The sequence below is a fragment of the Alnus glutinosa genome, chromosome 9, assembly GCF_958979055.1.
Source record: "Alnus glutinosa chromosome 9, dhAlnGlut1.1, whole genome shotgun sequence".
NCBI lineage: Eukaryota > Viridiplantae > Streptophyta > Magnoliopsida > Fagales > Betulaceae > Alnus > Alnus glutinosa.
Window position 1 is genome coordinate 8,535,937 of NC_084894.1, and position 71,200 is coordinate 8,607,136.

At 35.8% G+C, this 71,200-nt stretch overlaps 5 protein-coding genes across 8 annotated transcripts; 2 read left to right on the forward strand and 3 right to left on the reverse strand.

The window, feature by feature from the left end:
• Nucleotides 1–13,688: 13,688 nt before the first annotated feature.
• Nucleotides 13,689–14,596, reverse strand: LOC133876728 (uncharacterized). Its single transcript, XM_062314980.1, has 2 exons — nt 14,228–14,596; nt 13,689–13,733 (listed from the first exon to the last, which is right to left on the reverse strand). The coding sequence occupies exons 1-2, from the start codon at nt 14,594–14,596 to the stop codon at nt 13,689–13,691; spliced, it is 414 nt and encodes a 137-aa protein (XP_062170964.1).
• Nucleotides 14,597–17,759: 3,163 nt separating this feature from the next.
• Nucleotides 17,760–18,527, forward strand: LOC133876729 (blue copper protein 1b-like). Its single transcript, XM_062314982.1, has 2 exons — nt 17,760–17,946; nt 18,229–18,527. Exons 1-2 carry the CDS (start codon nt 17,787–17,789, stop codon nt 18,525–18,527), a joined length of 459 nt encoding a protein of 152 aa, XP_062170966.1. The 5' UTR covers nt 17,760–17,786.
• Nucleotides 18,528–18,699: 172 nt separating this feature from the next.
• LOC133877989 (protein root UVB sensitive 4) lies at nt 18,700–24,229 on the reverse strand. Of its 2 annotated transcripts, XM_062316467.1 has the most exons (10): nt 23,613–24,229; nt 22,871–23,017; nt 22,479–22,625; nt 21,768–21,830; nt 21,607–21,683; nt 20,941–21,046; nt 20,295–20,397; nt 19,786–19,937; nt 19,592–19,657; nt 18,700–19,388 (listed from the first exon to the last, which is right to left on the reverse strand). In XM_062316467.1, the coding sequence occupies exons 1-10, from the start codon at nt 24,099–24,101 to the stop codon at nt 19,146–19,148; spliced, it is 1,593 nt and encodes a 530-aa protein (XP_062172451.1). In that variant the 5' UTR covers nt 24,102–24,229; the 3' UTR covers nt 18,700–19,145. The 2 variants fall into 2 exon arrangements, with proteins under 2 accessions (XP_062172451.1, XP_062172452.1); XM_062316468.1 differs by lacking the exon at nt 20,941–21,046 and having other exon boundaries at nt 20,295–20,392.
• A 1,633-nt stretch (nt 24,230–25,862) lies between these two features.
• Nucleotides 25,863–45,986, reverse strand: LOC133877549 (organellar oligopeptidase A, chloroplastic/mitochondrial-like). 2 transcript variants are annotated; one of them, XM_062315894.1, is made up of 17 exons: nt 45,754–45,985; nt 45,230–45,397; nt 44,986–45,109; nt 43,050–43,126; nt 42,238–42,381; nt 41,893–42,123; nt 41,741–41,831; nt 41,125–41,246; nt 39,691–39,798; nt 39,352–39,597; nt 38,685–38,830; nt 36,914–37,031; nt 31,228–31,387; nt 30,940–30,971; nt 30,666–30,731; nt 26,364–26,435; nt 25,863–26,199 (listed from the first exon to the last, which is right to left on the reverse strand). In XM_062315894.1, exons 1-17 carry the CDS (start codon nt 45,859–45,861, stop codon nt 26,107–26,109), a joined length of 2,106 nt encoding a protein of 701 aa, XP_062171878.1. In that variant the 5' UTR covers nt 45,862–45,985; the 3' UTR covers nt 25,863–26,106. The 2 variants fall into 2 exon arrangements, 1 of the variants encoding a protein (XP_062171878.1); XR_009901765.1 differs by having other exon boundaries at nt 26,134–26,199; nt 30,608–30,731; nt 45,754–45,986.
• Nucleotides 45,987–51,051: 5,065 nt separating this feature from the next.
• On the forward strand, nt 51,052–65,096 carry LOC133878077 (magnesium transporter MRS2-11, chloroplastic). Of its 2 annotated transcripts, XM_062316568.1 has the most exons (15): nt 51,054–51,466; nt 52,317–52,389; nt 53,159–53,229; nt 54,115–54,200; nt 54,316–54,406; nt 58,304–58,372; nt 58,811–58,891; nt 58,989–59,154; nt 59,265–59,310; nt 62,090–62,170; nt 62,255–62,337; nt 63,831–63,874; nt 63,997–64,088; nt 64,353–64,387; nt 64,504–65,096. In XM_062316568.1, the coding sequence occupies exons 1-14, from the start codon at nt 51,074–51,076 to the stop codon at nt 64,354–64,356; spliced, it is 1,380 nt and encodes a 459-aa protein (XP_062172552.1). In that variant the 5' UTR covers nt 51,054–51,073; the 3' UTR covers nt 64,357–64,387; nt 64,504–65,096. The 2 variants fall into 2 exon arrangements, with proteins under 2 accessions (XP_062172553.1, XP_062172552.1); XM_062316569.1 differs by having other exon boundaries at nt 51,052–51,466; nt 64,353–65,096.
• Nucleotides 65,097–71,200: the final 6,104 nt, after the last annotated feature.

A 71,200-nucleotide genomic window follows, 5' to 3' on the forward strand; every position in this document is an offset into this window, starting at 1 on the left:
TTGAACTAAAACTAATATCCCAATCCTTTGGATTTCTATCCTTCGATGACACAAGCTCGATGAACTAAAATCGAAATTACAGTCAGAGGATTTTGATTCTTCGAAGACGTGAAACGAGATCCTAGTCGAAGGATTTTGATCATTCAGTCCTTCTACTCTCTCTTACTTTCTCAAATTAAGTCAACTTCAACAAGTTCTTGATTTTTTTTTTTTTTTTTTTTTATGAATAATACGTTATTGAATTTATATATATATATATATATATATATATATATATATATATATATATATATATAGACACACACACACACACACATAAATCCCTCATCCAAAAAGAAAGAAAAAAACTTATATGTTATTGCTTTGTTTAAATAATTGAAAAATAAAACATTGATTGCACTAGGGATTCAATTTTGTATTGTAGGTCTAAAGGTGGAATCACTCAAGTGGTCATCTCCTGTAGAGATGACTAAAACTAAAATTAATTTGTATGCTAGTATTTCTAAAGCCCAAGTGTTTATTGGCTTCGTATTGTTCGACCACCGCGGAATGAAGCGTTTTCAAAGTGCCAAATTATACACAACTAAAAAATTTGAAGTTGTTGATGCTGAAGCATGCGACGTGTGGGAAGCAATATCTCATGTGGTGCAACACAATTACCTACTTGTAGGGCTGTCAATTGTTGACACTACTCGCGAACCCGACACGAAATTAAATGGTTAAGCTTAAGCTTAAAAGGGTTGGGTCATAAAAGGGTCAACCTTAGACCCGTTTAATAAAAGGGCAATTAATAGGTCAACCCGTCTGACCCACGGGTTGACCCGTATACTAAAACTTTTTTTAAAAAAAGACAAATACTAAAAAAATAAGATTTTACGGTTACTCATCTCTTTCAAAAGTAACAAAACGCTAGTAATACACACATAAAACACAAGACATACACACTTTTAGTACATTTGACTTTCAAGTTTTCACTTTTAGTTTTCAAACTTTTCACCCATTTTCATCACTTTCCAACTAGATTTTACTTTTGCTTGAGTCTTGCATGATTCCAACTAGTTTTCACTACGCTGCCTATGGCCTACGCACACGTCGCACAGTAACACGCCTATCAAATAAGACAAATATCAATCAATTATCAATCTGAACGTCTGATCACCTCGACCTCGAGCCTTGTTTCGTGTAGATACACACTCTCCTAGTTGAGAGTTCGAGTCTTCGAGACTCTTCACTTCTTCAGTCTTCTTTAGTTATCCTTTACACTTTCATTTCATCTAGCTTTTTCTTTGTTATTTCTTGCAGATGGAGCAAAACTCAGATAGTAAGTCGGGAAAAGTTGATTGCAAGAAAACTCTCCCTCTCTCTCGTCGTGACTCAACACTTCTGTGGCATCGTGGGTGTCTTTGGCTGTTTGTTCAGACAAGTTAATTTTTTTGTAATATTTATATAGCATTTCCATGAGAAAGGTAATCACTGATTGTTGGCTCTTTATAGCCTTTTTTTTTTTTGTTGAAACAATGAAGCATGAAAGTAGTAGCTTATCTTTTTTAGTTTATATTTTGTCTTCTTCTTTCTTTTTTTTTTTTAAAAAAAAAAGAAAAATTATAGAATTTATTATATAATGGGTCAAACGGGTCGTGTCGTGTCGTGTCAACCCGTTATTTAAGTGGATCGTGTTAGAGTCGAAGGGTCTGACCTTTTTAGCTAAACAAATCATGTCAGGGTTGGCGGGTCAAACGGGTCGGGTCAACCTGTTTTGACAGCCCTACCTACATGTTGAGATAGAGACAAACAATTTACGTGTCAGTGAGGCTTTGAATGACAAGTTGGATCCAAGAAGTGATAAGGACGTAGACAACGACTTTTGAAACACTATTAGCATATATTGTGAATTAATTGGAAACTAAGATATCAAAGTAAGATGGATTCCAAGATATTTGAACCGAGTAGCTGACTACATAGTTAGTTAGCCATGTGCAAACACAAAGTGGTGTTTTAACGAAAGGATGAGAAGAGTTAGATAAAACTATTACTAACAAAACTTGGGAGGCAATGTATGTTGCCTCCCATATTCTTGTTACCAATCTAACACCAGTTGAAGATCAACCCTAACATATGATTGATGATTCATTTTTTGTATTTTCACAGTCAGAAAAAGATGTTCAGTCCATTACACATTGGATAGATATATGTATGATAAGCTAAAATACATTATCTTTCTTTTTAATTTGATTTGAAAAAACATGGTATAAATTTATTTTCAAAACACCAATTGAATTTAATTTTGTTTTTATATCTTTTCACATGATTATTGAATGCAAATGTGATTAAGCTCCCTCAAAAAATCATATTCCAAATTTCAAGTCCAAATATAGCTTTACTAGAAAAATATATTTGTACATAATACCTTATCAAAAATCCTCATGAGCCTTATTAATTCTTTTTTACTAGTAAAAGAGGGATAAATTCAATTTAATCCTTACTTTTATTTTGATGTTGTGTTAATATCTTCTGTGACACTCAATTGTAAAACATATATTTTTGAAAGTCACGTGATACTTAAGCGAATTAGTGTTTTGCAATTGTTAAATGACATTCCACAGTCAATAAGCTTGAAAATATGTTATCAATATTTTTTTGGCTTATTTGTATCTATGTATCTAGAATATAAGGATAAGATGAAGATATATATAAAATGATGTATTATCAGTTTTAGCGGTTTGAAATCATCAATATATAAATAGATTCTGTATTGTTATTGGATTTGATATCAAAATGCGTTTCTTGCAGTCACTTTTGCATAAGTGTATAACTTGTGTTCGTTTGAAGAGGCTAATATTTCGTCTCGCAGTGGAGGTAAGATAAAAACTCAAAAGACAAAAGCAAAATCTTTACAAAAGTTACGGATTATCTAGGCTAATTAATGATGATTATCATATCATTGAAGTTGGAGAGTTATTATGATTTACATTCAAAATACGAGCTTGGTATATATTGGACAAAATTAAGTTAATGGTAACATTATTGGAATATTTGTGATTTAGGGTATAAAGACATGCTTAAATGGCTTCAAAATCGAAAGGTGAAATGTTTAAGCACAATTGATGTCTTAAACGATATAAAGTTCAGATCACTTGTAAAGTTAATGTTGATTTTTTATTCTCTTCTTTTAGTTTTCAAGAGCAAATAGAAGGTAAGTGGATTAAAATAAACAAAGAATGTTATTCAATGATTTATTACAAAAATAAATAATTTATATTGTTTTGAGTGGCATTTAATGTTATCAATGAAACTTCTTCTTTATGACACATTTGAGCATTTGAAATCCAACCTCTATAGCATACAGTGGGGAAATTTTTTTATTATTTTTTATATTCACATACTTAGATTTTATCTAACATTAAGTTTATTTACACTTACGAAGTTGAAAGAACTAGCTATTATTAACATAGTTTCTTTTAAGCCAAAAGTCAATCAGTCAAAGAAAAAACGGAGAAAACCTACAAGACGATGCATCTATAGGGTAACTTGTGATTTTTATTTTTTTTTCAATCTAAAAAATGTAATTTTACATTTCGAAAGTTATCTTTTTTACTATAGTTTTTTATGGCTCCTCTCCTTTTGGCAGGTTGTGAATTCAATTAGACAAAGTTAAACCCATCCAAGGCTAACAATTATTAATTTAACTCTCTCCCTTTTAACTTGTAGAGCTGAGGTCATTAATTTAACTCACTCCCTATTAGCTTGTATAGTAAAATATTTGTGGCCAAAAAGACAATAATAAGGAGTGAGAGATGAAAGTAAAGGTCATTTTCTTTTTGCTTCCTTCTTTATATCACTCTTTTTTCCCTTGGGATTGTCAAATTGATATTCACTCACTCTCTCTCTCTCTCTCAAACTAATGGCACTTAGATGTGTCAACTATGTTTTTTCTACGTGTATGTCTCTGATAATTGCAGGTAACAAATGTCTCAACCTTCGTATGCTGAAAACTGAATAAAACCGAGATCTCAGTCAGAGGATTTCGATCATTCGATGAGACGAACTTGATGAACAAAACTGAGATCTCAATCAAAATATTTCGATCATTCGATGACACTGACTCAATGAACTAAAATCGAGATCTCAGTTATAGGATTTCGATCATTTGATGATCACATGACCTCGATGAACTAAAATCGAAATCCCAGTCGAATGATTTCAATCATTCGATGACATGGACTCGATAAAGTAAAATTGAGATCCCAGTTACTCAATTTAATTTCATAAATTAAGCTCAAAGCAAGTAAATTAAGCTACATCCTAATTTTGCTTTTATTAATTTATTTGTTTAGTTATCCTACAAAAGCAAGCGAGTACAAACTTCCTCTTTACTGATTGTTTCTTCCAACATTTACAAGTTTATCCTCATACTCTCCCTACAATTATCCTCATCATCCTCTCTCTCTAGCCCTAGCACATTTTCCAATCAAATCAGCTCTACCCTCTCTTACTTTCTCAAACTTTGTCAACTCCGACAATGGCATTTTCAGTCAAACAGTCAAGTTCTTGGATTATTATTATTTTTTTTTAATTTTTTATGAATAATACGTTATTGAATTTTGTTATATATATACATACATATTATTAACAATGGTAAATGTATCGTAAATCTTTGATCCAAAAAGGGGGAAAAAACTTGTATATTATTGCTTTATTTAAATTATTGGAAATAAAACATTAATTGCACTGACGATTCAATCTTGTATTGTAGGTCTAAAGGTGAAATTAGTCAAGTGATCACCTCCTGTAGAGGTGACTAAAACTAAAATTAATGTGGATGTTAGTATTTCTAAAGCCCAAGTGTTTCTTGGCTTCGTATTGTTTGACTATTGCGGTCGCCGGTCGGTGCTTTTGAAGTGCCAAATTATACACAACTAAAAAAATTGAAGTTGCTAATGCTGAAGCATGCGCTATGTGGAAAGCAACATCTCATATGGTGCAACACAATTACTTACATGTTGAGATAGAGATGGACAATTTACATGTCAGTGAGACTATGAATGACAAGTTGCATCCTAAAAGTGAGAAGGACGTGGACAATAACTTTTAGAGAGCTATTAGCCTATATTGTGAATTTATTGGCTGAAGCAAAGATATCAAAGTAAGATGAAATGTCAATTATACATAGTTACCATATTACTAACAAAACTTGGGAGGCAATGTATGTTTTCTCCCATGTTCTTGTTACCATTTGAAGAACAACATAGGCTTGAGGATTCATTTTATGTATTTCTACAGTTGGACAAAGATGCTCAAACCATTATACATTGGATAGATATTGGTATAATAAGTTAAAATGCATTATCTTTCTTTTTAGAGAAATGATCCCTACACTCATTTCTCACAACAGCCCCACAACAAGCTGACGTGGCTGGTAATATTTTATTACTTTTTTTGTTTTGTTTTCTTTTCTTTTTGTAAAAAAATAATAAAATACTACCAGCCACGTCAGCTTGTTGTGGGACTGTTGTGAGAAATGAGTGTAAGGATCATTTTTCTTCTTTTTAATTTGATTTGAAAAAACATGGTATAAATTTCCTTGTATCCAATTACTCTAGAGTAATGCTACACATCATCCCCTTGTCCTCCTTTTGTCTCCCCAAAATTGATGTGGCTCTTAAAATTACAATTAGATTAAAATTCAATAGTGATCTATCGTAAATTCAATGGTAATTTTAGGAGCCACATCAATTTTGGGGGGACAAAAGGAGGACAAGGGGATGATGTGTAGCATTACTCATTACTCTAAGTCGAGTCTAGCACCCTTGTTCTTAGGCACATCAATTTCACAAGCAGTCAAGATACTAGGTATATTAAAAATACATAAGCCCTTACTTAAAGACGAGATTAATAATTTGTCCATTAATCAAATTTCCCCTGCTACTGGGGCAAGGTTGTAGGAGTGATCCCTTCCAATAATAATAAAAAAAAAATAGTAAAAATTAAAGAATAATTTATAGACAATCTATGTAACGACTTAGGGAAAAGCGCTAACCACATCTGCGCAATCACCCTAAAAGGACTAGTCAATTTAGAGTTTCCCTAGAATTCCTTATAAAGCCCAGTTTCACCTAATAACTAGGCAATGTGGGACTTAGCACCCATGAGCATCTTTATAAACCACTCATTTTATGTAAGCTATTCATCTCTTCCCAATATGGGACCGGGGTGTTACAAACTCCCCCTCTTAAACTCCTAACGTCCTCGTCAGGGCCACGTCATGCAGCGCTACAGTACCACATGGCCTGGCGTTAGTAGGTGGCTCTAATACCATTTGTAACGACTCAGGGAAAAGCGATAACCACATCTGTGCTATCACCCCAAAATGACTAGTCAATTCAGAGTTTCCCTAGAATTTCTTATAAAGCTCAGTTTCACCTAATAACTAGGCAATGTGGGACTTAGTACCCATGAGTATCTTTATAAATCACTCACTCTATGTAAGATATTCATCTCTTCCTAATATGAGACCGGGGTGTTACAATCTACTAAAGATTAGTGACAAAAATGTTTATACATCACAAAAGAAAATAACTTTGTTCAGACTAGCTACAATCTGTCTAAAAAATCAACTTAGGTCAAAGTACAAAATGGGGTAGTTCATTAAAACCACAACTTTTCATCAAAATGGGGTGTGTTGGCAAAGCTTCCAATTTTCCCAATAGAAACAGATTCAAGTAAAATAATGTGAATTCGATTACAAACTTTCAATTTTCCTAACTGAAACAAATTCATGTAGAATAGTGTTAAAATAAAATATAAAAAGAGTCGATGCAAAGAGAGAAAAGAGACAAGGTTTTATATAAAATATAAAAAACAGAGAATCAACCTATAACACAAAAGAGAGCAAAAAAACAGATAATCAAACCTATTTCTACTGTCACATTTAAATATTCTTTTCACAGGATTGCTGAATGCAAATGTGATAGATCTCCCTCACTCTTATTTATTTTAGCTATCAACTTTTTTAAAGTACCCTAGCAACCTTATCATTTTAACTATTCACTTTCACTATTACATTTAAATATTTTTTTCAAATATTTTTTTTATTCTTTCGCTAATAACATTTCTTATTTTGAATGTTTGTCTTGTCATAACGGTCATATTTTTAAATATTTGTCTTATCCTAATAATCATATTTTTAAAAATTTATCTTTTTTAACAGTCATATATTTTCAAAAAAAAAGGTCATATATATGCTTTCAATATAAATAAGATAATTTCCTCCCCAATTATCATTCACCTCAACCTCAACAATTATTAATTTCGTCCACCTTTATTAATTTCGTCCACCTTTATGCAAAGCCAATCTTCCGCATAATTGCCTCCAAAAAGTTCCATTCAACTTTATACTATGTATTATTCATTCCCCTTCATTCGATACTACATTGTACGAAACGCCTCATATGCCACCAAAATATTATTAGAAATCAATCTACTAGGGATAAAAATATTATGATTCTCCGAGATAATACTAGGCAATATTTTCTTTAATCTATTAACTAATAACTCTATGCAATATTTAAATCTCTTCTTTTGTAAAAGCCTTTAGGAGTTGATTATTCATATAACCAGTAACTCTCCCTTCCAAACCTGAAATACAGTTTTCCAACCTTCCAAGCACTGCAGATGTAAATAAATTTTGGTAATACCCAATAAGGGCATTATTGATATCCTCCCCCTCCGTACATAACAAACCCTGCCCCCCCATCTACAATTTTGCCAATATGATTTATTTTCCGGCGAAGACTCTGACCCATGCATGAAAAAAGTTTTGTATTTCTGTCTCTATTCTGAAACCACATTTGCTTCGCTCTTTAGTTTCACTTCAGGTCTTTTTGTTCCAATAATTCATCGATCTATTTCTTCTTGAATTTTCCGAATGCCCTCCAAATTCTCCTAGCTTTCCTGTTTTTGTAAATCTTCAAGTTTCTTTGTCTTATAGGGCTGTAAAGCCGGCCAGTTATAACGGGCCGGTAACCGGTAACAGGCAAACCGGCCAACCGCTTTGATACCCGGTTAGAAATAACCGGTAACAGGTAACCGGATATACATATATAAAATTAAAAAATTAAAATTTAAGATTTTACACTTTTACATCCCTATCTTTTTCTCTTTACTTTCTCCCACACTCTCTACATGCAGCATTTGTTCATCTCCTAGCTTCTCTATGCCACAATTTGCATTTCAAAACCAAATTGCCTTGTTTTTATTGCGCCAATCAAAACCGGTTTAATAAGATATACGAGCATTTGTTTTTATTGATGCCTTCAACTTGATATTCTAAGGTGATTCAATAGGTTGAAAAAGACTTTTCTCTCCTGATATTCGTAGTTGATTAATTAATAAGATAAAATTAAAGCAAAGTTACTCGTGTATATATATGATAGTTGAAGAAAACAGAGGAGTTCCTCTAATTTTTGCTGCTTGTTTTTATTTTTCTAGGGCAGATTTTGATTTTAATTTTAATTTTTAAAAAAAATTTACTTGTTCTATTAATTTTTTTAAAATAAATCTTTGGTACTCTGTATGGATAATCAGGTACCAACAGATAACCGCCAGTTATTAAATAACCGGTTAACAAGCTACCCGATTACAGAAGGCGGTTGAAGATTTTGGCCAATCGGCTATTCGGTTACAGTTACCGATTTTAGCCAGTAATCGCGTAACTGAATTTTCACCCTTACACAGTCCTTTGGGCTCAAGATAAGACCGTTGTACAAATATTCTTGAATGTGCCGTAGCAGGCAAAGAAATTAATGTTGATGGCCTCAAAACGTAAGACTAATCATGTAAATTAATATTTTGAAATGTAATAATAAATATATGTGCTCTATTTTTTTTTAAAAAAAAAAGAAAGCTTGGCAATTCTCATTTAAAAAATATAATTTGAGTACAACTTTTATAATTAATGCAAGATAGATAACATTTCTTTTGGATATCAACAACGTTGCATTTTTTCAAATGACACGCCTCCGATCTACTTGAATTTGATGCAACATGATCATCCTGGGTTTCTACTCTTATTTTCTTTTTCTTTTTTATTCTTTCCCTCAAATTATATAATGAGTGAAAGCTCTTATATATAGTTACACTATTACACTTATTCTCCTAAAAATGATGAGATTTATTCAACGAAAAACAGAGTATGAAAACATAGAGTGTCCTATCCATTAATTAGGGGTCATTACCGATTAAACAACTTTAATTATTTATTCTCCTTAATTATATAATACAAACAAATTAATTATAAGGTTATGATAGCTATAGTTAACGTGCTAAAATATCGTTACAATCTCAAACCTGCTCCAAAACTAGCTAGGATCAGAAACTCGACATTCTTTGCAAATTGCAACACAGCTCAACTACTATTCTTCTTCATGTTCATGCCAAAACTAAGCGATCAATCCCACTGCCCTCGATCACCTCTATCGACCTTCGATCTTCCATACCTCTCCTCACGGAAAACAGTGTCGACCTGCACACCGGGCACGTCACACATGACGACAGCCACATGTCAATGCACACAGGGTGAAACACGTGCTTACATTTTAGTAATACATGTAAACAGTCTGGTATGTTAGTTAAATACCAGCTGTTAGTCTGTTAGCTTATTAGTTAAGCTAGCTTAGCAGTTGAGCTTAGTCCGTGATATTTCTTTTGTATATATACTTAGCTTGTAATACATTTTCATTATTCAGTACAATCAATATACAAAGAGATCATTTTTCTCTCCAGATTACTCTTCCTTACTCTATGTTCTTCCCCTATTCTTGATTTCTTCATTATGTTCATAATCTGATATGATATCATAGCAGAATATGGAAAACCCTAATTCCTCTTCTTCTTCTTCCGCTGTCCTTCATGATCAATCCTCGGATTCTCTTTTTCTTCCTCACAGAGATAGTCCGAGACTGATTCTTGTTTCTCAACCTTTGACTGGTGAAAATTATAACTCTTGGAGTCGATCAATGTTGATGGCTCTAAGCGCCAAGAACAAACTTTTCTTGATCAATGGATCAATGGATCAATGACAAAGCCGTCAGATTCTTCACCAGATTTCAAGGCCTGGACGAGGTGCAATGATATGGTTCTGAGTTGGATCATCAATTCAGTTTCAAAGGAGATTTCGACAAGCATCATCTACATCAACAGTGCTGAAGCTGTCTGGAAAGATTTAAAGGAGCGATTTTCTCAAGGAAATAGTTTGCGTATCTTTCAACTTCAAAAATCTATTGCTGCCATTTCTCAAAATTCCAACTCTGTAAGTTCTTATTTTACTCAACTCAAAAGTATTTGGGATGAGCTCTACAATTACTGTCTGGATCCACAGTGTTCGTGTGGTCTTTGTATCTGTGACTGTATGAAAACAATTATGGATTTTCATCACCAAGAGTATGTTTATCATTTCCTAATGGGATTAAATGACTCTTTTTCGAACATTCGTGGGCAAATTTTGTTGCTTCATCATCTGCTCTTCAAGCAGGTAGTGTCTCCACTACTACTGACCGGTTGATTCCTACCAATGCATGTAAATCTATGGCACTTATTCATAGTGAATCTATGTCTTTGTTTTCAAAAGATTCTATTTTTTTCTTTGTGTCATACCACCATTTCTTGTCCATCTCATGCCTGGATTATCGATACTGGAGCGACTAATCATATGATCAACTCCATATCTCTTTTCACATCCATTACTGCCACAATTTCTACCAAAGTAAAATTACCAAATGGAAATTTTGCTCTTGTCACTCATATTGGCACAGTTCGGGTCTCTGCACATTTAACACTTACTGATGTGTTATGTGTTCCTTCGTTTTCCTTTAATCTCCTTTCAGTTAGCAAACTAGTTAAAACCTTCCAATATTGTTTTCTGTTTTTTGCTAACTATTGTTTTCTACAGAATCTTGCAACATGGACGACGATTGGAGTGGGTAAAGAAGCAAATGGGCTGTTTTACCTGCTGGAGAAACCTGAACTGCATCAACCAAACATATCTTCTTCTTGTAATTTCACTTCTGCATCTTTTAAGTTTTCTGCACATGTTAAATCTGTTTCTATAGATCTTTGGCACTATAGGTTGGGACATTTGTCTTCATCTAGGCTTAAGATTTTACATTCCAATAATCCTCAAATCTCTTGTGATTTGTTGTCTCTTCCTTGTACAGTTTGTCCTTTAGCTCGAAATAAAAGATTGCCTTTTCCTCATAGTGTTACTTCCTATGTTTCTATTTTTGATCTTATTCATTGTGACATATGGAGGCCTTATTCTGTTAGTTCTCGGGCTGGTCACCATTATTTTCTTACTATAGTCGACGACTATAGTCGTTATACTTGGATTCATTTAATGAAATCCAAAGATCAGAACATAACTCACATTCAAACTTTTTTTCATTTCATTGAAACTTAGTTTAGATCCAAAATTAAAGTTCTTCGATCAGACAATGGTCCTGAATTTGCCATGTCTGATTTCTATTCAGCCAAAGGAGTTCTACATCAACTTAGTTGTGTAGAATCTCCTCAACAAAATGCAGTTGTTGAAAGAAAACATCAACACCTTTTAAACGTTGCTAGATCTCTTTGTTTTCAAGCCAATTTGTCTCTTACTTTTTGGGGAGATTGTGTTTCAACGGTTGCATATCTCATTAATCGAATTCCTACTCCACACTTGTCCAATATCTCACCATATGAATTGTTTTATCAAAAACCACCTTCATATGATCATCTTAAGGTCTTTGGATGCCTTTGTTATGCTTCAACTCTTTCAAAAAACAGAACAAAATTTGATCCTCGTGCCAAACCTTGTATGTTTCTTGGTTATCCTTTTCAACAAAAAGGTGCAAATTATTTGATCTTCATTCACACTCGATTTTCATTTTTAGGGATGTAGTCTTTCATGAGTCTATTTTTCCTTTTGCTGTTGGTCTGCATAATCCATCCTCTAATGGTGTTTTTCTTTCTTCTTCATCTTCACTTCCATCTTCTGTTTTACCTAACATCATCCTTGATGTTCCATCTTCAAATTTTCCCATAATTGATACTTTATATTCTTTTTCTGAACAACAACTTCCTAATCCTTCTTCTATCTCATCTTCTGATCTTAATTCTTCTTCTCATCCCACAATTGAACATTCTTCTCTTCCCACAATTGAAAATTCTTCTCTTCCTCGAAAATCTTCTCGTGTTCGATGTAAACCAGGTTATCTTCAGCACTATCACTACCAAGTTGCTTCACATTCACCTCATTCGGATTCCATGGATTCAGGTATTCCTTTTTCTATCTCTTCTTTTCTTAGTTGTTCTAAACTCTCACCTTCATATACAACCTTTTGCTTATCAGTATCCTCCACCTATGAACCTCAATTTTATCACCAAACCACCAAGTTTTAGCATTGGCGTGATGCCATGAATACTGAGATCACTGCATTAGAAGACAATCATACTTGGCTTCTTACTGATTTGCCTCCAAACAAAATCCCGATTGGATGCAAATGGGTTTATAAGATGAAACTCAAGGCAGATGGGTCAATTGAGCGCTATAAAGCTAGGCTAACTGCTAAGGGTTATACACAGCAAGAAGGTTTCGATTACTATGACACTTTTTCTCCAGTTGCTAAGCTCACAACTGTCAGGTGTCTTCTTGCTCTAGTTGCTTCTAATGGTTGGTTATTACATCAACTAGATGTAAACAATGCATTTTTGCATGGAGAACTCAATGAAGAAATGTATATGAAGTTACCCCCCGGTTATGGAGTTAAGGGGGAGAATAAGGTGTGTAAGCTCACCAAATCCTTATATGGCCTCAAGCAGGCTTCACGGCAATGGTTTGCCAAGTTTTCGACTACCTTGATTCACCATGAATTTCTTCAATCCAAATAAGATTATTCATTGGTCACTAAAGTTCAAGGCAAGGTATTTATTGCACTACTCGTTTATGTGGATGATATAGTTATAGCTAGTAATGATGTTGATTCCATTACTCAGCTCATTGTTTTCCTCAATACTAAGTTTAAACTTAAGGATTTTGGTACCTTGAAATTTTTTCTTGGGTTGGAAATTGCCCGTACTTCAAAGGGTATTTCTCTTTCACAAAGAGAATACACTTTAGAGATCCTAGAAGACAGTGGTTTACTTGCTGCCAAACCTTCTAAGTTTCCTATGGAGACTAACCTGAAATTGTCTCGTTCTAGTGGCATTTTGTTAGCTGATCCTACCAGTTATAGAAGGCTTGTTGGAAGACTTCTTTATCTCACAATCACTAGACCGGACATTTCTTATTCAATTCAATTGTTAAGTCAATTCATGGATAGTCCCCGGCAGCCTCATATGGATGTAGCTACTCGGGTTCTTCGGTATCTCAAGTCATCTCCTGGACAAGGTTTATTCTATTCAGCTTCATCTGTTCCTCATATTAAAGCGTTTTGTGATTCCGATAGGGCTGGATGCCCAGATACTAGAAGATCGGTTATTGGTTTTTGTATTTTTTGTTGGGTGATTCCATGATTTCTTGGAAATCCAAGAAGCAACACACGGTGTCTAGGTCTTCTACAGATGCTAAATACCGTTCTATGGCAACTGCTACATGTGAAATCACTTGGTTGTTGAGTTTATTGCATGATCTTCAGGTTTCTCATCCACAACCTACCTTACTCTTTTGTGATAGCAAGGCTGCTCTCCATATTGCTGAGAATCTAGTTTAGCACAAAAGAACCAAGCACATAGAAATAGATTGTCATTTAGTCTGGGACAAAATTCAAGAGAAGATTATTCGTACTCTTCATGTGACATCTCATCACCAGCTTGCTTATATTTTTACTAAGGCTCTTTGGTCTAATCTTTTTGAGCACTTGCTGTCCAAGATGAATGTCATTAACATTTTCTCTTCATCTTGAGGGGGAGTTTTAGTAATACATGTAAACAATCTGGTATGTTAGTTAAATACCATCTGTTAGTCTGTTAGCTTATAAGTTAAGTTAGCTTAGCAGTTGAGCTTAGTCCGTGATATTTCTTTTGTATATATACTTAGCTTGTAATACATTTTCATTATTCAGTACAATCAATATACAAAGAGATCATTTTTCTCTTTAGATTACTCTTCCTTACTCTCTGTTCTTCCCCTGTTCTTAATTTCTTCATTCGTTCATCTTCATTTTGTTCATAATCTGATATTACAAAAGGGTATCACCTTCACAAACTCTTTTTTCTCCAACTTGCCAAGACAAATCGTGCAGTCGCTCTGGTACTCCGCGTCCCCACAATAAGAATACACCGGCAGAGCCCGAATCGTCACCGGATCCAATCCTTTGCGCATGTTCGACCTGGGTGAAAGATTCGACGGCGGAGAAGACGTTGCTCTTTGCATGCCACGTCTAGGTGGCTCATCGTCTACGTTTGCGCATAAACAAGGCTGGCAGATGACGATGCAGAAGGAGAGGAGGCAGCCAATGAAGAGTCCGGAGATATTCAATAGGCCAAGCGCCGCAAACTGAGACGTGGACGATGGTGATGGAGTTTTTGTAGTGGATTGGAGAGAAGGGAGCGAGTGGGTTTTCATTTCGTTGGAGAGCCAGAGAGTGAGAGAGAGAGCGAGATATACACTGTGGGTTTTGTAACGGATCGGAAGAATTAATATGTGTGAGGGTTTATCTATATAAGGTTTTGGAAGAATTAATATGTGTGAGGGTTTATATATATAAGGTTTTGGATGAGTAGTGATCCTTAAACAATTGTGCATAACATGTGCACAACGGTAAATACATGAATGGGACCCATGTGGTGGAACCCATTTGAGGGGGTTGACATGGCAAGTGCTTATGTTATATTTTATTTGGATGAAAAAATTTAGATGTCATTTTCCTTTTTTCTTTTTTCCTTTTTTATTTTCTTTCTTCCTTTTTTCTTTTTCTTTTTGCAAATTTATCACTAAATATGTGAAACTCACATGTGGTCTCATAGATTTAATGGTCGATTTGCACATTTTTTGTACAGGATACGACCATAAGTGTGAATGGTCTTCCAAGTTTAAAATCCTATGATTTTTTTTTTTTTTTTTGCTATGAAAAGAGAAAGAAGCTAGGATATTAATTAATTTGGCCAATTATCGGGGCCATATGTATCTTCGATGACCAAGAAAGAGAGCGATTCCCATCACAATACTACAACAACTAATCAATTATATATATATCCTTGTGATCCAAGGAATATGTATATATGATAGAGATATGATATGTTTACAACTTTTATATTATTCTTTCTTACGGGTCTTAAGTATTACATGTCATTCTATCCGTGTATAGAGATATGATTATTCACCACCTAAATATACAACTTTTCACCACCTTGTCTATGTGGTAAGGTGGTTTCCCACCTTATTTTATTTTTTAAAAATAAAAAAACTCTAATGCTTGTGGGGGACCACCTTGCCACATAGACAAGGTGGTGAAAAGTTGTATATTTAGGTGGTGGAGAATCATATCTCCCGTGTATATGGTGAATCTGTAAATTAATTAGATTTATGTTGGAAAATATTCCTGGTCAACAAGAGTTACAATTATCTCAACGTACATTTAGAGTGATTTTCTTCAAGAGTTTTAAACATGCATGTTCGATCAACTATTCGTTTTATTTATTGGGATTTAGATTTACTAATTTCGAATCGAATCTTCAAAATGATGCTCAATTATAAAACAAATTATTTTTTTTAATATTTAACATAAACATTTATTATATTAATATTTTAGATTTACTAGTTGATAATGAAGTATGACTCCCATGATCGCTGAGTTAGTTATAATATTTTCACAAGTAAAATGTGTTTGGGGATTTTTTTTTTTTTTTTTTATTTGAAAAATGTTCCGAAGTAACATGAAATATGAAAACTATTTTCTTTGAGAAAAATTTATTTTATGTATTAAGTTGTTTGTTAATTAATGTCTTTTGACTTGATAATATAAAATAGGAAGAACTTCACTTAATGATATCGAACTATCGGCTTATTTGACTTAAGGGTATTGAACTTCAAAACATCTCAAACTAGGGTATCTAATTTTCCAAATGTTTCAATTATAGGTATTCCGTTAAAATTTACCGTTAAATCCTGTCAAAATTTTTAAACTACCCCTCATTTTTTTAAGGAAAAAAAAATGTTAAGATTTACGTGTTGGTTAGAATTTAACGGAATTTACAAAAATACCCATGTCTGTATCTTTGAAAAGTGTTATAAATTTTTTTAAAAAAGATAAACACATGGGTATTTTGAAAATTTTGATAAGATTTAACAGCAAATCTTAACGGAGGACCTGTTATTGAGACGTTTTGAAAAATGGATACTCTAGTTTGAGACGTTTTGAAGTTCAGTGTCCTTAAGTCAAAAAAACCGATATAATTCGGTACCCTTAAGTGAAGTTCTCCATATAAATTAAATACAGAAAACAAAGTGATTAACAAACATAGCCTAGCTTGTTTGCTAGTTCTTTGTTGAGTTGTTCCATTTGATATTTGTACTATTTTGGAGGATGATGTCTAAACAGCATATTTAAGAAAATATATAATAATTTCTTGCATACTTTTCAGTTCTATTAATTTTATCATATTAGCAATAGGTCTTTACAGATTTTGGTAGTGCAATTGGTTTGGGAATCTAAAATGATTGGATAGGGATTGATATCTCATATCTCTATCCTTTCTCATGTTTCTTTTATCCTCTACCAACTGTCTATGGCTATGGCTCTCGAGTTCTACGGAGGTCGGCATAGAGGCACGGGTAATGGTATTATGGTATGAATCTTTTTTTTATCCATTCAAATTGACGTGATTTTTAAAATTATTATTGAATTTAACATAAATCACTATTAGATTTTGATCAAGTTGTAATTTTAAAAGCCACATTAACTTTAGAAGGATAAAAATACAGTCCTTAGCATTACTCATTTGGCCTCAATGGCTCCTCGTATCTTAATATGTTTCTCATTCATGCTTTGACCATTTCCGATAAAGTTGTTTGGCTTCGCCCCTAGTCGCATACTATTTTCTTAACTATTACCTTCTTTTTTTGTCTTTGACTACTATGTCATCCCAACTGTATGACAGTCATATTAAAGCCTACTAAATAACATTACTATTTACAAAAACCAAAAACCTAGATGTATACCTACTAATATATATATACAAAGAGAAATACTAGAGCATCTACTGTGGTCCTTCTGTGTTGACCTGGTTTTAGAAAGAGAAAAGATGAATGGAGAGAACCAGTTTCAAGCTTTAGTTTTTTTTTTATTATTATTATTATTTATTACAAAAATGTGCCAAGTCAGCACAAAAGGATTCAAGAAGGTCTCTAGGAAATGCTCTAGCATTTCTCGTGTGTATATATATATATATATATATATATATATATAGTTTTGGAAATGTACGGTAATTTTTCATTTGTTATGCCTGATACACGACACTTGCCGATGATACATTTAGATCCAATACTTTATAAGGTATTCATGGAAATGGCCACGGAAAAAGCCTACATGAAGAGCTCCAACAAAGTTGTGTTATAATATTAGTCTTTCGTAACTTCAACTTTTCCACCTATCTAGGATCTTAATATGCCTTCGGCAATGCCGTCCATAGACGGTCCATATGCTAGATTTTTTTTTTTTTTAGTATATGCTTGATTTTTGAACTTATAAATAGGCAAAACTAGAGCTCTTTCAACAAAAGAGAAACAATCTGAGTAAAGAGAGCTTCTGATTGCAATGGCCTTTACCCAATTCATCGTCCTTGCCATTGTAGCAATTCTTTTCCCTTCAATTATGGGCATGGACTTCATGGTTGGTGATGACAAGGGTTGGACCACCAACTTTGATTACCAAGCTTGGGCTAAAGGAAAGGAGTTCCATGTCGGTGACAATCTTGGTAAATTAGCTCGACAAACTTCATCTCTTAACTCACCACTCTATCCAGGTGGTGTTGAAGCAGATTTGTGGACGGTTGGGCCGGCGATGGAGCTCCTCACTTGTTTTGCAGGAACAGCTTCGTCGCCGGCTCGACCGTTCACAAATCTACTTCAACAAATGGCATTGTGATATTCTTCCAAGAACTGCTTACATATATATTGTCAGTAGTCTAGAAAAAAAAATGTACATATTTTCCATTTTAGTCTGATTGTTGACCGAAGAAATCAACTTCTTGGTGCAGTTTTTAAGTACCCAGTGGAAGCACACAGTGTTATTAAAGTTAATGGCACTAGCTTCCAACAATGTGCGATATCGGCTGGCAATGGGACCCTAACTAGCAGAAACGATGTGATTACCCTAGCAACCTCAGGAAATAAATGGTACATTTGTGGTGTTGCCAAGCATTGTGAGGTTGGAAACCAAAAGCTTTTCATAATGGTGTCTGAAGACAATTCATCAGCTGTAAGGGGAAGCATTGAACCTTTGTATTATGGGTGGATGATGGCTATTTTTGGCATCCTTATGATGGTGATGGTTTAGTATTGGAATGGTTTGGTGAAATATTTTTCTTTATGGCTTTGTATTGTTTTGAATTCACAATTTGCATTGTATTGGATCCGGAGCTATTGGTTTGTAATGCTACTTTCTGGATAATAAGCAATTTACTGTTTTTAACAATTCTCAAACACAATTTTTTTGGTTTAGCAAAAAGAATTTTGTTGCCTTGATAAGTTTCACTTCCGCTTTCATCTATCTTTTGGAACCTCATAACAAATGAAAAATTGGAACCACAGGGAGCATTTTTATACCTAGTAGTAATCCCCCCCATACAATTCTCATTTCAAGAACACATCAATTTTCTAATAAGTGCTGTTACACATCCATCTCTTACTCGTCTCTAATGCAATCACAAATACAGAGAGGCAAAATTTTCTTATACCGTGCTTGTCTTACGAAAGATTACAATTGTACGTACTCAGTGAACTTTGAACCAATGACCTTGACTCCACCTTATTCTTACAAATGAAAAGGTGTCAATTTGAGGTAGAGATAATTGGCTAAAATAAAAATGGTTAGCTTTAAATTAAGAATCAACCCCAAAACTCTCCAATGGTATGAAGGAGAAGCCGCCAATCATAAAGAGAAAATCTGAAATCTTCAGTCATCTACAAAACTGTACCGAGCCTGCTCCTGTGTGCTTAACAAAATGTTTTTAGTAGCCCAACCCAGTCCCAACAGTTGTTCATTCAAAACACTCAAATCCCTTTGTGCACATCGCTTGCTATCCTCCATCACTTGAAGCCATTCATTAAAAACAGAATTGAATGAATCATTACCCCCAAGAATGTTGTTCTCCCACCAACTCCTCCTCACAAGGAGGGCCTTGCGGATGTAGCACGCCTACAGAACACGCATATTACGTGAAACTTAAAGAGTATTAATGCTACGTTTGTTTCGAGGTAAAATGTTTTCCGTCGGAAAATGTTTCATTCATCCATAACACGCATGGTATGAGAAATGGAAATTAGCCACAGACAAGGTGTCCATTCATCCGGCAATAGAAAATAAATTGATTAAATGGTAAGCTGAAATATTCTAGTTACCTGCAACAAACCCATGATAACATCTGCTGTGCTGGCGCCTTCCCGTATACAAAGAAGTATACTTTTCTAGAATTTCATAAATCAGGAGGGCAAAAGAAAAAGGAAAATGTGAGACAAAAATCTTCATAGGTAAGGTGTTACATGATTAACTGTGTGACTGACAGCCCACTTTACAAGTTCCCTAATATACTCACTTGCTTAGTTCTTTTCACACCTTTGTGGAAGATCTCCATGCATACAAAGTAAGAATCCTCACCACTTGTATATTGCATTGCCATCATCGAAAACTTGGGTATTTGATCCTTAAGATTTATGCACCCTATTCTGATGGGCCATAACTCTTTGCCTGATTCAAACCTCAATAATTGGGTGTAAGTTTCAACATCCATGAACACTAATTTTTTGAGTAAGTTCCAAGTACACTAAGAGTTTGTTTGAGATTGAGCTGAGCTACTTAAAAAGTGCCAGGCAAACATGGGTCCGTTTGGTAAAACACACTTATTTGACTTTTTTACTCTAAAAAAGCCCAAAATTGTGTTTTGGGCAAAGCTTGAAAACGAGGCTTTTCCTAAAAAGCTATTTCTGGCGTTTTTTATAGACAAAAACTCTATTTTTCAACGCAATTCCAAACAGGCTCTAAATTCCATAGCAGCTTGTAGAAAACCTTATAACACAGCTATGAGAAGCAGTGTTGACACCTCACCTTTGCTCCACAGGAAATCAACTCCCTCCTCTTTACTTACTTCTGCAGGTGAAGGGACATATCCTGACTCGATCCACTTATTTAGTATAATCTCAAGTCTATCCTGAACACAAAAGCAAAAAAAAATGACAGAAAAGTAGTTATGGTGCACATTTATTGCAAATTTTGTGAAAGCAAAATTGTTCATGGAAAGGTTGTAGCATTTCTCCATCATTTTCCTACTACTTGAGCCCACATGTCTGAGTATGTTTTTAGTGTCGGCTTTGTAGCAAAATCAAATTGAAACCCAGAACAATGACTGGAGAAACCTTTCAACCCAAAACCAGGGTTATAGCAAATGCATGAGTCTTGTGGGTAAGCAAAAAGGCAAACAAAGGAATTTGAATTTGACAGGATAATTAGCCTATTAAATGCCTTTATCCTATCCTGGTTGGAAAAGTTAGCTAATTAGATTCCAGTGGTCTAAGACTGGCCACTGAGCAAACAAATCCCAATAAATAACATGTGGGGACCATGCATATACAGCAGGACAGACTTTGTGTTCCTCCAAAGTTACTTCAAAAGCATAAAAATTTAATGTAAGTCACCTGTCATTTCAAGCCCTTAAATAATCCATGAATCATAAAACTCATGCATACTAACCCACCTTAGTTAGTGTCTGCAGATGGACATGTTTAAGCGCCTGATATATTCCAAAAAGATCAACTACTGAGAAAATGGGGTATATGATAAAAGTTAAACCTGCATACAATCTTCAACATTAAAGAAAAGTTAGGAAACCATGGAAGCACAACTTTCTATTATGAATATGATAAACATGCCAAGCACAGGTCCAAATGATAGCAAACATTGTTTCTCCTGAAAAACAGAAACAGGCATCATGTATAGGTACAATATGTCCAACTAATTTTTCTCAAACATAAAGACAGCAATTACTACTACAAAGATTTATATTCAATGCATGAATGAAAACCTATGGTGACGAACTCATGGAAGTCTGTAATCTTCCCAAACGGATAACATACCTATGGGGCGGGAGGTTATGATATATTTTGACAAAAGTATTAGCAGATAAATACACCTTTCCACAGATTCTAATATCATTTATTCTTTTGCCTGGAGATTCTAGTATTATTTCACTGATAATAAGATTTAGAATTTACAAATACACTCACAAATGACAAATGGAAAGATAGGTCACGCAGACTTTTTTTTTTTTTTTTTTGGGGGGGGGGGGGGATGATGAATGAGTAAATTCTAACAGATTCATCTCAGACCTAAAGTAGATTATGGGAAGGCCAGGGGAAAAAACCTTTGATTGTTCTTCAACAACATATTCAGAAGTGCAGCAAGCAATAGGCCAAGGTTATCAAAGCACACTGTTTGGATCTGAAACCAACACCAAAAGTCAATATATATTCCATGTTACCAAAAGAAAATAAAAGTAACATGGTGCGAAAAATTACAACAGACCTGTGCCTTTGCAGAAACTTCACCGAGATTATCGGCTATGGCAAAGCTCCGATGAACAGCTGTCTGCTTAAACAGAGTGACAACATTAAAACTCCAGTTGGAGAGGTAATTTAAGGCCACATCTTCCATCAAGCATTAGAATGTTCTTTGACTTCAAAATAGTAGAAAAAAAAAATCCCAAAAAGACAAAAAGCAGTAGCAAATATAGAGAAATGTCTTTGCATGACTAACAAAGCACTAAACCAAGAAAATTTAAATAAAGAAAAAAGGGTATGAAAAAAAAATCATATGACAGTGTAGCATCTATAGAGCTCCAGCAAGTAACGTATCACTAATGGTATTCATTAGAAAATAATTTTGCTGTATCATAACTTATCTCAAAAGCTTAATTTGATAAGAAATAGTGCATTAAATCATTCAACAAGTAAACTCAGCACGTTGAATGGTTAATTGAAATGTGAGGTAAATTATGGAGTCAGACAAATTCAAGAGTTGAACTAGAGACCATTGTTTTGCTACCATCTTAAGAATAGGGTTTGCACAAAAAAAAGAGATATCAAATAATTGTGACCCTCTCACTATTTTATCATATGTATTATAGAAAATGCAACAATGACAAAATATCTTTTTCTCTTTATAACAACAATAACATTTCTAACCAATTCAAAGATATGACAATTCACATAAAGAGCTTGAGGTTTGAATCTTTACATTAGTGGCTAAGTAGGAGGCCAGGCTTATTTGTTTGGCAATGTTAGCAACAGATGCAAGAAGCAAGAAGTACTGAGGAAATGCAGGAGTCAGCAACTCCACTCCAATGCTCAAACTGAACATAACAGATGTCGAGAACCTAACTCTCTACAAAATAGGATAACAAAAAATTAATGATTTGTCAAAGCTCTAGATTGCAAATTCAAAGGAATACTCTCAGATATCTCTCATCTTGCAGTTGGCAGCACTCCACACTTTTGGTTATTTTTGTTCAAATGCCAAAATGCAGTGCTGGTAAGTGCAAGAACTGCAAATAAAAATACTAAGATATACAAAACTAATATAAAAAAGAGAACATGTTAACCAAATTCAAATGAAAATGGAAGCCATGCCTTCAAATTGGTATCAAAAGCAGATGCTAAGCCAGCAGTGTAGATGCACCTACTAAGCCGTCCAAGTCCATCTTTCAGGACCCAGTTGAGGGCTGCAGCAGATGGAAGTGAATGAGAGTACCCGATTCCTATAGCCCGGAACATTGCCTGATATCAATCCATTCCCAAAATTGTAAGTAAGCATAAATACCAAATCTTCATCTCAAAGGCTACCCCTTTAGGGTATATTTCCTTAAAAAGAAAAGGAGGGTTGGGGAGAGAGAAAAGTCTCAATATAAGATCTTACATCTGCTATTTTCTACATAATATTCTCAAACACAACAAACCTTATAAACGCAATAGGAGAATTGTCCTGACCAGAACTCCACTTTTTTCTTTTTATTATTTAATTGAAGAAATTATAACTGAATGTATCACCAATCCTCTCTTCAATTCTAACTTACGCTCAAACTCATAAATAAAGAAGTCAGAACTACTTCCCTGCATGCAAACATATTCTACAATCCCTTCAACACCATCATCACCAAAATCCGACACAAGACAATCGAAATTGAGCTTAGGACACTGTCTACACAACGACCCCCAAAAATGGGACTCCATACACAGATTATCTTGAAAATTCAATAACTTCTATCAACCCAAATTACCACGAAGAAATGCACTTTTTACACAGAAATTACCTTCAAACCCAAAAATTTAATAATAATAATAATAAAAATATTGTAATGCACTATTCTATTACCTGAGTGGCAAGCACCTGGAGCGCAGAGCTAAAAACCCGGTGCAAAAACTTCCATTTCACATAATACATGTAATTCCCATTAACTTGCTTTGGGATAAAGAAATCCCTGACAGCCAAACCAATAATTCTAAACAATTCCCGAAATCCATCATCAAAATCGAACGAAAATAACGACGCACCGCCGTCCACACGAACCAATTGCAAACAATTCCCATCCCAGAAGTACCTAGAAACCCTTCCAGACCTCCGAAGCGCCACGGGGAGGCGACCCAGGGAGGTGGGTCTGAGCCCCGGTCTGGGTCCGTTATCGATGCCTTCCTCGGGTTCGTAGTCGAGCGAGGTTCTCAGGGAATTAGTGAAAGTTAGGGTTTTGAAGCGGTTTAGGAGTTTATTGGGGGTCACTTTCCGGGTCGTGAAATGGGTTCCCGGAGATTTCCATGGAAGTGGAAGGTGGTGGGAATTGGGGGCTGTGTACGGAGCGGTTTGCATGAGAATTAGGGGCGTGAAATTAGGATTTGGATTTTGGGGAATTTTCCCGCCAAAATTCGGCGTTTTTTTTTTTTTTTTGGATGGTTTGGGTTTAGGGTTTTAGAGCTCACCAGTTACCACCCATTTTCGCGTACTACACACGCTGCATACGATATAGAAATAAAGATGGGTTCTAAAAGAAAAATAATAATAATAATAATAATAAAGTAAAACTGAGTAGCTGATTTTATTTTATAATTATTTTGAGAAATGCTACGCTTCTCCAAAATTTTCTCCAAAATTTAATTCTTAAATGATGTGTCACAATCTCATGAAATAATACATTTTCTAAAATAATAGATCACATGAAATTGCAGCACATCATTTGAAAACTAAATTTTAAAAAAAAAAATTAGGATGGATAGCATTGCTCAATTATTTTAGCATACTAACTCTAGAGACAATGGTACCGTCATCATATAAGGCAGTACTTCCAAAGGAGGACAGGACCAAAGTGTGAGGTTATTTAGTAGGCACGCGTAAGCACGAATGTTTATAAGAAAATTTAGCAAATCACAACGGTTGGGTAAGAAGTTTCGTTGTAAATTTTTATTTGAAATATAAATAAAAAGTGATTGATGTAAAGCGATATAAGTTTTTTACTAATAAGATGTTTTTAGAAGAAATGAAAATAAGGGAGGAGTGTGTTGCCGAACATACTCAGAATTATATTGCGCATAAGGACTTGAGTTGAATGCTAAGTTTTTTTTTTTTTTTTTTTTTTTCAATTCATGCAACACAAGAATATCCAATATAATCAAATTGAAGTATGAATTTCCGCTCATGATGCAAATTTTACCAATTTCAATTCGTATGCTCATAACCAATATAGATAATATAGATATTTACCGCCTATGAACCTTCAAGGTCTTCAAACAAATACATTTTCTAAAAGAAAAGAATGTATCCTTTCCATTTTATTATTATTTTTTTTTTTTGTGTGTGTATCTAAAAATAATTACATTGTGAAAAAAAAAAAAAAAAAAAAAAAAAAAGAATGGATATTTCTCTTCTTTTTGGGAAGAATAGTTTTTGCTTATTTCGAAGAACTAAGAACAGTAAAATAACCAAACGAATGGAATGACTATTTTATTTCAAAGTCTAATTTGCATACCAAACGTGCTTTAAAGTGTGAGGGGCTTATTATTAGCTATAGTGATTGATGATTAAATTTAAAATAAACATCAAATCCAGACAATTGCCGATTAAAAGAGGACTCAATAGTGCTCAAGAGTACATTGCTCCCAATAAGCCGACGGGACTAAGTCTCATGGTTCCTTTTTCTACGCAACACTTCGGAATTGGGAAAGGGAGAAATAACAATGTCGGAACTGGATAGAAGAGAAAGACTCAAAAGGTAGACCCACTAAGGTACCCACTAAATTTAGTGGGTCCCTCTTATTAGCATCTCTCTCCTATTCAATTCCGACAATGCCGTTTCTCCCTTTCTCCACTACCCAAGTGTTGCGTAGAAAAAAAAATAAATAAATAAACATCAAGAGTGACCGCATGAACTTATTCAATATGGTTAAGTGAAACTTATCACCACTTAATGTATTGAGTTAGATAGGCTGGCCACCTTTAAAGCAAGCTCACGTTTATCCAAATATAACCTGTAACTCGCCTAGCTTTTTCTAAAAGAAATTTGTATTTTGTATAAAAATAATAAACTAAGTTTAATTTTGTTTAAGGCGGCCAATATGCGTTCCGATACCATAAAGATCATCACAATCTCATTCCTCAATTAAAAAACAAAAAAAAATAGAATTAAAGCCTCCCATTTGTCCCATTTGATAGGCTTTGTACAATTTATGAATAATTAATTTCTGTGCATACAATTCCATTTCTTATATTAGTAACTAATTCTTCAATACCAAGTAACAAAGATACTTCTCGCCAAAAAAAGAAAAGAAAAGAGAATAAAGTAATAAAGATACTTGTTTTCTCCATTTCTTGGATGTGAATCTTACCCTCCAGTAGCAGCTGTAGATTTTAGTAGACCATTGTATCTGAGCATTGCCTCTGATGAAGGTTCACGCCCTCGGAACTCAATGAAAACCTGAAAGTGATTTCCCTATACAATTAGAAACAACAAGGTCTGCACAAGAACAAAGTTCTAGTTCAAATGGTAGGTTATCACCAAAACCATGAGCTAGTGGCACTTTCATGGTGAGATTTTATATTTATTGAAGGAAAAATAATTGTATATTGATAGTGTATGACCTCAAGGGGTGATTTTCCACCACCAAGAGCAAGTACAGTGTCTCGAAATTTCAGGCCCTTTTCTTTAATAACCTGTGGCAAGATAGATTAATCAATCAACTATTGACATGAGACCAGTGTGATAGACTTATTATCTCATGAAGTAACCAGTTCATCCAAGAGATCACTCAAAGCATGCTATTATAGTCATGATGTTTATATTGATGCTATATCAATGGAGTGACTAGAACAACAAACATGATTAAAATTTACAATAAGTAATAGTAAACATATGCAACTATTGCACTGACAAGTAAACTTTCAAAATAATATGATCCACTGCTGGTTAATTGCAAGTAAATAATGACAAGAATTTTAAATGATGAGTTTATCTCGTGCAATAATCAAGACTACCTTGAAAAATATGATACTGAAATTTCTAAAATTCATATGTAAATAACATTGGCCACTTAAATAAGAATTAATTCCTCTCTCATGAAATATTTTAAATGACTGCCTTGGGCAAATATGTACCATAAAGTTACAGACCAATAAACTATATCTACTAATTTTAAAACTCAACCCACCATCTATTTTATCATATCAAAGTTGACAAACACGATGAATGTTCAAGATTTGGAAGAAGAAAAAAAAAAGGTTACTTCTTTTGAAATAATATCTCGATGTCGGTAATGCGAGCGCACATGTATGTATGTATGTATGTATGTATATTTGTGTTTATGTATATGTATGTATTTATATTTGTGTCTATGTCTATTACAAAAGAAAGCTCTCATAAAGAAGGATGTGTTGATTAGATGTGAAGTGCACAGAAGGAAGCATGCATGATAGATGCACAAGTATATATCACCAAGTACTGTTTCTTACAATATAATTTAAAATCATATAACAACAGATAAGCAATCTCCCACAATAAACAAAAAAAAAAATCTGTTACCAAGTCAAATCATTGAATCTCCATCAAATTTTAGTAAATTGATCTTGATATGAATCATATAATTAAGCAACTAAATGAGATTCTAAGAAGGAACCTAATGAAGAAAGTAATTTTTTTTTTTTTTTGATAAGGAACCTAATGAAGAAAGTAATTAAAGAGGTAAGAAGCTTTATAAGATCAGAGAAACTAGAACAAATATACATGACTTTCAAGAGTACTGATATATAATCTACCATAACTATTGACTGCAAAAATAAATTAAGCATGTGAAATAGACAAGAAATATGATACACTGCATTGGTAACCAAAAAACTTCTTCGGACAAAATGTCAACAATTCCAATTTATGAGTAATTTTTGGTAGAATAAAATAATGCCGTTGACATCTTAATAATGATAACCATCAGCGACAGACAGAAAGTACATAATCTAGCCGCTGCCTGCCATCTTCCCTTGCCACGTGGTGCAAAGAAAGCCATCCGAGGGACACATGTACGCCGAGGAACGTGACTTATAAAATATCAGATCGTTATTCCCCTTGGGAACTTAGACTATGAATAGACTAAATCAATGAGATTTGAGTCAAATTAGTAGCCACTACGGTAAAAATAAGAGGCATTGCATGGCAATCTACTACACTAGATTTTAGTTCATGATATGGAAGAGAGATCTTATTGGTATCATTCTTGGACACAGGTCTTCGTAATACTCCTTCAGCTACTGTCACGCTTTCTCTCCTCTCCCCAGTGGTGGCGCGTGTAGGCGCGTCCCGCTAGTCTTCAGCCTCAGATATCTCCCTTCCTCCTTTCTTTCTAACCTGTCTAGGAGTGCTAAGTAAAGAGTGGTTCTGCACTCCATAGAGTTGGTTGGATCTGATCAGCTTGCATCTCTTGGTTTTCAGTCATGTGAGCGCCGCATGGATGCTGCGAACCCCCTCGGGGGTTGTCCTGTGCGGTTGGGTATGGAGAACCGATTCTTTATGGAGGCGAAATCTTTCGCCTTCTTTGTGGTTAAAGGGTCTGTTGAGTTAAGGGTGGTGGAAAAAAGGAATGAGTTCTCAGGGTGGGTTCTGCTAGGCGAGTGTTGCGTAGCTTTGTTGATGGTGGAAGAGGCACTGCGAGATCGTGGTTCCGAGTTGTTCGTGAAATCTTTTAGGGAGGGTTCGAAGGTGACCATCGTTCGGATAGGTGGTAATAGCTCCGGCCGGTTCTTGCAGGTGGCGGTTTATGATGTGGGTGGCCGGAGAGGAATGGTAGTGTTCCCTGAAAGCCATGATGGGCGGGGGTGGGGTCGTGTTTCTGGGGAGTTGAGCAAAGTGTTGGTTTGTTTTTGTTCTACGATGGTGTCATCATCTTCTAGTGGCGCTCCGGCAGGAAAGATATTGGGTAAGGCCGCGGGCGTTTTGTCGTTCGCCGAGGTGGTACGCTCGCCGACTCCTGTCATAGTTGACGGGCCTTAGGTTCAGTCGGTGCCTGTGGTCTGGTGTGAGATGGAGAAGCTTATTCCAATGGGTCGGGAGAAGGAGATGATCCGGCAGGCGGTGTATTGCTACGCAATGGAGTGTTTTTCTTCTAATCCTTTGGGTAATGACCCTCTTGTTGGTGGCTCCAAGATTCGAGATTCCTGTGGGTGCAGTCTGGTGTGTTCCATGCAGAGGGTTGCAGTGGGTGAAGGTGACGCTTCAGAGGGTTTCGTGTCTAGTAGAGGCAGTTTGGCATGCTCGAAGAAGTGTGATGGTGACGCCTTAGAGGAGTTTGGGGTTCTCAGGAAGCTTCTTGGCCTTTTTGAAGCATGGCTTGGTTGGGCTTGTGAGTATAGGCTTTTTTTGGGCTTGCACTCCTATGCTGGGCTGAAGTAGTGGAGAATGGGCAGATTTGGGTTGGGTCGGTTGCTTAAGAGTGGTTTTGGGTTGGGCTGGAGGCATTTTAGGGATAGGTCCAGTAGAGTGGGCTTTAGGTCTAAGAAGTCTTCCATGTCGGGTTTTGATCAGGTATAGGGCTCCAACGATTTTTCTGTGGGTTTGAGAGCGAGTCCGATTTCGGCCTTGGGCCCTGCGGCTTCGGCAGGTGTCGTTGCTTCTCCGGCGCCGATTGCTTCAAGCTGTTCGTCAGGTGAGTGCTCAGTGTCTGCTATGCACTCTACTACTTCTCTGAAGGTCTCATCTCCGACAGCTTTTGTGAAGGTGTTTGCCGCTGCTCTGGAGCAGTCAACCGTGGGTTGCATCCCGACGCTTTCTACAGCTAAGCTGTCTTCAGCGCCCTTGGTGAGATCTGCTCGAGGTGAGGGTCCTCTGTTGCTGTCTTCGTCTGAGGCTTACTGCAATTTGTTGGCTCCTTCTCCGGCTCTAGATGGGTTTCGTCCAACCCCCGGCGTTTGCTTATCAGAAGCGGCAGCTCTTGGTGAAAGGTTGCGTTATTCTTTCCCTGTGATGTCGGAGTCTAGAGCGCCTATTTATCTGTCGGAATCCAAGTTTGTGCTTAAATACTCCCGGAAGAATAAGGTTGGCAAATTGGATAAGCATCTGCTTGGGGAGGCTCTTGAGACTTTCGGTGTTCGCAAGGCTTCTTCCTTGCCGTCATTTGGGGTTGCTAACAAAGCCCTTGTTAGAACCAACAAAGGACGCGATAGTGTCTATGCCTGCTCAAGACGAGGGTTGTCAGCCTATTCTTCGGAGTGGCTTTCTTCTCCCAAGAGGCATGGCCCCTTCTCCTTCAGAAGTGGGCGAGCCTCTAGGGGCAGCCTTTGTTGATGATTCTTCGCGGGGAGGTGGTCTTACAGAGATTGGTAGTCCTCCCAGGGCAGCAATTGATCTTAGCCTCTGTTTTCAAACTTTGGAGGTCTCACACGAGGGGAATGAGAAGGACTTTTTAGACTTCATGGCTCTATTTGATGCGAAGCATCATCTAGAGGCTCCAGTCTCCACTCTTTAGTTTAAAAGGTGTTGTGAAGTGAAAAACCTAGAATGCACAATTAATTATGATGCCAGGGATTTTGGTTTTAGCCGGGGCAAGGCAAGAAGGCCTCTAATGTGATGTTTTAGTCTTTGGATTTTGTGGGCTGGTTTTGTAGGGGTCTTTGGGTTTCTTCCTGTTTTTGGGTTTTTCGGGTGTTTTCCCTCACCCTCCCCCCCCCCCCCCCCCCCCCCCCTCTCCTGTTTTGGTTTCCTTTATATACTTCTTGTATGCTTAGGGGCACCTTTTACTCTTTTTATAAAATTCTCTACTTACTTATCCAAAAAAAAAAAAAATATCTACTACACTAGCTGGGCCACAAAAAAGACAAGGAACAGAAGAAAAAAAATACTTCACTGATAGAATGGAGATCATTTGAGGAATGAGAAAAGGTAGGTCAATTTCTTTGAAGTACCGTATCATTATCAAAGCCAGCCTCCTCAAATGCTGAAAAGGCATCAAAAGATAACACCTCTGCCCACTGAAAAACCAGACTTCTAAGTTAGAAAGATATGATATAAAAAGGACAAAATGACAATCTAAATGAACTCTGAAAAAGAATAAAGAACCATCTTGCTGACAAAATGTGCGAATTGATTTTTATGCTTTCATAGTGAAAAGCAATATGAGGAAAGCATGAATATCAGATGGAAAACATATCATGTCTACAAGGAGTTACAAAAAAGTACCTGGTAGCTGTAGTATCCAGCTGCATATTGATCTAATGTTCACAAACAATGAGACATTTGTGATTTCACATATAACAAAAGGTAGAAAAATTACTAAATTTTTAACTATGTAGGACAACAGTTGGAATTATACACTTTTTGATGTACTTCATTACATTATCTGATTATCATTCAATTATTTTATATCAATCAATTTATAATCATTACTATAATTAGTTCTTTTAAATTTGTAAATATAACTCTTACAAAAGGGTAACTTCTAACAGTAAAACAATCTAGAAAACCAACCTGAAAATATATGGCTTAAACTACATAGGAACCTGTCCTCTGGTAGCAAGGGGATTGCATGCGTCCTTCTACCCACTCTTTGATCAATGTCATAGACAGTTTCTGATCCACCTGGAATATAGTTTGTATGGAGCTCCATATCTACACTGGCAAATCGTAGCTACAATGACAGGATAACATATCAAACAGTCGCAAAATATTTCATTTTTGTAATAAAGTGATAGAATAAGTAGTTCTTTTTTTCTTTTTATTAACATATTTTACACTCATTAAGCAATTAAAAGAATACTAGGTGATAATAGCTTAAAAGTGCTAATTTTATCTATTAAAGTAAACATTATCATACTTTATTATGATTTAATTCTTACATTTTATATTTAATTGTGGAATATTGTTCAATTATTAATCTTAAGCTTAAATGATATATTTATGCAAGAGATTGCGTTATGTAGGAATTACAAAAGAAAGCAAAGAGTAAAAGTCAAGAGGTGGGTCAAAAGAAGAAATCCATCCTATGCCCAAGATAGAGTCCAACATGTAATACAAGAAGAGGTGAAACCAAACTACTGGACCTACGAATTGGAGAAACATTCTAATACTACTACATGACAAAACAAGGAAAAAAAAAAGGAAAAGAAAAAGGGAAGATTGAAATCTAGTCTATCACAAAGAGTCAGACTATGGGTAACACAAAACCAAGAAGAAAAAGGTCTCTTTGGCCCTTATAAAAAGAAGAAGCAGTATTTTGTTTCAAGTGTAAAAGAGAGACCTGAAACAAATAAAAGATTAAGATTCCTATAGTTGTACAGATCCTAAAAGAAGAATGACTTTTATCTCTATAAGAGAAGACGCACGGCACAGGAAAAAGGGATGAATTTTCTGCGGTCTTTCTTTCTTTTCAACTAAGTGACAAAGTAGATGATTTAGAAGGCTTCTAGAGATTTGTCACTGGTTCTAGTTATTTGTTATTTTCAATTTAGTTGTTTTAGTTTGATGTTTAGTACTTTACCTATGGAATTTATTTTCATAGTTATGAGTGGCTAAATCTCTAGCTAAGGTTAGGGGTGAAACTTAGTATTTTTATTATGTGTTCTTGAGACTATTTTATTTGTTCTTCATAAATTAATGATTAAATGTTGAGGATGATTTTAATTTGAGAGTAATTTAATATTACAAGTTTCTTTTGATTTATTATGATTTTTGTTTATATCAAATGCTTACTTTGTTTGATTTGTTATGATTCGAAAATATATTCAATGCTTAATTTATTGTAACATATTTTTAAAATCAAATTCTCAACTAACCCATGTTTAATTTATTTTATATTTACTTTGCGCTGAATTGTTTTATTTTCTGATTAGGAGAGTTGATTCTCTATCTAGGTGAGTTAAAAATATGTCTCAGGAATACGTAATATAATACTCAGTGGATCTCTGAACCAGTGTTTCCCAATAATTTTCTCTAATTCACTTTTTATTAATTTAGTTTAGTTAATTAAATTTTAGTTTACCATCTCTCAATTGCTCCACTTTTTAGTGGAAAAATCAATTCAATTTACTTTTCTGTACAATAATAAGAATTTTACTTAGTATCTACCATTCCCTGTGGATCGACCTCGTACTTACCGAGAATTTGGTACTTGCGAAAGCCTGCACTTGGGTTTGCAATCTTTTTTATGCAGCACTAGGAAAGCTAGTTGACGTGATACAAATTGTTTCCATCCTTTTTTCGTTGAGTTATTCCCTAAGGATGGACTATCACATCTGTTAGAGAGAAAGTGACTAGTGCCCCTATTCTAGAAGGTAATAGGGTGTCTCGTACTTACCGAGAATTTAGTACTTGCAAAAGCCTGTACTTGGGTTTGCAATCTTTTTGACACAGCACTAGGAAAGCTAGTTGACGTGATACAAATTGTTTCCATCCTTTTTTCGTGTGAGTTATTCCCTAAGGATGGACTATCACATCTATTAGAGAGAAAGTGACTAGTGCCCCTACTAGAAGGTAATAAGGTGTCCCTATGCGTTTTTCTATAGTGAGGTGTCCTCTATGAGTTGTCCTAGTGTGAGGTGTCCTAAAACTAGAAGCTAATATTCTTTCCTATAAATACTAGTGTATGAATGAAATGTTATCGCATGTGTGGATGTTTTTGGTGAAATACATAAATCTTAACACAGTATCAGAGCTTAGGATTTTATTTTTTATTTTTAAAAAGGTATCCTCTCCCCTGTTTTGCCAATTATTCTTCTTTCATCTTAATTCCCCCATCTGTGGCAGTGTAGGAGGGAGGTGTGCTGCCTCCATCGACCTCAACAATATAGTGGTCGGTGGCTATAAGTGATGCAAGAAAAAATGTCTTGGTGTTTGTGTAGCCGGTGGTTTTCTTGTCGTTGTGGTGTTGTGTGAGGAGTTCTTCGGTAGTTTCTGTGGTCCGTGGTGTCCTCTGTGGTGGTCAACCACTTTTGTAGGGTTAGCTGGTGGTTTTGTGGTGGTGGCTAGAGATTGTCGTTATAGTTTTGGTGGTTTGTTGACACCATTGAAGTCATCGGTGGTGTCTATTCAAGTTCTTGAGGTGGTTGCGGGCATCATTTGGGGGCCAATGATAGGATTCTCACTTCTCGAACCTTCCCCTTTGCTTAGTTCCTATGCTTTTGTTTAGTCCCTATGCCTTGAACCTTCCCCTTTGTTTAGTCCCTATGCTTTTGATTATTTAATTTCTGCAAGATACAATGTCTTTCATTAATTGTTTTCTACAAATTACAATGTTCTCATTAAACTCAATTCAGTTTGTTTTCCCTTATATAAAGTTGTAGATGCTATATGGCAAGGACATTCAAGAAGAGCTACCTTTGCTTAAAGCCAATATTGGAGGCCTGATCCTCTCGAAGTGATCTTTTTTTCTCCTTTTCTCCTATTTCTTTAATTTCTCTTTATAGAATCCATTGGATCCTATCAGCCGACGATGAATCTCCGACAGGTTTCGAAGACGAAAAGCAGTGTTTAGTTGCGGGCATGTGTTATCCCTATCCAGGATAAGGATATTCTCAGTTGGGTTAATTCCTTATCCCGAAATACCTTATCCCTGTTTTATCTTTGGGCTAGCCTAGTTCATACCCAAAGTTGCGCAGGGCAGGATAGACGAGAAAAGCGGCGAGAAGAAGACAAACAAAGGGACGAAGGGGGACCTTTTTCTATTGCCTTCCCTTTTTACTTCTAGACTAGTTCATCTACTAGTGGACCAGTGTGAAGCAATTTTCGACCCTGATCTCTCAAGCTCAGCTGACCTCTTCCTGATTCAATTTTTCTTAGATTGCAGTTGTTAACTTCAACTATAACGCCCACGCTCAATCAGTATTCTTTTTTGCCAATGAACAAGCAATCAAACTACTGCAACAAGAAAACATATGCGCGTTAGTGCAACGGCTTTCATGCTAGCGCCCTCGTCCGTTGCTTGTTCTAACACGCAACGACTTTCGCGCTAGCGCGCTCGTCTATTGCTTGTTCTAACGCACAACGGCTTTCGCGCCAGTGCATTCGTCCATTGCTTGTGGTGTGCTGGCCGACAAAGAAGAAAGACCTCAATGCTAGGCCCGATTAGAGATCTTGAAGCTGTGACCTACAACCAGAATAAAAGGCAAAGGGGAAGAGTGGGTCAGTTCATTATCTCCTCTTCTTGATGGTGCTTAAAGCTTGTTGGAAGAAAAGATAGAAAAGAGAATGAGGGAATGAAAGCACCAGAAGCACATCTAGTTTCAGCAGGAAAGAGAGGGCTAGATCTCAGAGGTGCTAGTGGTCCTGGTCGAGAAGAGAGGTCCAGCCATGGATAGGTGTAACCTTTGGCATGAGATTTTTCAACTAAGCCTAGCTATTTTCACCCATTGGCTTAAGGTGGCGGTAAGCTTACCCACCCCGTTGTCTTAGCATTATTGATTCAACACGCTTGTCTGTTGTCTTTAGCACGCTTGTTCATTGCTTGTTCTAACACGCAAATGAGCTTACGCTCCAAATCATCCCACACAAACAACTAGTACTTGTCATCTGGACAACACGAATCCAAAAGAAAATACCGCACCCATACCAAGGTGATAGCAATTAACTACTAACCCATTTGGAAAACCTAACCAGATAGGAAACGGTACTAGTATATGATTCCAACAAGCGAGAAGGCCACCAAAACGTGTTCTCCAGGATATCATCTTCTGGGTTAGGTCAAGAGTAAACCCTTTGGGCAACCTTGACCCCACCCAGGAGAATAGACTACTCCTTAGTATGTGGGGCTTCTCTGAGACCATCTTGAAATCTTAGGTCCTTCTCCTTCCCAGCCTGAAGAAGGGAAGCAACATAAGCAAAGGAATGATATAATTCGAAAGCAAGGGCGAAAAGATTCACATCTCCGGAAATTCATCCCCTTACTAATAAAATAAAGCTCATAGTTAGGCACGGGATGATTCGAAGGTGGTCTGCTATTGCCTGCCCCTTGCCTTACTCATTTAGGGCTTCTAGGTGACATACACAATATCAAACTCTGAGAGTTACATCTGCTACCTTGTTGTACGGCCCATGAGGGCTGGCTTTTCAAAGAGATACTTTAGCGGGTCCATCCTTTGGCCAAAGAGCAGCCCTAGACTCTAGTTCTTAGGAATGATTCATCCCTATGCTACGCATGATTCATCGGATTATTCTTATGCATCTTCGGTGGATGATTTAACGTATTCGGCGTTTGAAACAACGTACTTGCATGGCATCATAGATTAGGACATGTCTTCAGCCCAAGGCTTATATATTTTATTTCTATAGGAATGTTGGGGACTGTACCTAACATTGAGATTTCTACTTGTATGGGCTGAAGCTGTTCTTATTGACTTATCTTTTTTGCACCAAATATCTTCCTCTTGTCATCTCTGGTCTGTCTCTTTTTTAGAGCAACAACGAAATGACAAGATGAGATGCTTTGGGCACCCCCATTTAGAAAGAAGGTCAAAAGTTTTGGGCCTGTAGCTTTCCCCGTCCCCCCTTCGTCGGGTGTTGCTTGTGTGGGGTGTGTGCCACCAGAAATCAGGCTTGAAGCTCTCGCCTTACCAACGAGCCGACAGCTGATGGCTGTTGGTCACAACTACTACCAAAAAGCTCTAATGAAGACGAATATTTCACATGGAGGAGTGTGCCTATGTATGTTGGGTGTTCTTATGTCGTGCGACCCAGCGGCTTATGTGCGACCTTTGGCCCACGCCTCCCATTTGTTCAGGGCAGGCGGCGTGAACTCTGATTCAATCCGGGTATTCAATCCCACCACTGAGATGCTCAGTTGACTCCTTAACCTCAATAGGAAGATGGCTTATTCAATAATCCGTGCATAAGGGTAAGGAACTTTGGATGAACTAATGCGAATGGGTGTTTCAACCACTAAATATTTGAATTGGATAAGATTTACAACCATCAAAGCTTCTAGTACCATAATACGTAATTCATTCTGCAAACGTGATTAGCAGTGAAACAAGTAGAAACACTATCTCCTAGATAAATAAATAAATTAAAAAAAAAAAAAACCATAAAAATGACGATCAATTTTGTTGCCTGAAATTAAATATGGATGGACGTTGGATTAAAAAGCAAAAAAGGACAGCAGAAAAAAGCTTAATCCACATTTAGCACAAACGGTTTCTAAATAATATAATATACACCAACTAACCTGACGAAGGAGCTCTGAACCTGCACGAAAAGTCCTTGTTGAAAGGAGTTTTGAACATACTTCTTCAGGGAGACACTCTCCAGTTTCATAGTGCTTGGCAATGCTCATTAAAGTATCCCTACAAGAGGGGAATGTTCATAACAGGATGTAAAATCTAGAACAAGTATAAAAAAACAATCAAGTGCATGAGATGCTGTCCTCGATTTCAAACTGAACCAAAGAATTCACATTGTTTGCTTATTTTTCTTTTTGGTTGAATGGTAGGATGTGAAGCCTTGGCGTCAGCTCCATGGTAGCTGCAAATCACCATTAATCTAGACACCTCTGGTTTAAACCAAGAATCAACTTAGCAGCGTCAGAGAGGAGGTTGTTGCTCAGTTACCTAACCCCAGGCAAACCTGAGAAGAACAAGCTGCCTAGGTAAAGTAGAATTTTGACCAACAAGACAGTTGTCACTAGGTAAATGTTGTACCCAAGCCAAGTCCTGTGTACTTCCATAAATGTGATTAAATGACAGTTTAATACATCAGTTTCTGGATTTCTCAAGCTAAGTTGTTTATATCAAAGCAACTTTAGAAGAAAAGAGGAGGGGGGAGGTGTCTGACCAGTGGTCACTGCAACAAGTTGTAATGGCCTATCAGATGCAGATCCACAGGAATACTTATTTTAATATTTTATTTTATTTTATCAAATTTACTAGGTGTTTTGGAAATATCCTTTCAACAAGAATAATAAATGCAAAAAAGTTAATGCCCTTTTTTTTTTGGAAAAGATTCTCTTGCAATTTTTGAGATGGATCCTTTTACTTAAGACACCAAGAGCATTTAGTCAGCTAATGTCAAGGAACTACTCACTCAAAAAATGATGGCTAAGGAAATTTCTCAACAAGCAAGTTTGAGACTGAAATTTACCAAACTAAATATCCGACGGTAGCGGATTCCCACAAACATGCCTACAAGAATAAAAACTTTAAATCCAGAAAACGATTTACGGTTTTTAAAATTGTAAATCGTTTTCCAAAAATTAAAGAGGCTTTTATGGTCAAACTGAAAATGATTTTCGTTGACCATTATTTTCGGTTACACCAAACACCGGAAAATACAAAAAATATTTTACGCCCAAACAAACAGAGTATAGGATTCGCTCTGGTCAATAAAATTTCCACCGACTGTTTCATGGTCTTTACTAGTTTGACCTGTTGGACTCCTTACAGAGTAATATAAGCACAATGTGGAAATAATATGATAAAATAAATAATAAATGGGACAGAAATCAAAGTAGAATCCTCTTAGCCATGAGTTGCGATGACATATGAAATCCTGGAGGAAAGATGTATACCAGTACCACACGTCTTGCACAGAACTTGCAGGAAGTATGAAGTGGTACATGACGTCAGGCTTGAACATTGTCAATGCCTCGAGTGTTGAAACCAAGCATAAGAGGTTCCACTAAATTTCCATTATCCAGGACTATGACATGAGGTTATGGTAGATAAGCATATTTGAAAAATAAATTGAATGTATCTTCTTTTAAGACTTTGTCATCTCGCTTTTCACATTCTCTCTTTCTTGATGTCTTTCCCCCCTCCTGAGGAGAGCAGGAAAAGAAAAAGGACTATGATAATACGAAAATCAAGTTAATTATTGAACAGCAAAAAGAGATGAGGCAAGGATTAGATCAAAGCCATAGGAAGATCACACTGGCAAGCAAATAAAAAATAACTAATACTTTATTTAAGATAGTACATTTCATTATAGATATTCAACATTACCTTTGGTAACACCAATTTTCCATGAACTGAGAAGGTAATTCAACAGCATCCCATTCTATCCCTCGACTACCAGAAACAAGCCCCTCATCTTGCTTGGTTAACATATGCTGAAGGGCATGGCCAAATTCATGGAAGACGGTCTCAACCTGCTTATAATACCTTCAATCAATGTCAAAATGATGCACTCAGCAAGCACAACGGTTGCAACATGCCATTAAACCTAATCAAAAGTTAATGAACAATCCAATATCCGGCAAATCACTTTGAGGGCAAACAAGAATCAGTTTTTAAAAATCAAACAATTCAACCCTAATAACAACCCTGGAAAAATAGAGGGCAGAAAAAAAAGGGGGGGAGGGGGAGGGGGAGAGCAAAGCAAACACTTCTGTTCTTTTTCTTTTATAAGTAAAATTTAAGATTAAATAATAAAAGATGGTTCAAGGTGAAATATACAGTTCGTTGAGATAATCATTGACTACAGAACTTTGTTTCATATTTTTCAGATGTACTAATACAAGTAAAGGACTGTATACGTACAGTTTCCTAATATTTTCTAGATAACTATGGTTTGATCATCAGGGAAGCTTGCATATGTTATTTGAGATTTTAAATTACACCATAAAGGCCAGAATTAAAATGATTTTGACTTATCTGCAATGCATCATACCTCACGGAAGGTCATAAGGCTTGGCTTGCCAGCTAGTGGTGGTGTTTGATTGCATACAACATGAGCAATGGGCAGCCTAGACAATGCACCATCATGTGAAAGTGCACGACTACGACCAACAACCTCGGAAACCCACGCCCCACCACGTTTCTCAGAGGGACGAGAATATGGGTCAAAATAGAAGTATGCCATTGGACTACCACTGGAATCTTTAACGCAGTAGAATTTGATATCATCATTCCATACCTGGAAAGTAACGAACCTTACATCTGACTAAGTGACATGTTTAATGTAAAAATCAAGAGAAAGCAAGTGAATGAAATAACTGAAATGGATTACCGGAGCTACACCATCAGCTGGATCAATATCAATTGCAAAGAGCATCTTTGCAAGGCTAAAGAGGCCATCTATAACCTTTGGCAGTGAAAAGAAGGAGCGCAACTCTTCCTGTAAATTTTAAAATCAAGTCAGAAGTAGAACTAAAGCTTATGTAAATGCAGCAAGTGCAACTCAGGGCCTGTTTAGAAAAAATTTCAAAAACCCTTTGCACTTCTCTGAAAACTCTTTTCAAATATCAGTTAACCAAACAGATTTTCAAATATGGCCTCACTAACACACTTTTTAAAACAAACTACAAAACAGTTCTCAAAAAATAAAACACAACATTTATAAAAAAAAAATAATGAGAAATGCCAAATATTACATTTTTATCCCACAATTATCCAATATTGATGTGGCAGTCCTAACCATCCATTATATATATATATAATGATTAATCCAAGGATTAGTTGGAATTGTCATATCAACAATGTAAGATAATTGTGGGATAAAAAAGTAGTTTCTAGCATTACTAAAAAAATTAATTACAATTATATTTTTTTCAAGGAGGAGATTGTTCATGTACAACTTTTTTTTATTAGGTGTAGGGGGTGTTAATTACATGTATAACAAATAAAAACAATAAAGTTGAGGTGGTGCTGTGGCCATCATCTAGTGGCCTGAAGGTGGACGCTTGAAGGATTTGGCAAGCCAAAGGTGGACAACAGACGGATCTGGCAACCGCGTGGTGGCCGTAAGACGAATCTGGTGGCCCCGGGGTGGCTGTCAGAAGGATCTGGCGACCCCACAATGGTCCGCAAAAGGATCTAGTGGCCTCGTGGTGGTTGTCAGTCAGATTTGGCAACTCGGTAGTGGCCACCAGATCACCATCATGGTGGTTGTCGTCACCATGGAGCAACACTTTGTTTTTTAAAAAAAAATTAAAATTAAAATTTTTTCTTTCATTTTAGTAAATATATTTCTCAATTTTTGGTTTTTCAAAAACTCTTCTCAAAATTTTACTAAAACAATTTTCATTTGTGGACTCATGCAACACTTTCTTCAAATGATACCCCCCACCAAATCAATTCTCAATTTTTATCTTTTTCAAAACCAAAATTCCAAAACATTTCTCAAAACTTAACCAAACGGCCCTGAGATTTTGATAGCATATTGATAAAGAGAAGCCAATCGAAGAATAACAAGATCAAGCATCCACTGTCAGTAATGTACTAATGATCAAAATAAGGTTGAAGCACCGATGAGAAGGAAGACCTCACCATGTTTTTATGGGCACAAAAATTCTATAGTGTCTTAAACAAGATCAGGGTTGTACGTTATACATATTATAAAGCTAATAGAAACTCATTGAAAGTGTTATCAACCTACATTTCCTTAACTTCCATTACACAGAGACACAAACACACACGTGTGTGCACACATACACAGGTCTACCTCATTAATGTGGAACCTGGACTCGCGAAGTCTCTCACTCCAGAATTTAATGTCCCAGTGATTCAATTTATCAGCTTCTCTTTCATTTTGACCTTTAGCAAAAATTTTAATGTCCTCCATGTCTACAAAGAAAAAGAAAACAGTGAGACAACTATTAATTGGAAAATATAAACAATCTGAGAATTGCTTCTCTTGTCTACCGCTTAACAGCTATTCCATAAATCTATTGGCTACCCAGTGTGAGCTGAAATAAGTTAGGTTGGGGGTTGACTAGTTGACCAACTAGTATTCAATCCCACCACTGAGATGCTCAGTTGACCCTTAACCTCACTAGTGGATGTACTGTATCCTACCTATTACCAAGAGTGAGAGTTTGATTTGTAACCACAACTCATATTTTCTTCATTGATCATACCTATCAAAAAAATAAAATTATCTGCAGAAAAGCCCCAAGAGAGAACATACCACACATCTATTTTATGATAAAGACAACTATTGGCCATGTTTGTTAACATTTTTGTTTTCTGTTCACAAAACAAATACATTAAACAAATCACTCAAAATGTTTTCACCTTTATGTCACATCAGAACACAGTGCAAGTCAACAGAAAATTACCTTGAATTGCATAATTCCAAGAAGCAATACGAAGTTCCTCAATAAGCTCCACTGCTTTATTGACAGTAGCCATTTTATTTTCCATGCTTACCTAAATTGAACATAAGTAAGTTTCTAAAAAAAAAACTTTGCAAATATATAATACATCATACCTCAGCATAGTTATTGTAGCCAAGAAGATTTGCCTTTTCCAACCTAAGCTTCAAAATTTGGTCAATAATTGGTGTATTGTTGAGATCTCCACTCGAAGCACGAGTGATATAAGCACGGTATACTTCCTCGCGCAAAGATCGGTTCTGAGCGTGTTGCATAACAGAACGATAGCTTGGACCATCCAAAGTAATAACCCATGGCCCATTTTCAGCAGTAGCGTCTTCATGTCCCTAATGTCGAGAGTATGCATAAAATAATATCAGAAATGAAGGAAACTGTAACAGAGTATAACTTTCCTATTCACAGCAGATGTAATATTGCCTATAGGACTTTATATGCAATACCTTGGAAATTGCCATTTGTGCAGCCATGGCAAGTGCTGTAGCAGGAATTCCTTCAATGTCCTTCTTATCATTAATTAATTTTTCAAACTTCTTTATGGCATCCAGATTATTCTCCTCAAATTTCTGTGATAGTTTTTCCAACTCCTGCAAATTAACTCGAATGACAGGCAAGAATCACCGGCCCATAAAATGGAAACAGCTATTGCCTCATCAACATCCTTGTTAAATATATTTTCTAGACAACCCATAAGTTGTCAGCACATATTCATTAGTGACAAAAAACTGAAAAAGACACTTTCATGTCTGTTTATTTTCAAATAATGACAATAAATAGATTTATATTTTGATTTATCCTATCTTGTACTATTAGATTAATCAAAAACAATCTATTAAATTCTCTTTCCAATTTGACTGGTTAAAATGTCTATTTCGTCACTATGACATTCTTTAGGAGGATTCATCCCAAAAAAAAAAAACCAACATTCTTCAGGAGCAAGAAATCCTCTGTCAGAGAAGTGATTAAAGTAAATTTGGCTGTACCAGCATATCTGCTATGCAGATAACAGTTTTATGACATTTTGGATTTGACAGTCATTGCCTCTTCACTGTGGGCTGGGCATTGGTTGCGATGGAGTTCAAAGGAAGAAAGCAGCATTTAGCATATCGACCATTTTGAACTCCAAAGGTATGGTCAAACTTTAATGCTTACCTATTTTAGGTAAATTAAAACCCTCCTTTTTTTTTTCAATATCATTTCTCGTTCTACCAACTTTTATATTCTTTAAATGTTATTGGTTCAAACAGAAACTCACCTGTTGGATTTCATTAAACCGCTGTCTTTTATCATCTTCAAGAGAAACACCATTGAGGACTGCATCTCTTATTTGGGCTGTACAAAACATGAATCTTGCATGTAAGACAGAGTCACATATCTAAAATGTTCATAAGCCACTCTAATGCATGTCATCAATGACATGATTGTAAAAAATGAATAGTCATAAGATATGATTCTGAAATGCAAGCAAGGTCAAAAAAAAAAAAAAAAAATCTGCTGGACACAATTTGTGTACAAAGTGTGCAAGAAACATTACTCATAAGTGTTTTTCCATTCAAACATACAAGATAAAAAATCGTTGATAAAACTAAATCAGTGTGTTATCATGACTAATTTTTAAGCAAATGATTTTTTTTTCTAATCAATACAAGGAACGGACTTCAAAAAAGTCTCAAGCAAATGATTCAGTTTGCAAGGTTAGGCGACAAAGTCACGTGACAAAGTCAAAAAAGTCTCAAAAGTCTCAATCCTCTTTCTATAACATAGAGAAAGAAGCACACAAGAAAAAGGACAAAACAAAGAAAAGTGTTTTGGTTGATGCAATTAGTGGTGCAATAGGTGGAGGTCAAGTTAATTCTAGAAATGGCAAAACCGGTCAATCAAGTAACTAGCAACATGTAGTTCTAGACTCCAGACTACTGGTCAACCATTTCAGAAAGGGGCCAACGAAAAAATGTGGTCAGCAACCTGTAGTTCTAGCAACAACACGTATTGAGAAGACTAGAGGAATCAGCAATCTGGGTCGCACTGATTCAAGTATAAAGCGTATCTAAGCGTGGAGGTGAAGGAAACAACAGTAATTGAGCTCCAACTTATTATATTATATTGTTCAAGTGTAAGTTTGTTTGATTTGGAAGTTGAGGGAAAGTTTGACCGATATTACAAAGAGCACTGCTGCTTTTTCCTTCTCCAATTCTCCTCCTTTCTCCTACAACAAGACTCCCTTTTTTCACACTATTCTCCTCCTTTCTTGATTTGTCACAGTTCCAAAAGAGGGATTTCTCTTTCTTTGAGGGTGCGCAACCAAGGCAATTGGAAACATTCTAGCTGAGCTAAAGGAATTTTTGGGCGGGGCAGCGGGTGCATTTGCCCTCTCTTGACCACTACTAGCTCCGCCCCTAGTAAGGCGTACTCAGTTCATAACTCCTAGACTTCAGCCCATTTAATCATAACTATTTTAAAGAATAAGAATCTCCACTAGTTACCACTTATCCTAAAAGTTTATGTGGGTAGGAAATAAAGAATTTTAACCATTATTCTATGGGTAAGCTCGGACTCCCCCCAATGAGTGTGACCTAATAGGTGATTTTTTTTTTTAACTTCAAAAGGGGAGGTAGATTGGAATCAAAGTTTGAACTGATGACATGTAGTTGGATTCAATTCAAAAAGATGTAGGCAATGGCATGTCAAAAAGATGTTCAGTGAGATCCAAGCTCATTGATGTCATATAAATGCGTCAACTAATAGCCACAAACAGATGTTAGGAAACGTTAAATTTAATTGGGGAAATGAAACGGAAGTAAATGTAAAGCATATGCACAGGGAAGCAAGGTCGCTAACTCGCTATCTTGTAGTTTCTATAGAACCGTAAATCTTAATAAACGTAAGGTTTTTTTGTTGTGTAACAGTTTCATGGGTGGTTATTGAGCTCTTACATTCTCTGGAAGGTCCTCATATTGTCATGTGCCTTCAGATTTCAGTAAGACATATAGATCTTAATAGGGCAGAAAATAGACCTCACTGATGTGGGAAGTATCATGTTTTGTTTTTCAGACTCCCAATATTAATTAAGTAATAGGCAATGACAACCATCAGGTCGACAGTGACCATTATCAATTCAAAACCAGAAGAAGATCCCCTTAAGTCAGTCAAGTAAACACAAATCTTTTCTACCACAGACAAGTTTTGCTAACCTTCCACAATACGTTTACGTGCTTCACTCAAATTTTCCCAGTTGGAAGAGTCTTTTATAGCTTTAAAAGCTGAATATATTAGTTTGCTTTGGCCCAACCTAAGCTGGAATTTCACCTTCTCTGGCTGCCATAAAACAAAATAAATAAACAAATCAATAGGCGCATTTCATATAAAATGAAACTCAACAAGGATGTCCAAAATACCACTCTGATCAATCTGAAGGCAGAAGGAGTTGATACATACCTGAACTTCTTCGATAGCAGAACGAAGTTCAGGAGAGTCCTTTACCGCATTGAGATGGTTAACAACTCCCCAAACAACAGATAATCTATCTGTGATCTTCTCCAGAGGCTCAACTAACTTTGGCCACGTTGGTTCCAGCGTTTCTTCCAATTCAACCAAATCACTCTCCTGCAACTCCAGTGATCCACAGTTAAATCCAAATTATATACTAGAAAACTGAAATATATACAAATCCAATTCCTGGTTCTCTACTAGGATTGATGAGAAAAGAAAAAAATAATTAAGGGCGTGTTTGATCGTCCTTGGAAATTGAATGGACCCATTAAAATTGAGTCATTTTACTTTCAACCCCGGAACATCTCCACATTAATGAAATCCGAATTTAAAAGTTTTCATAAGATCATTGTTTCTTATTAAAACTATATATATTGCCAAAAATAAAAACCTGTTTTCTTTCTCTTTTCTTCTCAGTAACTCTCTTCAGCAACCAAACTGAAAGTAATAGAACCTGAAGCTATACGTACAAGTTTCTTCAAGAGAGACAGGATGGCGGGACGGACATGGCGGGGCTCGATAACATCGAAAGGAGGAAAAACGAAGTCCTCCAACAAGGGGTTGTACTCGGACGCCATTGGTGGTGTGGAGTGGAACTAGCCGCCAACTGAAGTTTCATTGACTGTTTGAGGATCAGGGAAATGATTCGGTACTCATCCATATAAACAGGTCCAGCCGTACAGGACAACATTGGAGGAGGGCTTTCTTGAGGGACAAGGATCCTCCCTGGTTAAAGTGAATTGGAGTCAGCCGGTTAGTAGAAACATGAGGGTAAAATTGTCATTTTATATTTTTTAAGACAATTTTACCCTTCCATTTAGCTTAACCGGCTCCACTCCGAGGATCCAAATGCTTCCTTGGGTTGGTTTGCCGACCGTTGATGAGACTGCCTCTCATACGCTCTTCATATAATTTGAGAATTAAAAATTTATTTAAAATTGTACAACAGGCTAATCCCTCCAAATCAAAGCATAGAATCATCAAAACATATCTAAATAAATGCACCATATGCTTCCAATAAACACTTCATTTAATAAACTAAAATGTTATATAAAAGAAATTGGCTTTGGCCTTTGAGGGTATAAACTCTTACATAACTTTCATGGAAAGTCTATTATTTATGAACTTAAATTGTATACATCAAAAGAAATGGAATGACTACATGTCTAGAGTCAATAGATTCTCATTTTCATTTTCAGATTTTTTTTTTTATGGCCTCAATAATGTAATTTTTTTACTATAATTGAAGGCTTTAATTAAAAATTATTTATCAACTCTTTACTATATTAGAGTCTAATTTTTATTTTTTGGAAAGAACCTTTATTGTGCAATTGTTAATTTGGGGTTTTAATTAGAGACTATTTTTAAAATTTTTACCATATTAGAGTCTAAATTTTTTTTAAAAAAAAATTGTTTGTTTTATAAAAAGCTTTTACTGTGCAACTATTAATTGGGAGCCTTAGACAACCACCTAAGTTGCCTAAGTGTTGAGCCTCCACTGTGATATCTTACAAAACAAATATTATGATCAATATATGCAGAGAAAATGATTCAGAATTACCTGTAGTCATATTAATTTGTTCAAACTAATCAGAGAGCCTCAGCAAACAAAAACCCTGAAAAATAATTTAGTGGAGAGATATCACTAACCTATGACTACTGGTGCCTTATTGTTAGAGTACACATGCTTTGTATTTAGAAAAATGCTATGATTCCCAAAAATTCTCTCACAAATTTGTTTTTCAAATAATGTATCATAATCCTATATAATTTATTATTTTAAGAAATGTGTTACTATCTCATAAGATTGTAACATATCATTTGGGGAGCAAATTTTGGAGATAAATTTTTGGAAGTGTAATATTTTTCTTATATTTATAAGTTAGATCAAGGATCCTCGATTATAATTTTACCTTATTTATTACTCTCATTTCTATTCCACAATTAAATTTTTATTTAGACTAAATTATTGAACACCTGTAATTATGTTTAACTAAAGTCACAATAAATATTGGGGGAATTAGTCGTATACCGCCAACCGACTGCCGCAACCAACTTTCGGCGTCCGATAGTCGGAACGAAAATAATGTTTTAATATCGGTTCGGTTCGATAAGCAGTAGAAAAAATTTGAGAGTTAGATTACTGAACCGAACTAGGATTGGCAAAATGGGTTATTGTGTAAGGTTCCAGTCGACCCACCAAACCGTTTAGACCAACCCGAACCCGACACGATTAGTTAAACGGGTTGGCGTGCCATAAATGGGTCAACTCGTTTAACATAAACTCCAAGGCCTCGTTTAGTTTACGGAATGTGTATTCCATTATGAAAATGAATAGTTATTATTGGAAATGAGGAATAGCGGAATGAAGTAATTATTCAAATTCCAACACATATACCACAATTAGAATTGACCCAAAATTAATAAAAATCTCACATAATTTCTTGTTTTAAAAAAAAAAAAAAAACTCAAATCTTATATATATATTGGACCTTAGACCTGTCACCTAAAAAAAATTAATTTTTTTTAATTTTTGAATTTTTTTTAAAAGTTTAGTTTAGAAAAATTTAAGATTTTTTTTTTTTTAAAAAAAAGAAGAATATTGTCAATTCGGTCAGAAATAGGAATAACTATTCCTCTAAAAGAAAATGAATATATATTCATCTTCGTAAGAGAATAGTTATTCCCATGAAATAGTTATTCAAAAAAATAAGTTCCTACCAAATAAAGGAATAGCTATTTCAATGGAATAGTCATTTCATTCCAATGACTTATTCTACAAACCAAACGATGCCTAATTCTATAACTTCGTATTGTGTTCATATCAAATTTGTGAATCCTGTCAAAAAAAAAAAAAAAAAAAAAAAATTAACTCTAAACTGAATCCAACCCCCTTTGCTGGTAATTGTTTTCATTTAATATATACACGGTGACACGGGTACATATCTATGTGCTTAAGCTTTTCATTAATTTTCAATTTTTGTATTGACAGCCTTTCAGGAGAAAAATGTGATGAATATCATTGCTTTCTATACTGGGCTTCTTGAGGATGTTTTTTGATTAAAATTTGGTTGTGGGTCGTTGATTAAAATTTGGTGGCAATCAAAGGCGTTGAGATCATTGGTTTTTTAGGAGAAGAATTTGGAATTGAGACTTCAAGAATTGTTAAAGAATTGTTCTCCGCTGTGATTGAATTTTGACTTGAAGCTGAGATCGTTGTGGGCCGTTGATTGAATTTTGAGGCTTCACTAAATGCTCATTCATGTATTTTTTTTTTTCCTGCACACACGTGGGTTGTATTTACATCATTTACTTATTCAGCTAAACACGTGAAACACGACAAATAACACACACATGCTGTCTGAACACGTCAGCAACAACATTAAATCACATAAACTTTTGATTTCTGGCCTTCTCAAGGATGTATCGGGATGCATATGGTGTGAAATCATAAAAAAAAAAAAAAAAAAAAAAAAATCTCTAAATATAAAAAGACCGATTTCTATTTAATATTTCTTAACTGGAAAGGATTTAGTCCCAAAAAAACGCCTCGACTGCACCCATTCTTAATTCATTTATTTTTCCTATATTTTCCTTAATTTTCTTGCCTTTTTATTTCTGGCCTGCTCAAGAAACGCTTTGACTACCCCTACCCTTGATGCATTTCATTTTTCCATACTTTCCTCATCTTCTTGCCTACCCAAGATTGACTTTCCTCCTTAAAACATTTTCTACAACATCTTTGAACGTTCTAAAGACAACATTTTATAGTTCCCACTATAAAATTTGTGATGCTCTTATACTTGTTAATTTGTATTTAATGGCTTGTTTTTGGGAAGAGCTATAGAGAAAGATGTGGATAGAAGGGTTTTATTTTGGCGGGGATTGGGTGTTGTTTTTGCTCTTTTAAGGTTGATTTTTTTTATTTTGCTAGTCTCTTCCTTTTTTCTTTTCTTTTTTTTTTTTTTTTTTTTTTGAAAGAATGAGTAAAACTATATATTGACAAAAATAATCAACTGTATAATAAAAGGCTTACAATCCAAACAACAAAAAACAGAATAACCAAGAAAAAAAAAAAAAAAAAAAACTCTCTAGGAAAACACCCAGAAAACAGCCCTGCCTACAATGGAACAACTAATTCAAAATACAAGCATCAATGTTCCATTTGTGACAAAGAATAACATTCTTCATAGCTTTTGGGAATTTGGCTTTTTCAGAAACTCTACACCAAACTGTCCAAAAAATTTGCTTCAAAACCTGCTCTTCAGTGAGAGGTTGTCCCCCCACTTTTAGCTCATTTCAGGCTCGCCATAACCAATACACAACAAAGCTCAAGATAAGTCTACAAATTGCCCTCATCAAACTTTTACTCTTCCAGTTTCTGCATCTTTCATCAATCGGTTCATTCCAACTTGTATAACAATTCAACAAGCCACATTGCTGCAAACAAGTTTTCCAAACTCATGAACTAAAACCACAAGAAAAGAAAATGTGATTTCGGCTCTCAATTCCAGCCCTGCAGAAACCACAATTGACATCCCCTTTAAAACCCAAAGCAAGCAACTGGTTTCCAGTAGTTAGCCTATTATATATAGCTAACCAAATGATAAAAGCTTGTTTGGGAATGGTAAAAGAATGCCAAACCAGCGGCCACCACCTCACAACCACCTTTTTATTCCTTAATTGATTCCAAGTTTCTGCACAAGTGAACACACCGGACTTGACAAGAGTCCAAACAGGTTCGTCAATTCCACCAATCGGCACATCCATCAATCAACTTTGAATAGCAATAAGATTTTCAGAGCACGCCAGCCTCCAACACCAATTACCCTGCTTAAGGACAGTATCCAGCTTAGCATCTAGTCTACTATTGGAGTCATAGATAACTCTAAAGCCAAATCTGTCAAATAAAGCTCCAAAGGGGTGCCAATTCCCCATAAGTGGATATTGGAATCATTCCCAACGTCAAATATAAGAGAACCCCGAGCTAAGCTCCTGATTTTTAGTAACTTCCTCTAACACCAAGAGCTGTTATTAGGAATGCTCATAGTCCAGCACCAAGAGTTGATTTTTAGTCTCTTCTTTTTAACTGCCTATTGACATTACTCCTATCGGTATGATAGAAGCAGTAATGTCAAAAATGTTGTTGTAGGAATGAAGTGGGTCAATTTAACCGACTTTATCAACTGTGGTGGAGCAGTAGGCAAAAAAACCCCTACCACCTACCGCTTAACCAACACCCAACCCTAACGCGCCACATTGCCATACTTTATTGAAAAAAGAATTAGACACAAAACATGCATTGAATCGAAGATTATCTAATTAGTATTATTTGAGAGATAAAATTATTCATTAAAATGTGAAATAACAATTTTACCTCTCAAATAAAACTAACCGATACTCTCAAATTCATTAAACCGGAGATAATCCTTGTCTACCAAACGCCACCAGAGATGTTCCTTGTCCACAAAACATATGCCAGGTGGCCTTTAAGTAATCCCACTGTCCAGGAATCACATATCAGCAGCTAGTGGGTCCCACATTCTATTCTTGGATTTTCTTCAAACAAACAAACAAGCAAAAGAAAAAACAAAGAATTCACGGTTAACGGTCAACTAATTCATTAAGACATTAACCATAAGGAATACGTCAAAATAATTAAAAACTTAATTTAACTAATTCCATTAGTCACGAACCAAACTATTATTATTATTATTATTATATATTATCCAGAATATATTATTCGCCATAGGGGTCCTTGCAGAGTCAACTAACATCCATGACCAAGCAATGGCTCTAACGCCTTCTTCTTCATCCCCTAATCTCCTCCAATTTCCGCTCACCACTCCCTCCACAGCCACTCGCTACCTACTCTTCTCCAAACTCACCGTCAGCTCTCGCCTTTTCCGGTCGCCATGGGCACCGTCGCTACTTTCGTCGTACCGGAGCAAGATCTCTGCGATTTCTCCGATCGTAGTATCCAGGGTGAAATGCTCTGCGAAATCGACGGCGGAGGAGGACCTGTTGTCGGAACCGGAAATCCTAGCTACAGGGGGTGGCGACGACGACGCGAAGGTCCAGGACCAGAGCTCGGTGGCTGCCAGTAGACCTGCTGGTTCGCCGAGAGTCGCCACGTCACTGAGTGAATCTCTCTCCCTCGGGATTCGCGAGCCGGTTTACGAGGTCCTTGTTCTTCTCTGTCTCTTCGTTGTATTTAATTTCTTATTATGTATCTTTCGCTTTATCAACATCCTCTATTTGTGATGCTTATTTTACTTAACGATGGTTTTTCTCCACGTCTGAGCATTCTTCATAATATTAATATGGCTTACCTCACAGTGGTTTTATATGATTTTCCTTATTCTTGTAAAAGTATTGGTGATACTAGGTCCCGGATTCAGTCTTGTACTTCATCGTGTTATGGGCCTAATCATGGTTAATGTATTTAATTAGTAGTTGTATAATTAATGTGTTTAGTAGTTGTGAGTTACGTAATTGGGGTTGATTGTTTATGGGAATTTATTGTTAGTGGGCAGTTGTGCTAGGGGAAATTAAGTGTTAGTGCGTCTCAACCGTAGTTGTGGGTAGTGAGTAGTTATTTCCAGCATTGGGTATTGTATTTAAAGCTTGTAAGTATTCCAATGAAAGGTATGAGAAGTATTTGCATCTAAACCCATGAGGTTATACCCGTGTGCTAGAGGAGGACTTGACCCCTTGAAGTGCCAAAGTTGTTTCTTTATTGCTTTTATTTACCAATTATTATTCTCAAATATCTACGCCCATATCAATCCATCCTGCTCTTGTGATAAAAATTGCGTTAGAAAATTTCTTATTAAGAAATCCTTAGGTTTTGGAATATATTTTCGTCGCCTATAATTTATGCCCACTTTATTTAGTTGACTTAACTGTACAAGTAGAGCACAACATAGCAAGTTGCATGTCAAAGAACCTTTTTTTAACCCTTTTAATTCCCTTTCAAGAGGTGTCACCTCTAACATGAATGTTGTCATTGTTTTGTTTTTCCCACCCATAGGTGGTAGAAGTGACGTCAAATGGGATGATATCTACTAGGAAAATTAACAGACGCCAATTATTGAAGTCAAGCGGTAAGGAATTTTTTTCTTTTTCTTTGAGAAATGCTATATACTACACTTTTATCTTATTTTTATCCGACTTTGCTAATTTGACACTGTCAAGTAGCCCTTGTAAAATAAAACATCCAAAGGCTGATTAACAATACCACATAAGCAAAGTGGGATAAAAGATAAAAGTGTGGGGTATAACATTGTTGAGTAATGCTATATACCACACTAATGTCCTACTTTTATCCCACTATGCTAACATGACATGGTGTAGTAGCTCTTATATTTTCTTTTTACAAGGGTTGATCCAAGGGCTAGTACTCACTGCCACGTGTACATAGTAGGATAAAAGTGGGATATTGGTGACGTGCCATGGTGTAGTAGCCCTTATATATATATTTTTTACAAGGGTTGATCCAAGGGCTACTACACACTACCACGTGTACATAGTGGGATAAAAGTGGGATATTGGTGCGGTATATAGCATTTATCTACTCTTTCTTTTGCGTGCTTGGATGTAGTACAAGTATTATAATAGTATCTGAATGTCATATCGTTGAAATATCCTTTATTTTTTTTTTTCCTCCTAAGCCTGCTACCATTGCTTACCTCATCAAGATTAGATATTAGTTCTTCTTGTTGTTTCTGTTTGTTGCATCATTAGCTTTGTTACTTGCATTGCTCAATAATTTATGATACACAAATACACGCAGATAAAAACATGCATAACATGTAATAACGATTTTAATTTTCTTCTTTCTTATTTTTCTCTGTTGAGTAACTTCATCTTCAGGTCTTCGTCCACGAGATATCCGAAGTGTAGATCCATCGTTGTTTTTAACAAACTCGATGCCTTCATTGCTGGTATCATGCCAACTTGTGCCCTACCATTTCGTAGTAGTTATTTTTTTTTTCTTTTGTTGTATTTGTTGCTTGATTAATTGGATTTACGTTAGGTTTGCCTTTTGACTTGAGTGATTATACCATATATTGCTCTCTAAGTGATCTTATACATAGACTGAATTGTTAGGAGTTAAGTCCAGATGTGGCTTTTGAATGGGGTTTGGGTGTTGTACTAACGGCTTGTTCTAATATCTCATGCAATGGTACTAATTCAGAAAAGTTGATTGCATATATTTCTTTTCATTCTTTCCTCCAATACAGAAGCTGCCACACTTGAGATTTCTGTATCTCCAACTCCATGCGTATAGGAGGTGTGAAATAAAAAAAATACATGAAGCCATTGGTTTGGTTTCTAATAAATAGCAATTGATTTGGTTTCACTTTGTGGTTGCATAAATAATTATTCAAGAGAATGATTCTTGACATTGCCCCCTTTTTAGTTCCAAAGAAACAAAAAGGAAAATAGGAAATGCAAATTATAATTAAATGAATGAGAGAGTATAATGGAGGACAAGGTGGCCATCATAGAAGAAGTTGAGAGCAAAAAGTAGAAAAACCAATATTCAACTCATTAGACAGCACTAAGAATTTTCTTTTTCAAAATTAAGACATAAAGTCATAATATGGAATGCATCCATGGAAAACTGGTCGAGTTGGTATTATGAAACACAACAGAACAATCAAAGATGGATGGAAATGATCAATAAATTGGTCTCCAGTAATTTCAGCCCTCTTTGCTGAGAACTAGGACTCAGAACTCTATACGTCTATAATTTTTTCCCCCTTCTGAATAGACAGATGTTCCTACCACTTTTACAAAAATTGGTTTTCTGGTTCATATGCTAGGTACGTGAGCATGCTATTCTTCTGAATCTGGGTTCATTGCAAGCAATGGCAATGCAAGAGCATGTCCTTATTTTTGACTACAACAGGTAATATTTGTCTTCCGGAGCAGGACAATTATCCTTAGACTTCTAGTTTTCATTTAATATTGCTTCAGAGCAAACTGACATTGGTGTACTTGTTTCATATTTTGATAACTTGTAGTAAAGGAGGGAAGGCCTTCATAGAAATCTTGCTGCCTCGATTGAATCCCAAAAATGTGAATGGAGGGCCATGTATGGCATTTGCTCTTGAGGTTAGTTTTGTGCTTTAATTCTCTGTTTTTACATACTAAAACACAACATCACCAGATGTATGTGGTTCATACTGCGCTGCTACAAGTTTTCCTCTAATAAGGCAACCTTTACTTTGTAGTGTACTATTTCAATAAATATATTGGAAGCTATGCTAGCTGTTTATTGGTCTTATCAATTATCAATGTGAAAAAGTGTCTTCTTGGTGAATTCTTTCATGATGTGGATTTAGAGTCTCACATGTCAAACTTTTCTGAAACCTTATTTTTGTACTTGTATTTAGCATTTCCATTGCCATATGTAGAAGAGATAATAAGACTATACATGGAGAGAGAGAGGGAGGGAGGGGGGGAGATTTTTTTTTTTCTTAAACAGAAATTTTTTCCTTTTATAAAATCTCTGCTTGAGAATCAAATTGAACAGAAGTGTTATAGCCAGCAGGAACCCAGAAAAATAGCTAGAGGAACTTTTAGACATTATGGGTTGCAACAATGGTTAAACCTCTTATATACCTTGTAGGTCTTCTCTTGGTTGGAAGTTTTGAGTGAGTTTGTCTTCGGATCCAGTTATGGAGAATGTCATTCAAAGAAAGAATATCATAATAAATTACATTTGCAAGCCTTTTTTTCTTTTTTCTTTTAATGAATAATTTAGATCTCATTGAGAAAAAAGGGTTAAACCCTCGCACACAAAAAGTATACAAAAGGAACTTAACCCTATAAGTTGCTACAATGTAAAAAGCAAATCAAATCTGTTGGAAACAATTTTGAATGGTGCACAAAATTCTTGTTGAAATAAAGTAATACCAATATGAAAATTAACTATAAAAAAATAAAATACAAGAGATGAAAAATGGAGTATGAAAAGATCTCACAATGCTATAGAATCACGCAAGAGCGTTGCCCTTAAAGGTTGATTCATGCCTCCCGGAGTATATAAATCGGTGTGATCGGATCCCTTGACACGCGAACTCCCAAGATTAAACTATATCGTCTATCTTAGTTAAGGACACACTTCCAAGAATGAAAATCAAATAGAACAACCCTTTGATTTTCCTTTGTGAAAATAATCTCATAATCTTTTTGAATCAATATTATGTAAAAAATAGAAGTATATAAAAATGTATATGTATTACTCAAGTGCTCGTAGTGTATCTTATATATATACATGATAGATGGCTTAGTAAATCCACTATAATATTCGAAGGCATTGAAAACACTTTATGGCCAAATGGTTATATTTCGAGATTTTATGACTAACGGTCAAAAAATCAAATGCCATAAAATACCATAAAGCATAATAATGTCCAATGGTCAAAACTGTTAAACTAGTTAAAGCTAATTTCTCTTTCTAAAGCCAATGACCATTTCCATTTGTTAAAGACAATTAAAACTTGTATGATAACAAGATTTCATAGAAGATCCTTTGGTCATAAAAGTATTAATGACCAAACGGTCATAACGTCAACAGCATTTGTTATTGGTCAAATGCCATAAAATCTTTGTTAAAAACCAACGGTAAAACCATAAAAATTGATTTAAAGTTGATTTCTTTTTTCCTCTTTTTCTCATAAAAACTCATCAATGTCTTAGTGTCAAACATCAAAATATTTTTAAAAAGGGTCAAAAATAAAACCATGTTTGTAACATTACAACAATCAACCAAATTTGTTGAGACAAAGTTAGGAACATTAACAAGAACCCATCCCAAGAGAGAACTCAAAAAAGAAGATTTTAAAAAGAGCACATTTGTCTCACTATCCTTGAAAAGATAACGATTCATTTCTCTCCAAATGCTCCACATTAAGAGGGCTGTAATAACTTTTCAGATTGCCTCTTTGGGATGTCCCCTCCCTTGTACTATCTAGCAATGTAAAAGTTCTTGGATGTTGCTAGGCATAACCCACGAGACTCCAAAAAGGTTAAGAATCAAATGCCAGAGCCGAAGTATAATTGCAGTGGATGAGAAGGTTATTAGTCGTTTCCTCATTCTTTTTACACAGACAACTCGAATTAGCTAGAAAGAAACCCCGTGTTCTAAGGGTATCCACCATGAGGATTCTACCAAGTGCTGCTGTCCACAAGAAGAAAACAATGCAAGGAGGTGCCTTGACCTTCCATACACTTTTCCAAGGAAAAATATTATGCTCACCTGACTATAACAGAGAATAAAAACTCTTCACTGTAAACATATGGCTTCTAAAGGGAGTCCACAACAAGCTGTCCACTTCCCCCATATGCGTCTTCGAGGAATACAAGAGACTGAAGAAAGATTCAAAAGTTTCCATTTCCCAATCATGGGCATCCCTAGTGAAACTAGGATTCCAGTGGATATAGGAACTAGTAGGTCCAAATAATTAGACACAGAGGCCTCCTTGTTTCTAGCAATGGAATAGAATTCGGGAAAAGAAATCTTAAGAGGCTCTATTCCACGCCATACATCATGCCAGAAACTAATGAGTGAACCATCCCCAACCTTGTAAGATAGAAAATTGGAAAAAGTACTCCAACCATTTCTAATAAACCTCCAAAGGCTCACCCCATAAGAACCTTGAGTTTCCATTGAGCACCAAATCTCCTGTCTCCATAAGGAATGTTCCTCATGTCCAAATCTCCAAAGCCATTTACCAAGAAGAGCCTTGGTATACCTATCAAAAAAAAAAAAGAAGAGCCTTGGTGAATACCATCAACTTTTTAATCCCCAAACCCCCTTTGGAAACCGGGTCCCAAACTGTATTCCAATTAACCAGCTGTATTTTGGGAATCCCTTCCTGGACCATCCCAAAGAAAATATCTCTGAAGGCACTCCAATCACCTAGCAATAATTGCTGGTAACGGGAAGAGGGAAAGAAAGTATGAAGGAAGAATGGATAACGTGCTCTTGATGAGCGTAAGACGCCCCCCCTTTGACAAGTTGATCTTTTTCCAGCTAGCCAACCTTTTTTGCATCCTATCGATTACCCCATCCCAAATGAGAATACTGGCCATCTCCTCTGTATTAGGAACCTCCCCCACTGCGACTAACTCAAATTTTTGAAGGTTGATCTCCAATCCTGAAATTACATTTGCTAGCCTTTATGCTTATTCATCTCCATTTTCTAAATCCTAGTTAAAGTTGTGAATAAACTTGTTAGTTCTTATAATCAAGATTAGGTGCATGAAAAGGCAAAGCACCTCATGGATTGGGAGAATTGCACAATCCCTCAAGCTTGAGGAGGTTTGTAGATTAGAAGTAAAACATATAGAAATGTTGCCTTTTCTGGAAAGTGCTGTAGAGGCTTCCAACATTACCTAAGTTGTAGCATGCACTAATATCTAGCAAATTGTATTCTGAAATTACATTTGCTAGCCTTTATGCCATCAGGTGGGATAACTCCTACAGCTCCACCAGATGTAATCTCATGGTAATATTAAGTTTTGTCGGAGGATAAGTGATGTGGGGACAGTTGTGTTTCGCTTCTATTAAGTCCTATTTTCACCCTTAGGATATTAAATTCAACTGATAACATTCGAGCTACCTCCTTCCACAAGGAGATTAGAGCAATTCCTAGTCTTCCCATTCTAAGCCTAAGAAGAGAAACGACTTCCACCTCATAAACATGGCTCTACCAAAAGGTTCGAATTAGGTAAAGATAATAAAGTCATGTCATTCATATACCTGCTGTTCCAATTTGAACATAATTACAAAGAGAGCATTTATTGATATTAAGACAGTATTGCCTTATGATCATGCACATACATCCAATATCCATGGCAGCGGGCATGAACTTGAAATCATATTTGCATTTGTATTATGACACTGTTCAACTTCAGTAAAACTAAACTTCTGCATTACAGAGGTCGTTGTTAACCATATGATTATATTAAGTCTTGAAGAGAACTTTTCTATTGTACTTTCAGGTTGTTGAAGCAGCATTGCTTTCACGCATACAGCATTTGGAGCAGAGATTGATCAATTTAGAACCTCGAGTGAGTATGGGAACATAGTGAGTATACTTTTGTTTGTTTCCCCCTTTTTTATTCCTGTTGGCTCCTCTCTGTGAGTGTGTTTGGTTCTGGAAAGAATTTGCTCTAAAACTTGGCAGTCCTTGTACTAAAACTACAGATTTGTAGAAATTGGGTTTAACCAATCTCTTTGAGAAATTGTATGCCCTGTTGTTGGTGCAATGTCGCCACCTCATAATAGAATTCTGAAGTATTTTGGGAAGTGCGTCCGAGTACAAATGCTTTCTGGATTAACTCTATAACTATACAAGCTTCAATATTAGGATAAGAACTCTATAATGATGAATTACTTTTCAGATACAATTATGTCTTGTTTCTTCATTGTAGAGATGAATGCGTCACTCTCTCTCAATCACTCACCTTCCAGTGAAAATATTATCAGTAACTTGCTTTTTGCTTCAGGTAGAAGCTCTACTTGAGGTTTTGCCAAACCGATTAACTGGTGACATATTGGAGCAACTTCGTACTAGCAAGCAAACCTTGGTATTATGGAATTCACTCTAAATGGCTTGCATTTGTTTAGTGCATTGAGAAACAAATGCTCTTATTTTATGTACTTTCTTTTTTTGTTTTGTGGAAGGTTGAATTGGGTTCAAGGGCAGGGGCTCTCAGACAAATGCTGCTTGATCTTCTAGAGGACCCTCATGAAATACGCCGTATATGTATTATGGGAAGAAACTGCACACTTACGAAAGGAAGTGATGACATGGAATGCTCCGTACCCTTAGAGAAGCAGATTGCTGAGGGTAAGCTATTCAGAGGTTTCTTTCTTCGTGACTTCTCAATAAAAATGGTTTGGTACACATCAAAATTCAGAAAGATTGATTTTTATTCCTTTTGATCTTGCTATATGCAGAAGAGGAGGAAGAAATTGAGATGCTGCTGGAAAATTATCTTCAAAGGTTATTTCTTGGTCCATTTCTAGTGCATGTGAAGCATGTTTGGTCTATGTGGTGCACTGATACCACAAATTAATATGCTTCTTGCATATCATTTTGGATTCTTTTACTTTCTCATTTATCATTACTTTCCCATGAAGAGAGATGCTGGCTTAGAATCCATGTTTTGCTCTAGAAAGTCATTGGTTCCCTTGTTTTACACAGTGCACATAATTAAATAAACAAACAGTATAGCAACATATAGCCAGTCTGCAGGCCTCTTATTTAATAACATGTGGCTGTGCGTTTGTTGATTTTCAATTTCTCAAAGATATTATAAACTGTGGCATTGGTTACTTTGGTCAGTGATGGACATATTAATATCTCTGGCCTAGACCTACTAATCTTTATGCTTACTGTTGAAAATAGTAAATTTTGCAGGCTAGACATACTTAATTATTACTTTTAACCTGAGCTAGTTTATTTTCCTTCAAAAGCAAGCATTTATTGCTCAAGGTTGACTGTACTGCTGTCATTGTGGAATAGGATCCTCTCCATTTCACTTAAAGTGGAGAGGATCCTGATCCTGATCCTGCAGATGCAGTATTGGCAATTTCTGTTCTTAATGGGAACATTTACTGGATGATTCTTTCTTATTCCAATACTTTTTAGTTGTTAGTTTTAGCGTATTAGCGACTAAAGTTGTCCAGCCTTAGATGGGCGCTTTTTAGAGGTTTCTTCATTTGGGTTTGGTGGTCGGAAAGGGTTCATTGTTATCCCCGAGGGTCGTGGAGGGTGGGGTTGGATCAAATTCTCTGATGAGTTGAGAAAAGTTGTTGATTTTCTCTCTGGCCTGGTGGGTAGTGGGAGTGGTTCCTCTCCTTCTTCGGAGAGAAGAAGGAAGTGAAGGCTGTTCAGCCGAGTTTGGGTTTGGCTCCGAAGTGGACGGGACCCTCTTTTGCGGAGGTGTTGAGGTCGGTTCTGGCCATTGCTGCGAAGGAGTTGTCCATCGTGGGTGGCAGTCGTTCCATGTCAAGGGCTTCATTGCCGGAGCCTTGTGAGCTTGATCTTCTTCCAACGGTGTGGCATGCAGAGTCTGTACAGAGAATAGCAGTGGATTGCTTCTCGGTGGAGTCGCATCAGCTCAACCTGTTGGACAAAGACCGTCCTCTTCATCCGCAGGGTAAGAAGCATCCCTCTTGTTCAAATTTGAAAATCGAACGTTCGAGGCTGCGGACGTGGCGTAAGTTGGGTTTCGGGTCGTAAGGAATCTTCTGGACTGTTTTGCCAGGTCGGGGCTAAGTCATAAATCTTCTGGCTTCCGCTTGGGTCGTCTCATGCCGAAAGCTAAAGTCTTCCGTCCGTCGAGTTCGCCGCCGGAGACGACGTCGAAGGTGTCATCTGGGCTGATTCTGGTTCGACCTCCTCCTGGGGGTTTGGAGGTTGCTGCGTCGGTAGCCACAGAGGGCGCGGGTCCGGCGATCTCGGTTCTGTTGGGGGTTCCATTAGGTTGGAGCCCTCGTCGTTGGCAGTTACAGGGACGACGTCGTTTATGCCTTCCACCGGGGGTTAGTCGAGCAACGTCCATATGGTGCTTTCAAGCCAGACTCCAGCCTCTAAAGAATCTTCTGAGGGTATGGGTATGGTATCGTCGGGTTATTTGGGGTGCTGTCATCCTCCTCTGCCGGCACCGGAGTTGTTGCTTCCGGTGGCTCCGACAGCTTCTCTGGGTTCTGTCTCCTTGTTGGTCGGTTCTGAGTTGAACTCTTCTCTGGTGTCCTCCTCCTCTCTAGTTCCTGCGGTTCCTTCTGTTCAAGCCCACACAGCTTCTTCTTTACATGTCTCTGCAAATCCAGTAGAAGAAAAGAAGTCTGCTGAAGATCCTCGTCGGATTTTAGAGTTACCCACTAATTCGACTTTGGGAGAGAAAGTCTGAGATGCAGTCTATTGGTGGAAGGAGGAGGTATCAAAGCTTCAAGAGAAGAAGGATCAGCCTATTGTTTGCGATCAGATTTGGGAGAAGGATTGTTGGAGTATCGAGGCAGAGCTCTGGGGGAAGATTTCGAGGTGTATCCGTTGGTGACTAAAGAACAGAGACAAAAGCATCGGGAGATTTGGGGTGAGATGATTGAGAACAAGAAACGCGAGAGTAAGAGGGAGCTTCGGAATCTACAAAGTACCGTAAATTACGGAGACATCAAAGCTTCTTCGAGGTGTAGGAGAGACAAGGCCAATAGGTCGTAGGGTTGGTTGCTTTGAGGGTTTTTTTTGTGGGTTGTTCTCTGGTTTTCTTGGTGTTTTGGGTTCTGTTTGGTTTCTTTTGCGGGTAGTATTTTAGTTGGTTCTTTGTTTTCTAGGTTTTGACTTGGGGCTGTTTCCTGGGTTTTTCGGGTTAGCTGTGGTTCTCCTGTGTATACTTCCTGTGTACGTAGGGGCGCCTTACGCTTTCTTTTCAATGAAATCTACTTATAAAAAAAAAAAAAAGTTGTCCAGCCTTGGCCAAGTTCGTACAACAAACCTCAAAATCTTTGCTTAGCTGTGCCTAGCTGGCATTTTCTGAACTATTGCTTTCCAGTTAGGCCCCCGATATGGATGTAAATGAAGCTACGGATAGGGTCATGCTTTCTATTTTTTATGGGAAGTCCAGATTTGACAAAGAAAAGTAATTCATTGGAAATGGAAGCTTTCTAGAAGCTGATAATAAAATGGTGCATCCGGAACTTGCCTATGTTTTGACATGGAATCTGAAAACAAGCGTTATTGATTGGTGAGGCTAATTTTTTACTTATTACTGCAACTGCAGATGTGAATCTTGTCATGGTCAGGCTGAAAGGCTTCTTGACTCTGCAAAGGAAATGGAAGATTCAATTTCTGTCAGTTTGAGGTCTGGAGGACTGGTTTTAATCTTCATGATTTGTTAATAATCTGTACAACGTCATCACCAATTTTAATTGCTTCTATCTATCAGTTCTCGGAGGCTTGAGGTTAGCAGAGTGGAATTGCTTCTCCAGGTTGGGACATTTTGTGTGGGAGTTGGTGCTCTAGTTGCAGGTATGCCTGCCACTGGAATAAAACAAATCTCATGCTTACAATTAATCACATGCTTGTATTATTTCCTTATACAAGAGGTGATTTATTTAGTAACTATGATACAATATGAATTACATTGTGCTTTGTATGTAGTTGATACATCATTTGACCACCTAGGAACTTGCCTTCTGTATTTCCATGATAAAAACCTTTCCATGAACTTCTGTTCTTCAAACCTTTTTTCTTTTTACTTGGTTCTGAGACTAGAAGGCACCTTATCTTATAGAATGTCAGACTGACAAGTGCAATTAGCATATAAGTATCAATAGTATGACCCTTTGTTTTTAAAAATTAAGTGAGAAGAATAATGTTGACTGCTCGAACCTATTGAGACAAGAGTTGCAAGAACTCAAGAGACAAAAGTTACAAGCATTCAAGAGTCAAAAGTTACGTACACTCAAGAAACAAGAGTTACAAGATGATAAATTATTGTTAGTGTAGAAGTAGAAGAGACTTGTAACGTTTAGATTCTTTCTCTATAAATAGAGTTTTGTAAACAATCAAATATATCAATGAAAGATGTAGCCAACAAAAGGCTTTGACATGTGGATGTAGGCCATAGGCTGAACTACCTAAAATCTGTGTGTTTCCTCTGTTTCCTTTATATCTCTTTAAATAATTATTAGTTCTTCCAGAAACAAGGTGGTGAAGTTCGAAACTATTCTTGACCAAGATCATGATTTCCTTCTGGTGTCCTGAATTCTTTTTTTATTAAGTAATAGATTTTATTAGAAGAGTTCAAGAAAGGTGTGCCATCCTTGTACACCAGAAGTATACAAGAGTAACACAAGAAAAATAGCATCTAAAGCTTAGCATCTCTTGAAAATCCAACATTTGAAAAAGAAAATAGCTGTAATCCAACCATAGAACATTCTAATGAATAGAAGCTTCAGATCCGAGGTTGAAAGATCATGTCCCTCAGACATGCATGACCCGCATTACCCCCAAAGTGTAATAAACAAATGAACAAAGATCTCTTGCATCATGCATTTTTAAACAATGATAATGTCTAGTGAAAGTTGGGCTCATTATTATCAAAAGAAAACTGAAGCTTGAGTTGTTTATCAACCCTTCTGATGTCATCAATAGTGGAAACCTTGAATCCTTGTTTGCCCAATAAGAGAACATTGACTAATTTCTAATTCATTTTCCATAGAAATTTAGGCATTATTTATTTATCTTTTGAAATGTTTTGACTGCAAAAATGGTCATATCACAAGAAATTTGGAGTAATCTGAATGAAAAAAAAAATTATGATATTATGATCATTGATTGAAAATCTTTTGACGTCAAAAGATTATGTAATTACACTTAGAGCCATGAAAGAATTACTTAAATTAAATTCTTCCAAATGATTAACATGCATTTGCCAGCCAAATTGTTGAATTTTATTGTGTTTTTCCATTCAATTTCATGCATTAAGTCCTTGTCAAGACCTCGTTTACTGGTTGCAGGTATTTTTGGCATGAACTTGAAGTCCTATCTTGAAGAACATGTGGTATGTGGTTTCCTAAAGTCTAAACACCTACCATCTTTTAAGTATATGAGTCACTTCCCATTTGCTTGGATTCATTATCACCTGGGCATGTTACCACTACCTTACTGTTTGTCTTCATGCAGTGTGCGTTTTGGCTAACAACAGCTGGGATAATTGTTGGCGCTGTTGTCGCTTTTTTCATTATGTATTCCTATCTCAGGACAAGGAAGATACTGTAAGTAGAAAATTCTTCCAGTGTGTAGGTATAGATTCAATTCCTTTGTACAAGTAGTGTTAGGAAAAATCACTTTATTTGGATCATCCTCAAGTCTGCCGTAAGGAGCTAATGAGCTATTTACCATCAAGTGGGTGACATTAAAACAAATTTCAAATGTTTAAAGGGTTAAAAGTTGCTCAGAGCAAATTTCTAGCCTATGAGATCAAAATGCTTTTCTCTTATGAGTCCATGGAACCTAATCACATCTCATCCATTTTACAGGTGAAAGTCAAAGATCATTCAGTTGCAGCCAATTGGTAATTTATACAAGAGGGTCCCGTAATCTTCTTATCATGCGTCGTATAATTTTCATTAAAGATTATTGGTAGCTATGCTATATGAACTTTCATAAATAGTTCCTCAATTGCTCCAGATAATGGCAGTGATTGAAGGTCTCATCAGTTTCTGAGCCGTTTGTTTGTCCAACAAGGAAGTTACTCCCAACGTGAATGCCGCACTGTATTCTTTAGGGGAAGTGCATGAGCATTATGTACATGGAACTAGCATTATTCCTGAAATGATTATTGAATTGAGATGGAGTGGCACGATGAAGCGAATGTGACAAAGTCTATATAATGAAAGCAGAAATATCCATCTTCTGATGCCTTTGTTTTACCGTTAAAATCCATGGCTGATTGAACAACTACATGCAGGATTAGCAGCAACTCCTCTTAGGTCAGGAAGATGAAGGTCAGTATAGGCTTTCTGATTGGTTGAAGAACGATCCAAGCATCATTTCCGCATACTGGTGGTTTTATTCAGGCTGTATGAGTAGATGCCTTCCTTTATTTGACAGTCCTTTGATAGAACGTTCGCCATGTGGTGACTATTATGGTGAGACTTTGTGTTTTCTTCTTTTCCCCTCTTCATTATTGTATAAAAACTTAAATCTCATCCGTTCTCTTTATTTCTAGCATCAAACGGTATCATTTATAGAAAATCTTGCGCCTATACTTCCCAACAAAATGGGTTAGCAGAAAGAAAACATAGACGTATTCTAGAAGGTGATCTTTCCCTTCTAGCTCACTTCCATTTACCTACCAAATTGTGGGTGGATGCATTCCTTACTGCAGTCTACCTACCTCATCAACAGACTGCCTCACTTGTGTTAGCTCATTCTTCTCTTTATCATAAATTACTTAATAAGGATTCTGATTATTTAATACTACGCGTGTTTGGTTGTGCTTGTTATCCCTTACTCAGACCTTACACCGCTCACAAACTACAATTTCACACCAAGCAATGTATCTTTTTAGATTACAGTTCAGGTTACAAGGGCTATATGTGTTTTGATCCACAACCTTTTAAAGTCTATCTCGCAATATTGTCTTTGATGAAACTACCTTGCCAGCTAGGGCACAACACAACACTATTTTCCTCTCACCAACTACTATTTTTACAAGTCTTGGATGCATTCAAATCGCAAATCGCAAACCGTACACCAATCGATCACTCAAAATGACTAATCAATCACTAGGGCTTTGGTGCCACATTGATCGACCACTAGGGTTTTGGACTGATCAATCACACTAGCCACTGATCGATCACTCCGTAATCAAAATTGTTAAAAGAGTCGTTTGAGCCCATTTTCCTATATTCACGTCAAATCTTTTTTTTTTTTTTTTTTCCTTATTAATTGTTGAGCCCTTAATAAGGATTTCTTTTTAACCCTAGTTAAAAACATGAAAGTACAATCGGCCATTCCCAAATTCAGTTGTCAAAGGTAGCCGAACTAATGGGTGGTTCAAATACCCCCTCAAATCACCCCTTTTGAGTGGCCTAACCAACCTCCATAAAAAATAAAAATAAATAAAAAACCCAAACATATACCTTTTTGTTTTTGGCTTTGGCCTTGTTGTCAAGACATAGGACGTCCATTTAAAAATGGAAAATGCTAGAATTACAACAAGTGCACAACTCTAAGGCACATTGGGGTGGAGTGTGGGTTCCACTCCAATGTGCCTTGGAGTTGTGTACTTGTAGTGCATTTATCACTACCCAAAAAATGAATAACTCACCAAAAAAGTATTACATTGTTTCTCAATCAGTCCAATTGTACTTGTTATACCGCCTAATTAATATTTTTTTTTTTTTGGGAGCGCGCCACCCAACTAACTTAAAGTAACTCTTCAGTAGCTAGTCGTTAGGTTTTATTTACAAATGATTTGATATCACATCATACTATCAGGTAATTCGAAGCCGTTCTACTCTTATGTAACTTTGAGTTGTCCCGACTGAAATTATATATTTCTTTTTCTTTTGTAAACTTTAACCACATGAAATTCAAAATAGAAAAGAAAAAGTAAAAGGTTATGTGCATGGTAAAAGTAGCTAAATGTATATTATTTAGCAACACACGCTACTACACAATTCTTTCCAACCAAAATCTTCACATCCTTTGCTCATTTTTTTATGTGTAGATCATGGTCATTCTCTTATATTATTGACAATGTAATTCTTGTTGCTATTCGTTGCTTTATTATTGGAGCCGTAATTGGCATCTTTGCTGAAGTTGAATATTATAACTATTTATTACACTCAGGTGGGCCTTCGTGTCGAGTGAGATTTTGGGCTTGAGTTGCCTTCTATGCACGCCTATAATGCCTTGGTAACCGTCAGCTAGTCTATCTAGGGTGATTGTCCATTTGTCCATTTGATATATATCTTGATAACAATCGAAAAGTAACTCCCACAAATATAAGGCAGCCACTCACAAATGTCCTTCCATAGCAATGACGCTTGTGATCGTCACCATCTTGAGAGGATTGAAGAAGATGAATGTGGAGTGAAGTGGGACGAAGAGAGGGAGGGAGGGGTAGGAACATTGGCCTGAGATTCAAAAATTGCAAGGATAATCAACCCATCACCAAAATAATATAAGTTTTCGTTGAGGTTTCTCGGTCATTGTTTCCTAATATTACTATAATGCTTCGCTTGTTTTGGCGTAAAATGGTTTCTTTTGTAAAATATTACAACGAAATTTTAATTTTTCGTAAAATGTTTGGCTGTCTGCCTGAAGATCACGAATTTTGGTATCCGATTGCTGAAGGTCAAAAACCATTTGAAGAAAGGTATTTTCGTGTGGTTAATAGCCACCTGGTCTGCCGAAGGTCACGAATATATTATTGCCGAAGGTCAAAAATGTATTACTGCCGTAGGTTACGAATTTTCGTATCCGATTGCCGAATTCCGGCTATCGGGTACCAAAATTTGAGACATTCAGTAGTAGATTTGAGCTACCAATAAACTCCAATGCCTGACAATGGCGAATTTTCACAAACATACGTGCAAAAATGAAGAGTTTAAATCTGGAAAAAGATTTACGGTTTTTAAAACCGTAAATCGTTTTTTAAAAATTAAAGAAACTTTTATGATCAAACTGAAAATGATTTTCGTTGACTATTAATTTCGCTCCCACCAAACACCGAAAAATGCCAAAAACATTTTACGCCAAAACAAATAGAGTATAAAACTTTTCTTATTTGAAAGTTAAATAGAGAAACAATATACAAGGGTTGGACCTTGTATCATTGTCACAATTTGGCTTGACACCATTTGAAGAAAGGTATTTTCGTTCATACAATGACATGTTCTTTAAAAAAAAAAAAATCTTTAGTCCTAGAGTTCTTCTTATTCAAAAAGAGTTTAAGGATTATGGCTTTTGAATATATATTATATAGAATATTCAAGTTAACCAACTGTTGGTCCATGTAATATATTTTGGCTATGGAAAAATGTCTTACAAGTTTATATACGAAATTAATATTGATTCTTGAGAAAAGACTAATGAAAAAGAGCAATATGCCGAATTGATGAATTTTTGACTAAAAAAAATCTCCACTAGAATTGATCAATCGATTCACGATTACCAACATCGAATATGGTATTAGTTTTTTTTTTTTTTTGACATGTCCACACAAGAGGGGGTGGGGATTCGAACTAGTGATCTCCGCTTCATGAGGCGTGGTTCACAGCCGATTGAGTTACCCCTTAAATACTAAATATGGTATGAGTTGATTACTCAGTTGAAGTCATATTATAATGTAGTACTACAAAGAGTTGTGCTGCCCCCAAATAAAATTTTTGTTTAAATGAATAAATTGTTTAAGATACTAAATATTTTGAATTATATCAAGTTTGAGGAGGAGAGAATGATTGGTTCATCAGAATGAAAGGAAATAGTGCACAACAATGTCGAATCATATTTGAAAATAGAGAAATATTCATCATTGTAAACTAATCACTCACAAGGTCCAGGATGGATCTACACAAATTACTTAATTATAATAAGATTACTACATAATCTTCAAGATCTAATACAGATATGACTAGCACTCTTTCCTTAGTCATTACAAATATTTGTATTCTTTTACAATATAAGAGAAAATTGATAAGCAATTGTATTACATAAGAATATCTTGTAATATGGAATCGGGTATATATTCCACATTTCAAATGAGCTTATCATAACAGTCTACTAAACAATATGCAATATGGAATCGGGGATTTTTCAATTTGTTGAAGCAAAGATTTCCGCATTTTCGAATAGCACGTCGAACTTTGTTCCTATATAGAAATCTTAAAAAATAACCTTTAGACGATATCTCGATCAAAGCAATGCAACGGACAAATTTATAAGAAACACACATCTCCAATTTAGTGTGTTCTCTTATTTGCTTACATTCTTCATATGTGCTTGCAACGCAACGACGCCTGTGATCTTCACCAACTTGAGAGGATTGAAGAAGACGAATGTGGAGTGAAGTGGGATGAAGAGAGGGAGAGGTAAGAACCTTGGATTGAGCTTCCAAAATTGCAAGGATAATCAACTCCATCACCAAAATATTAAGTTTTTTGGCCATTGGTTAATTTCCTAATACCACTATAAAAAAATTTGGAATTTATATAGAAAAACAATATATATATATATATATACTTAAAAACTTCTTTATCCCTAAAACTCCTCCTATCCATAAAGAGGTGTTTAAGGATTATGGCTTTTGAAATATATAAAATTCCAATGAACTAATTGTTGGTTGTTGGTTCTAGTTTTTTTTTTTTTTTTTTTTATTGATCTTAAAAGATTGATAAGCATGTAATACTAGAGTACATAGAAGTACAAATAATCATACCATATATATATATATATATATATATATATATATATATATATATATATATATATATATATATATATATATATATATATATATATATATATATATATATATATATATATATATCCCCTAGAGCTAACAACCAATTTTAGAATAGCTTCTTGAACTTTCAAGTGTACTAATGTGACTCATCAAACTACCAAAGTGTGCCAAAAATGCCACTTTTGTTGAAATATTCCTATAATATCATTATTCTCTTAAAAACTAAAAAACAAGAAGAACTAAAGTAAACTATTTTTTTTAAAAAAAATGTGCAAAATCAATCCATTGGGTTAGCCTAAATTACAAATCGTTCACTACGAAATAAAAGATAATTCAAAGGTCTTCAAGGTAGGCAAAAAAAAAAAAAAAAAAAAATTTAGTCATTGTACTCAAATTCCGTCAAAATACTTGACAGATTCTGTTAGTGTCAATGTCAGCACCAATAAAATGATGATATGTGTTACTCTTAGTAAAAAAAAATATCAATATATGAAAAATATTCATTTATAAAACTAAATTTGTAGTCAAATTCCATCAAAACACTTGATGGATTTTGTTAATGTGTCACGTTAGCATTAATAAAATGACGACACGTATATATATAAATTAAAAAAAATTAAATTAATTAGGTTCTTCTTCTTTTCTTTTCTTCTTTTTTTTTTTTTTTTTTTTTTTTTTTTTTAAATTTTCTTGTTTTTAATTTCTTTAACTTTTTATTTTTATATTAATAGTTTTTTAAATTTTCTTTTAGAAAATAGTTTTTTATTAATTTTTTATTTTAGGTTTTAAGAGAATAATGATATTATAAGAATATTTCGACAAAAATAGCGTTTTTTCATACTTTGGTAGTTTGATGGGTCACATTAATGCACTTGAAAATTCAGGTGACTATTATAAAATCGGTTGTTAGTTTACGGGGTTTTTTTTTATATTTTTCCCAACAATTAAAGTTACAAATAGAACTTACTTCTCAAAATGCTATATCTATAACCAAAAAAAAAAAGAAAAAGTAAAAACAAATAATTCTTACAAACTATGGCAAGACATTTGAAACCGCCAATAGGAATGAATCCAATACATTATGTAGACCAAAAAAAAAAATGAAGATATCAAAAGGAGAGTAGATGAAGGCAAAAGTTAATTGTTATTTGCACATCTAAATCATCGAACCACCTTAATAACCTCAAAATGTTTTTTTTAAAGTAATGTCTCTTGAAATAGGTCACAAACTACCATAAAATCTACAAGAAATTAAGAAGTAATTTTTCCCAGTAACCTTGTGTATTCTCCAAAGATTTCAATTGATGTTTTTTTAAACAAGTTAAGAGGTAAGATTAACTTAATCACCAGATCAGATCAGCCTCTCCCCTACCGGTCGTCTTGAAACTTCCTGCCTGAACAAAATAAAAGAAAATGAAAAGCAATAAACATAAACCACCATAGCCCTTAGAGGGCTAGGGGAAGATCAATCACCACCGGATCTACCGGAGGTACAAAACTTCACAGCCCTTTTTGTCCCTTCCTAGTGTAAACCTGTTGAGGTTTACACTAGGAAGGGACAAAAAACACTCCATAATCCTAAAAAGACTAGGAGGTAACCACTATTGGGAGGAGGGAGGCGTGAAACCTCCCTCCCCCGGTGAAAATATTCAAAGAAGTCGACTCTCTGTGAAGAAGAGAACAAGAGAGAGGCGGGAGAGGTAAGATTCACTTATCTAAGAATACTAATTTTTTTTTTTAAAATGAAAGGTCAACAATTAATTACTTTAAATACCCTTTTTTTTTTCTTTTTTTTTTTGTAAGTAATGTATTTTAAACTATGTCACAGGATTCCATAAAAGTTATAAATAATTAAGAACTAATTTTGGTGGTAAACTTGGGAATTCTCTGAATATTTCAATTGGTAAATTT

Bases quoted from the DNA above. Each gene is read 5' to 3' on its own strand.
- LOC133876728 (XM_062314980.1), bottom strand. From the start codon at position 14,596: ATGAAAACCCACTCGCTCCCTTCTCTCCAATCCACTACAAAAACTCCA. The intron at 13,734-14,227 runs GTGATACCCTTT...GTGCTAAACTAG, and splicing joins AGAAAAAAGAGTTTGTGAAG to ATTCTCAGCAATATGGAGAG.
- LOC133876729 (XM_062314982.1), top strand. From the start codon at position 17,787: ATGGCCTTTACCCAATTCATCGTCCTTGCCATTGTAGCAATTCTTTTC. The intron at 17,947-18,228 runs GTAAATTAGCTC...TTCTTGGTGCAG, and splicing joins CCATGTCGGTGACAATCTTG to TTTTTAAGTACCCAGTGGAA.
- LOC133877989 (XM_062316467.1), bottom strand. From the start codon at position 24,101: ATGCAAACCGCTCCGTACACAGCCCCCAATTCCCACCACCTTCCACTT. The intron at 22,626-22,870 runs GCATGGCTTCCA...CCTATTTTGTAG, and splicing joins CTTTTGATACCAATTTGAAG to AGAGTTAGGTTCTCGACATC. The intron at 21,831-22,478 runs GTAAAGATTCAA...CTGTTTAAGCAG, and splicing joins CCTCCTACTTAGCCACTAAT to ACAGCTGTTCATCGGAGCTT.
- LOC133877549 (XM_062315894.1), bottom strand. From the start codon at position 45,861: ATGGCGTCCGAGTACAACCCCTTGTTGGAGGACTTCGTTTTTCCTCCT. The intron at 43,127-44,985 runs GTTAGCAAAACT...TGTTTTGTACAG, and splicing joins ACGTAAACGTATTGTGGAAG to CCCAAATAAGAGATGCAGTC. The intron at 37,032-38,684 runs GTAATGTTGAAT...CCCCTCTTGTAG, and splicing joins GAAAATTGGTGTTACCAAAG to GGATACTTTAATGAGCATTG.
- LOC133878077 (XM_062316569.1), top strand. From the start codon at position 51,074: ATGGCTCTAACGCCTTCTTCTTCATCCCCTAATCTCCTCCAATTTCCG. The intron at 54,407-58,303 runs GTTAGTTTTGTG...TTGTACTTTCAG, and splicing joins GTATGGCATTTGCTCTTGAG to GTTGTTGAAGCAGCATTGCT. The intron at 58,892-58,988 runs GTATTATGGAAT...GTTTTGTGGAAG, and splicing joins GTACTAGCAAGCAAACCTTG to GTTGAATTGGGTTCAAGGGC.